Here is a 72,089-nt window from a genome sequence, read left to right on the forward strand (position 1 = left end):
ATTAACAAAAATAAATTTCAATAGTTTGAGGCTTTTATATTTCTTACCACAATTGTGGTTAGAAAGTAATATACACATTTGTGATTTAAGCTTAATTTATGTTACATGACTTATTAAATTTGTTAAACCAAACTATATATTCTATGTAAATTAAAAAAAAAAATATTTTTTATACAGATTATTTTTATAATCTGAACTGTATTAGTTTTTCTAAAATTAACTTTAATATGATTAAAAATTCCGTTTGATGTTTAGTTATAAAGTGATAAATTGCATAAAAACTTAAGTTTCAACAAATATTGAAAAACCGCATTATTTTTTTTACTTTGGAATTTTGACCTAATGTAAAATAAAAGTTTATAGCTTGTAATATTGTACTTTTAAAAGATACTGAAAAAATTGTTTTATAAGAGTCACACATTTAAAAATATGTTTTATTGATTTGTATTTGAAAATATTTGTTTAACTGTTTATCAAACCATTTGTTATATTAATTAATCAAATAAATTTGTGTTTCTTCTTTTGTGTGCTCTGATTTTTTTAAAGCTTTCTATGTCTACTTAAAGCGTATTGAAATATTTTGTTTTTTTTTTTAATTTTGAAAAAAACTTTCTAGTTTTTCTAATATTTAATTATTCTATGTATTTTATAAGTCTAAATAATTTGTTTCGTTTCATATAAAAAGTAATAAAATTATTGATGACCAATATATATTTTACAATTTAAAGTTGAAAATAATGTGTCTATAAGAGTTTTTTCTTGCTATCAGTTTAACCAGTTTTAAATTTTATTTTTCATATATATTTTTAAATAATAAGAAAATTTTAAGAAAATTAAGAATTTTTTTTAAATAATAAGAAAATTTATATAAACTATTCACTATCAGAACTGTTTGCTGAGAAAAAAAAATAATTTAGATACTTTTAAAAAGAGGAAACACATAACTGATTATTTTTATGACATTAATTATTGATTTTTTTTTCAAAAACAACAAAAAATGAATTACGTTAGCTAATAAAGTTTTAATTAATAAACAAAGCAACTTATTTACAGTTGTTTACTAAATTAAAATGTTTAGTGATAAGACTAAAATGGTTACTAAAGTTTGATACTCGTTTGGAAAAATATTTAAAGCTATAAAGTAGAGTTATAGTTTACCTTTTGAACTAAATAAACGTATTAACGAACATTATATGTGTGTTAGTTATAATTAATTAAAATGTGAAAGTAGTAATGTAATTTTAGTTGCCTTTTTATTATCAAACTTTAAAAAACATAAATTTTTTAAAAACAAAATACTTTATACCTATATGTTTATATTTAGACTCTTTTTTTTGATAATGTTCTGCTTTAAAAAAACTTTTTACAGTTAATTTAGCCTTTATTTATTTAATTTTTTTTTGTAGAATGCCTACTTGTTTTCAGTTTACCATTTTTAGAATATTTTTTGAAAGTAATACTGAGTAACCTATCTTACTCTTCAGATTCTAAAAATTTAAACAATTAAAAAAAAAAATGTCATCTTAGAAAAAACTCCTAAAAGTTAAAAACATAAGGTTAAAATTATTGTGATAAATTTAAAAACATAATTAGGTATACAACCATTTTGATATTTTTTTACAAAATTTATCAAAATAAATTTCAAAAAGAACAGATAAACAAACAAATTTTGTTATATTAAGCACTTATTTATAAACATTTATATTTCGTACAAACATATAACATGTCGGTAAAAATATTCTATTTTAGTAAAGTTGATATTAATAGCTTAAAAGAATTTTTTTAGATAAGCCGTTAGACCTGTTAAATAAAATCTAAGAAATTCCTAATTACAAGCTATTTTTAATTGATTGATTAAGGTCAAATCAGTAAAATACAAACATTTATAATCGATTGCAGTTAAATATTAATAAAGATTTTAATATTGATAATCTTTACTACAAGTGTTTGTAAATATATACTTATTTCATAATTTTACTTTAAATTTTAGATATGTTTACATAAAAATAAAACTTTGAATTAAACATGTCGAAAATATTAAAACAATTTTTCATAATTAAGAACAACACTTTTATCATAGGAACTTAAAAAACTGCAGATATTTTGTTTAATTAAAGCCCCAAAGGTATCAAAATAGAAAGTAAGTCAAAGTTTTCCACTACATTACATTCTTACAAAGTAAGTTTTATGGTTGACATTTTATACTTTTTATGTTTACATATTCGTTATAACTAAAATCACTATTTTCATAAACCTCTATTTGTAAACAAAATTAAGAACAGTTACTCGGTTAAAACAAGTATATTTTTTATTTGTCTTAAACAAGTTTAGGTCTAAAGTTTTAAATAAATATGCATTGTAGTATAACATTTAAGAAGACAACTTAAAATTTTTTTTTGAAAATTAAATGTTTACTACCATGGTTTTCTGTTAGCTTAAAAACCATTAATTTGTTATAAAATAATAAACGCCTATTTTTTTTTTGTGCGAGCCTTAGAAATAGCGAAAATTAGATGACCTAAGGCTAAATCTACAAGTCATCTGAAAATGTAGCGATAATAAAATGTTGAAGTTGTCAGAAATTTATATGATAGAACTATAAAATCACATGTTATTGTAACAAACACTTCAGCTGACCCAATAACCTATTTAATGCAGTCAGTGAGCTCGTTTATCGTAAATATTGTATCAAAGTTAAAAAATCACGTCACAATGCAGTAACATGCAAAACTGTAGTAATACATCATTCATATATAAAGATGATGCTACATTTAAATGACTTAGATTAGTTTCGTCACTAACTATAAAAAAGGGTGTGTTAACTTGTGTAGTAGGTTAGATTTATGCACTAAAATGCAATATATGCAATGCATGTCTCAGGTTATATATAATAATCCTTGTTATACTATAAGTCACTTACTTATCTTTGACATTCTAAAGAGCTTACTTAGTTTCGAAATGATTAGTTAAACATGTTGAGCCAAAGTTTAGAACTTTTTTAATGTTTGCTGCAAATACCTGCTAATTTAAATTCTTTTTTTTTTACCACGCAACAAATGACATTGCAACAAAATATTAGAAATTGGTAATAATGTTTATTCATATACTTTTTTGCGTTTAATTACTTCAGTAAAATATACTAAACTTTGTAAATACTTAGCAGATAGTAAATAAGAGACAGTTGAACTTTTAACTTGATCGCAACGAAATATTTTTTTCTTTCTGCACAAATTCGACACACAAAACCGACACACCCCTATTTGCATGCACGTGTTCCGTTGCAAGTATTTCGAATTTGAACTTGCTTTACAACTCTTTTCGCTTTACTGATACAATTGTGTCCAGGCGTAATGATGATAGTTTATAACGGTAAAAGTCAGCTCTCCGTTTGTGTACCTGTTTTAACTGTTTATTAACAAATTGAATGCTGTCAAAATTGTATTTTTTACATAAGCAGTTTTTGACCCAGACAACAAGTTGCTTAATATCTGCCCGGGCAACGTATTTATGTAAGTTAATAGTTAATAATACTATCATAGTTAATGTTTATTAGTTTTGTTAATCAGTTGGTTCTTGTCCAAGTAATATTTTTATGTAACTAGATTTTATATTTATTTGTCGGTAGTACAAATATTACCGATTGTTTCATAATAAGCCTCTGCCTAGGCCAAGTTGATTTTGTAATACATCAGTAAAAATTGTGGTTATCGTAAAGTTTATAAATATTTGATAAGTTGCATATCGCAGACTAGTACATAGTATTTTACGACTTAATTGACAAAACAGCTACTTTATATTTCTTAACACTTTTTTTGAACAGACTCTTATTACGCGTGCTTTTACAACTTAGTATTTGTAACTTCTTTATTTAAATGAATAACTATTTTAGATTATGTAGATTTTTTTATGTGTGGATTTGGTGAATTTATTAACTTTTTTGTTTACAAAATTGCATTAAAATCAAAACCCGTTACTTAAAGTGAAAAAAAGTAAATAAAAACATTATTGTTTTAAATTTGTTGTGTTTTAAATCTTATTTGACATTGTAATAAAATATCTATAGAGTTTTTTAATTATTTATATCAAAAACAACGCTTAATACTTTAAAAAGCGCATAGCTTATAGTCAAACATATGTTTTAAAAAGTACAATCTCTTAAGCACTAAAGCTTGCCCTAAGTTTGACCTTAAGATTTAATTTTACAAACATTTTTTTACATAAACCATATTGTATGAATAAGCAAACATTTTAAGTAAAAATTACTTTTATTGGAGTCAAAATTTTGTTTTATAATTTTTATTATTTATAGTATTGTAGTATACATTGTATTTTCTGAAGTTAACAATGCTTGTTGAAGTTTGAAAAATAACTATTATATTTAACTCTGTTTAAAACGTATTTAAAATCAAATGAAAATAACTATAACAAAACTACCAGAAAACTTATTCACTACAAATTAAAGTAATCTATTGTGAGAGACTTACTACGTAACAATTTCCTTTTTATTCAAAAAACTCGTGCACCATAGTAAAGCATGACAATTTTGTTTGAAAAAAAAATTAGTTAAGAGAAAAATTTTGTTTGCACAGTTCAGTGTTCTGCTTGTTTTTGTTACCATTTTGAATGTGAATTCAGATTATTAAAGTTTTTTTAGTTAAAGGTTTTTATATTACGTTTGATATTAAAGTGTGAAAACGTATAAAGTTAATAATTTACTTTCTGTAACAGCTTAAATTATAGTTAAAGGTATGAACGGACAAACTTTTAATCTAAGTATTAACTTATTAACTATAAAAAACATTTTTTTAATGTTGATTTAGTGTCTAGAAATTATACTAATCTTTATAACACGATCAAATTCAACAAACAAATGGACAAACATTTATTGGAAGATTTGTTTTTAAAACATATGTGTATTAAAAAAACAATTAAAACTACAAATAAACAGTAATCATCAAATAACAAACGAGATAAACCAACAGCTTGAGGCAAGCGAGATAAATCAAACAAATATAACTCAAGTAGCGCAAAAGTTGAAGGATTTTTTGCACACGGTTCTTAACAACCAGCTTTCGAATAAACTTTATTCGCTGAAGACACTTGACTGCGAATTAACGCTTGAATGCACTTTCGCACTATGATCGCATTTTGCGTGGTGTTCAGTCAATTTCGCACTATTTCAAACAAGATTAGTTGTGGGTGTTGATAGAGTTCACATGCTGGTTAATTGTTAGTTAGCTTTAGTTTATTTATTTTTTTCATGTTAAGAAATTTATCATTATGGTTTTTTTTTTCAATTTTTCTGTCTTTAAGGAAGTTTTTGTCTTCTATATCATACTTTTCACGCAATTTTGTTTGTGATAAATATCAAATATAATAAAGTCGTGAAAAGTTTATTTTAGATAAGTATGAGATCATAATAGGTTAGTTTAATTTAGTTATTTGTGTCGTAATCAAATTGGTAATAATTTAAATCACGTTTTTGAGATCCAAATATGATGTTTGTAAATTAAAATTATCGTTTTGATGCTCGTTTTATAAGGTTTAGTTTATTTAAAATTCTATTTAATTAATAAAAAATTATAAGTTAAAAGTTATGTTTCGAGGTTGTTTTAAATTTTCAAAGAGTTTTATAACTACACCAAAATTCTGACGACACAGTATTTTTAGACAATTAATTTATGATTTTCTTCCTTATTTAATATAAACATAGCTATATAATTAAACAAACTTGTATTTTTTAAACTTACTAGTTTTGTCGTAAATAAAAGAAAAAAAACTATCAATCGAAAATAATATGTTGACTAGAAGTTATGTTCTTGTATTGTTGAAAATAATTCGTTTGATAACCAAAAAATACCATATAGAAAAAACTAATTCCAAGCTGCATTAAAAAAGAATTGGATTTAAGTTTTAAAGTAATTTTTATAAGTTTTATTTATTCGTTAAGATAACCAAACAAAAAGTTTTGGTCGATTTAAAGCCATCGACTCTGTTTGCATTAGTAAGCTCACATACAGTTCAAATAAAGAACCAAGTATCAATTCAATCAGTTTTACAACTAAATTCTCGGAAAAAATAAAGCTAGGTAATATTATGTAAATAAAAATCAATGACTAAAAGAAACTTTTAGTTCAGTTTTGTTTGCTAATGAATGTTTATGTATAAAATTTCCTGTAATTTGAAACGTTAAAGTTTTAAACTTAGTTAAGCATTTTAATCAAATTTAATAAGTTTGTACTAAATCTGTTTGTAAAATGATACCTTAATTAAACTGAATCAAAAAGTTTATTAAGTTTGTATACTAAACTTTTGTGAAATGTTATATAATGTGTGCTAAAAATGTAAATATTTAAATTACCACATAATTTAAATATTCTATTTTTTACTTTTCTACTCACTTTAAATTTGAAATTAAACTTTTGTAATTTTTACACTTTGCCACATTGTTTTCGAAGTTTTTGAGAGTAAATTAAAACTTAATTCTATTTAATTACAACTATTTTTACATAAGCGTTTAAACATTTTTTATTAGTTATTGTGTTTAAATTATTAGCTTTCATGTTTAATTTAAATTTATATTTTTGTTTTCATAAGAAATTTTGACAAATCTATATTTAACTGATGATTTTAAATTTTGTTAAAAAGTTCATCTGAACGTATGTCAACATTTTTTATATAAAAATATTTAAACAAACTATGACCACTCTAATTTGAAATTTTTATGTGTTTTACAAGCACCGCATTAAACCAAACAAAGTTTAGTTTAAATTAACTTTTGTATGTTCAACGTTTTATTAGAACAATTGAAAAATTTCAAACGTTTTTGTGTATTCAAGCGCCAAAGTTTGATCAAAAGTAACCCCAACTATTCGAACTTAAATGAACTTGATGTCATATGATCTTTTTGAAGCTGCATCTAACCGAAACATGCAGTTAGATTTAAATGCAAGGTCGTTCTGTGCAAACAATTATACAAAATTTAGTTTCAATATGCAAATATTTCACAACTTGTGGCTTTCTTTTGTTTTTGCTGATGCAAGTATATAAACAGTTTTACTGAAATATTTATAAAAATAAACGTTTGTGAAGTTATTTATAACTTTTCAAACTTAAAATAAAATATACTTTTGCTGATACAGATATTTAGATAGAATTTTTATTCGATTAAGTGGTATACAGTTGAGCAAAGTATTTTTTTTAGATCTGTTGTTAACGAAATTTCTACATTTTTTTAAGCTTAAATTTGATAATAAGAGTTATTTTCTAGCTCAAATAATTAGAAAGCTATGTTTACGAAAATTCAGAAGCGTTAGTTTAACAAATTAATTTAATTCAGAAACTTTAGCAGAACTTTTGCACACAACTTTTGTTATATTCTTTAACTACTTTTTGTGTGAATTAAAAACTCCGTTTGAAATTTTTAAAGTTTTTATAAGTTGTTTTATAGAATTTATTCATACATTTAAAATTAAGAAAAAGCAAAAAGAACTCACAGAGCTAGCATTGAGAAGACTTATAAAAAATTATTTATTTAAACTTCAAAAAAAAAAAAGGAAAGTTTATTGATTTGGAAGTGTCGAAAATTTATTGGAAATATTTTGCACACAAGTATAAAACAATATATATAATTGCATTGTTTTTAACAATATAATAATTTAAGTAGTTTAGTTTTAAAATAAAATTTCAATATCCCCAAGTTTAAATATTTAATTGTAAATCTACTTTTAATAATATTGAATTTTTAGATAATTTTTACAATTAATAAAAATTTCAAAACCACATATATCTGTATATTTATATAGTCATAAATTAATTGTACACACATTTAGCACAAACTTCGAAATTTTTAGAAACAAATATTATGAAAATAATTTCAATTCGTGTCAATTTATACAGTTAAGCATAAATAAGTAATTTTAAACATTTGTTATATTAAAAACTTTTTTCAGATTGTTACTAATTAGCATACGTAAATATGTCATAGACAATTCTCACTTTGCACATTCTACATTCTACTTCAGTTTAAGTTCATTGTGACGTAATAACAACTACTGTGACGTCAGAATGGAAACTCCAGATCCGCCGTGCTCACCGCAACTACAGGTGAACAGGTCTAACCCAATCACAATTCCAAACTCAATTACAAGCAACCAATCAGCGACAAGAAGCGATGAATATACGTCGCAGAGCTACCCCGACTTGTTAGTTGTTTGTTTATTGTTTTTTGTAATATTTAAATTGACGACCAGTTTTTAATAATTTATTAATCAAAAGTTGAATTGTTATATTTGTATTTTTGCGATTCTTTTTGTTGATTGTTTGGTTGTGTTTTTATTTGTAAAAGACACAATTCCATTATGTATATTTAGATCTAGTCTTACTTACATAAAAATATTTTCATTCTCGACTAAACTGAAAAAATTTGAGAACTATTTGTTAGTTTAATAAATAACAAGCTTTAAAAAAATGTATAAAGTAAAATTTGTTACGAAAAAAGCAATAATCAAACACTATTTTATAAGCATTGTTGATTTAAAAGTATCAAGTTTAAAGTAAAACGTCTGAGAAGATTTATATTAAAATATTAGTTTTGAAAGACTAAGGCTTATAGATTATTGACTAAAACTTATCAAAAATTAGATAAGCATGCCCATTGCATATATTTTAGTTATGTTCTTTTGTGAAAGATATGCTTAGGAGTAGTTGATAAGATTTAACAAAATATTTTCTCTTAGAAAAAAATGATGTGTCTAGTGCAAAATGAATTAAAAATAATAGAAATTGCACAATATTTATCAAAAAAGTAAAAATTTTTTTTTATAAAATGAAAATCTTGGGAGTATTTGATAAAAAGTGTTACATTTCATAATACTTATTACAAAAACCTAGTTAAAACTTGTACAAATTTAAATTAGAACTTGAAAAAAGTAATTAGAAAACCTATACCTATTTTGTAAAAGAACAAAAAAAAATTATAAGTTTGAAAAAAAAAAGATTTTAAGCAAAACTTAAAATAGCCTTGTTCAAAGCTTTACTTATTTCAAACTATTACTTTATACTTAAAATTTTTCCAAAACAAAAACTTTTAGACTTTCAAAAAAAGACCTTTCTTACAAAGTTACTGATTAAAACTTACACAAAGTTTGAGACTGCTTTAATTTAGTAGACTTCTAGTACTTATTGTCAGTTTAAGCTATCCAAGTAAATGTGTTAACTTTTGTCATTACCGTTAATACTTTAGAAACATTGAGTAAAAAGTCTATATTCAAGTACCTGTGGAACACCTATGTTAAAACAGTTTGATACATTAAAGAATAACATTTACATACATTTTCTTTGTTTTGAAATTTTTCTTTAAAACTACTTGAACTTTTAGTCCACTTGTTTCACAATAAGTTCAATAGTATAAAGTATAAAAACCTCCAAATTAAAGGTTTAGGTATTTTCTTGAAACATAACCTCAAAAATAAAGGATTTCTAAAATATTAAGTTTTTAAAGATCAGGTTTCGTATTCATGAAAAGTTTGTATTTAAACCAAAAAATACTTTACATGTAAATTTTAAAAGTTTTATCCAAACAATAAACTTGTTAGAACAAAGTTCATATTTTCTTAGCATAAAAAATATCAAATGAAAACATAAAATAGTAGTTTAAAGAAAAAAAATGATTTTTTATAATCGAAAAACTATTTATGTCTTTACTGTTTTTATAAATATCAAACTATAGTAAGTTTTCCGTAAAGTTTACACAAAGTAATCACGAAGTTCAGATAATTTTTACTGCTACCAATTTACTAGAATATCGGTCAATTAGTTATTTGCTCATTAAAATATTAAAACCATTTAAAATTATTTTAATTGTTCAATTTGTTTATTTAACTTGATAACGCCTAAATTTACAAGAAAAGTTTGCTACTTAATTGATAACTTTGTAAAGTTTTTGTTTGAATAACAAGTTTAATAGAACAAAGGTTACTATTTTATCCACAACTCAACACATAACAATGATATTAGTCATTTAAAGAGAAATGTGTTTTGAATAAACATTTAGAATTTTGATAAGATTTACGCACATGATCGTATTGTAAAAATTTGGCAGCAAAATTTTTACTATTTCTTATTCAAGTTTAATCTCTATTATCTATAGTAGAGTATTATAATAAACTTTTTATCATAGTTTCAAAGATATCCTATTTTATTTGCAATTTATTTATATTTTAAGCAATAACAGCTGCAAAAAACCTGTATTTGTGTTACTTTTTAAGTTAATTAAACTATTAAACAAAATGTTTACAAACAAAATCTCGTTAAAGTAGAATCACAAAAACTTTTAATAAATTGAAAAATATAAATTTTCATAGGTTTTGTCAAACAAAACTTTTGTCAGAAAGTTTAAGTTAAATTTCAATGAAATATGATTCTATGATACTTTGAAGCTTTAAAACTTGATAATAATAACATATATACTTTACACATTAACTAAAATATTACAAATTTCAAAAGTAATCTATTAATAAAGAAAAATGTGAAGATCAGCTATTTAGTAGTAGTTAACTCATTTACAAATTTACAAAAAATATTTAGCAAGTTTTTCAGAACTAAAAATTCTAATTAATTCAAACAACAACGACTTAAGATATTTTTCATAGTAAAGTTTAAAACTTACCTGCTGTAATTTATTAGTAACTACTGTATATCTGTAAAAGGTTTATTACTACTGTAAATATTAAAACTGTTTTAAAGTAAAGTTTAGCACATTTAAACAATCAATATCAGATATCAAATTTTAGAAAATCACGTTATGATAAGGCACTATTAGCACATGGTTGCTATGTCAGTATTTGTCAGCACTTTTTATATTTATTATATCTTATCTTTTTACTTAAAAATGTTTATAATTTTAGCAAATAGATTTCTAAGTAGACAAAGTAAAATAAATTTAATGTAAAGATATCAAGTAATAATAGATGTGTTAATGTTAGGTTTTATTAATCATTTAGTAATATACAAATATTTTTCTTAAGTTTGTGTTATTAAGACTATTAGCTTAGTTTTACTAACACATTAAACTGTGTCAATAGTCAACATAAAAAAAAAGATTTGTTTATTTTATTTATGAAAATGAGTTTAGTGCATCATCAGTAATAGAAATCTAATTAGTTTTTATATTGTTTTCAAATAAATTTTATTTAATTGATCGTTTTCCTTTTCTCCTTTTTCTAGGTTATATTCCACGTTTTATAAGCAAAATTTTTAAAGTTAAATTTGTTATTACAAGTAGATATTGATCAATGTTTTTGTAGGTAAAATTCGATTTCTTTGAACAAAGCATAATCAAAAATTTGTTACAAATATTTGGTCTTAGGACCTGGTGCACGAAGAACCTTTTGGTTATCGAATTGTACACCTTTTGGATACCTTTCTAACGTATTTTCCAGAACATAACATAAACTATTTTTAATAACGTGTTTAAATTTGAATGATAGCTTGTATTATTCTTTTTAAAACAAAATCAGAGTTGTGAAAATTTTACAAATTTTAACCTGTAACTGATGTGCCGTGTGACTGATGTACTTTTTGATAATATTTTGATAACTTTTTATAAACTTCGTAATTTCTCACAATTTTATAACCTAAATCTTTAAATTCTTTCATATTCGAAAAATTCAACATTTTGAATTTATATTTATAATTTATGCGACTAGTGAGTTGTGTAAAAAAAATTCAAATATTATATTTTAATAACTAGTTTTATTTTTAGTCTACTCATTAGTTTAAATTTCGTATTTGATTGTTTTAAAAGAAAAAACTAAGTTATTCATTATAACTTCTTCTAAATGCTCCATGTTTTCAATTGAATGTTTTCAGTTGTTTTATTACTTTATCTATTTTCTAGTGACTCCATGTTTCCATGGACTTTTCAGTCAACAACCGACTCCTCATTGTGCGATGACGTGTTATTCCCCTCGCTCCTAAACTCCTCATACAATCCTCCTAACAACCAGTCCCTCCTACCATCATCAAGGGATAGTGTCGATCTAGGGAATTTCCCTTCATTACCTTCATTCACAAGTTTGCAGAACGAAGTTACGAGGATGGACATCGATGATATCGACCTGGTTTGTTTGTTTAATTTATTAATATAAATAAATTAACAAAATAATGTTAAATTTTGTTATAATAGTAAAACAACATGTAAAAAATATGTTCGGTGACTTAGGATTGGTTTGTTTTAATATTATTTTTTAATTATTTATATTAGTAAATGTAACTAGTTAAGATTATTAAGACTATATAAAATTGTTATTACTGGTTTGTCAAGCTTTAATGTTGTCATTTCCTATTGTTAAATAAAAAATATTTTATATCTGATTATATCGATCTGATCTGTGTACTTAATGTTTAATTGTTTATAGTTTATTAGTTGTAAAATGAAACTGTTTAAACATTTTTAGAAAAACAAATTTATACTTGATAATACACTTCTAATTTTTTTGAATATTTCAAGTATCTGTTTATAAAGCTACTTGTAACTTTTATGAATTTTATTTTTGTAGATGGTTTTAAAAATGTAGTATTTTAGGTATTTATTATAAAAACTGATTGAAATTATTTTTTTAATAAAATTTTTAAACAAAAAAAAAACTAAACTAAACTGGTTTGTTATGATTTACTGTTGTTATTTCCTTTTGTTAAAATTAACTGTTTTTTTACTAAATATTTTGTATATCAACCGGATTTTTTATCATAGAAATACTCTTGAAAGTTTAAATGAATTAATAAATTTTATAAAATATATTAATAGTGTTAAATCCATTAATTTTTTACTAAACTTTAAACAATTTTTTTTATTTAACTTCTTTTAAAACATCAATTAAAGGTAACATGTTTTAGTTTTCAAAAACTTATGTTACGGTAATTAAAAAACAGTTTTAGAAAATTAGTTTTAGACTTTCTTATTAGTTTTTAACTGCGAAAAATATAAAGTAACCTAATGTATCTAACATGTAAGAAACAAGTATTGAGTTTATAGACTTATAGTTGTTATACTCTTACAAAACTTTGTTACTGCAAACTGTACTTTTGTATTTATAATTTGTGTTTTGTATTAACAGTTATGTTTGTTTTGCACTGGTTGCAGTACGCTTACTTTGAAAATATTGCATTAACAATATTTAAATCATATAAACACCTAATTACACTTTGCTTTTTATACTTAATGCTTGCAAACTGTTTTAAACTAAACTGGAGGTATGTTTTACGAATTATAACCATATATTATTTAAAATAAATTATTTAGAATTTAGACACTAATAAATAACTGTAAATTACAATGATAAAGTTTTTATCAATTTTCTGTTAGTAGGACGTTTTTACTAGTATCGGTTTTAAAATAAAGTTTAATATTTAGAGAATATCAGTTACATAACTCAAATAGCATATAAAGACATGCGAAATTTCATAAATTACAAGAAATTTACATGAATTTCCGAGAACTGAGTTTTGAGTAATTTTTCCAATCGATAAATAACAAGTATCAGTAATGTAATCAAGACTTTTGAAAATTTTTTAATTTAATTTTGTTATAAACAAAAACTAGAAATAATTCTTTTATTTTTGTTAAAGTAATGGTGTTGAATTATTCATAACGTGCAATGAGTTTCCTGACTTAGAACAAAAACAAAATCAAGTTGAAAAGTTTTAAAAACCAAAATATAGAAACGAAATTGTGTCTATTGTTCAGTTTTTTTTGACGTTTATAATAATGAATATTTTTATAGAAATTTTTTAACTGCTTAGAAAAATATTTCAGTGAAACAAAAGTTTTATAGAAGTGCGTGACAATTTTGTTAAATTTAATATTTTTGCTAAACCATGACAAAATTATTTGATAATAATGCATACTTTGATAGTTATTGATAAAAATACGAGTTATCAGTTTCAAACTTATAAAATATTTTCGGATAAGTAGTTACATAAACATATTTTTTTACTTTACATTAAAAATTCTATTAAGTGTCGATTTAAAAGTTTGATAACTTATACTTAAAAATTAACAGAAATACTTTTGACATGAATAAACGTTTTATTAATTTTTTACCTAATTGTTAAACTTAAAAAAATTACATCAGCTGAAAACTTATTTATTGATTTTGAGGAAATAAAAAATTGAGTTATTCATAGATACTCACAATTTGTTTTAATTGACCACTGAAAAAGTTAGAAATTAATGTTAGTCCTTAGAACATCAAGTATTTAAATTAATTTGCTCAAAAAATCAGTTAAGAAATATATACAAGTAAAATTGAAACTTTTGATTAAACTGTATATTCCACGTTTTATTTGCTTACAAAACCTTCCAGTAATATTAATTGCTAAAAAAACTAGAAAAGTAAATATTGTTAAGAAAACAAATATAAATTTAAAATGGTTAAAATTTTTTGTCATCTTTATTTTGTAAAAAAACAAATATTAAAGTACATTTAACCTTATTAGGACTACTAAATCAAAAAATTACCTAAAAAATAAAAAAAAAAAGGTTTAAAAAAATATTTATGATACATAAAAAACTTCCGTCTTTCTATTAAAAAAGTTACAAATTGTCATATAAAAATGTTTTTTTATGTTCTTACCAGGAGCACCTGATGAAGAAACCAAAAATGGTCCAACAACAAACGAAAAATACAATCATGAATAAATTAATACATTTACATTCATAACCTTCTATTGTGTGTTTGCTAAAGCGTCTTTTTAAAGTAATATATAAGATGTAACATTAAAAGGCGTTTAGTTCTAGAGATCCTGATAAGCTAAGCTTATCGTAATATATACCACAGATGTTTTTGTGTTAAAACTATATTAGTGGCTAAAGTAACTAGAAAAGAAAATATTGTTAAAAAAACAAATTTAAATTTAAAACGGTTAAGATTTTTGTCATCTTTATTTGGTAAAAAACAAATATTAAACTACATTTAACCTCATTAGTTGTAGTAAAGTTTTAACAAATAAACATCTGTGGTAAAGTAATATATATATATATATTTTTAATCAAAATCCACAAAATTATTAAGGACTACCTGATGAAGAAGCCAGACTTGGTCCAGCAACCAGTGCAACCGAACAGTATGGACCACAACAACAATAACAACAACTCGCAACCGCCCCCTAACGGTGGGAGTAAGGGTGTCACTTTTGAAATCGGGGCTCCCCCAAATAAGGAAGACGATATTTATCTCGAGTTACCAGGTCCGCAGTTTTTAATATGAAAAAATATAAATTTAAAATAACACGTATAAAACTAAATAGTTTTTGATTTAAAGTAAATTTAAGTTTAATTAATCTAGAAAAAATACCACAAGTTGATAAAATCATCAATTAATAGTATAGCAGTCTTTTAAAAATCAAAATGGAGGACGTCATAAGAATTCTTAAAACATTTTCCTTTGGGATTTTATTTTTACCACATTTTAATTAAATTTTAATTTGTCTGTTTGGAACAACATCAGCTGTAAACTGAAATAAACTTTTTTCTTTTCTTTACAAATTGAACATTTAAATAGCATAAGTTTAACTATTTTTTATTTAAAGACAATAAAAATTGAAAACATACTTATTTAAAACAAATGGTTTTTAAAAGCTGTATGTTATTTTAAGAAAAGTTGATATTGATTTTAAAATTAAATTCTAAGTAAACTAACGTTTATTATGATACTACTATAAATTATTCATGTTTTACTATAACTAAATTATTAATTAAACAAATTGTTTTTTATTTTTTTTGAAATTAGAACAGTGATGAAAAGTGTTTTTTTTTCAGCTAATGAAACTTTTCATGTATTAAAAATTAAAAAAGTTTTTTTTTTGTAATTTAGCAATTTATTTATTTTTCCTGTAAATAGATTTATAGGAAGAATCATAATTGTTTAGTTTTTAGTATTTTCGTAAATTTAAGCAAAAAACTTCCTGAATAGTAATTTACATTTGTAACAACACTTTTTATAAAATCCCTTTAACAAATACAAGGTACCAACGACGGTGAAGCCCCTACGGAGGAAGCCCTTTTCAGGAGAAACTACTCATTCAGGGCTTTGTTGTATGGCAACGAGTCGAACATGGCGGGAACCCAGCCCTCTGGATACCAGCAACAAAATGGTTACCAGGGACAGCAAAGCAGTTACCAACAACAGAATGGTTACCAAGGAAACCAGGATGGTTTGCATAGCAACCAAATGGTGCATAACAACAATCAAATGGCACATCATAACCAGCAGGTTTGTTATATTCATAACAAATATTTTATTACATGTTGATTATAAAGAAAACGTATGTTTTAAAATTATGTTGATATTAGAAAAAACCACCGGGCCAGTGCATTATGTAAACAAACTTCTAAAACAACTTAACATTAACTCTAAGTTGTTTAAATATACTCTATCAATGAATGCTATAGACTACCATTACTTATTTTCGCAGCAAAAAATGTACTTAGTATACTTTTGTTTTTTATACTTTGATAAATAAATACCTTAAGCAACGGATAAATTATACTAAAAAAAACTATTAAGAGTACAAAGGTAAAAGGACATGTAATAATCTTAAAACTATGTCTAAGAAAGATGTGAACAAATTTTAAAATAATTTTCTAATATGAACAAAGTTTCTGAAAACTTTAATTTTGTAGGTTTAACTCTTAGTGTAAAAATATGGAAAATTCATGTATGTGACTTAATCATATAAATATATTAAAGTTTTGCATGGCAACATTTACAACGTAAATAAGAAAATTATTTTTAGATGTGTGTAAACAATTCTGTAAAAATATTAAATTATTAAAAACATAATATAAGCTAAAACACTTCTAACATTTTTATTTTTAATTTAATTATAGTAGGTGGTGTTTTTAAAGTAGTTTTTTAAATCTAAACAAATTAAAGATTTTCACTTTTTTTAAATACAAAACAAAGTTATTAAGTAAAAAAAATCGGTAAAAGCCTTATTTTTTTCTTAAGCTTTTTCATAAAACGTTAACAATTTAAACCTAACGATACAGTATCAGCAATTTTATTTAAGATGAAAGTTTTTCCTAGTAGTCTCTATGATGTAAAATTTTAATTTTTGTTGTATTTTTGTTACTACAAAAAATATTAAGTTACTTGTATATATCCGTGTTTGCTTTCGTTTTAAATAATAATTAAACTTTAAATAGAAAAATACTTTTTTTAAAGTTTCGTTCATAATATAGAGTTACTAAACTGAAAAAAGCGATCAATTATTTATAAAGTAGTATGATTTTATAAATTAAAAATTTAGATTATAGAAAAACTTGAACTCACTAAAATGTTATTATGATCATAAAATATTTTTTTTTGGTCAAAAATACCAAAAAAAGATCATAACAGAATAATAAATAAGAATTTGGTAAAAAAATACATGTCTGTTGTATACTATACTATTTTGAATGTTTTTTTAGTAATTGAAATAATAGATATTGATTCGAAATTTTTTAGATCATTTATTACAGTTATATTAATATACTAAAATGGTTTTTATTTATTATGAAGACTGAAGTAAAAGAATTCACGAACTAATTACAAAAAAATTCAAATAAATATGTAAATGATCATACATAAAAATACTTTTATAAGAAAAATTATTAAAGTTCAATCAAAAATAACTTACGCTTAATCTAAGATTTTTCTAAAAACAAAACTTTCTAGTATAAAATAGTATTTGTAATTTTTGAAGTTTTCATTCAGCAACAAAACGGTTTAAAAATATTATAAAAAATGTATTCAATACAAACTTAACTCTAGAAAAAAAATGTAGTAAAAGTCTTACTCTTATAATTAAAACAGTAATAGTTAGAATGAGGGTTAATTTTATTTTCCAGAATATTTCTTTTAAACTTGTTTTTCTTTTACGAACTATTGTGACGTAGCATTTAAATTTTTGTGTGCTTTTGTGCTTGAAGCACTTTTATTTTGTTCATGTTTACAAGGCAGTATGTTGAAACTATTAATTACAGGAGTAGTTCTGTCCATTTATTTAAAAACTTTTAGTAAAGTTTTATAAAACCTTGTCTAGTTAAAGAAGCACTTGTGTTCGGTGAATATATTTTAGCACAAATTACAATTGCTAAACTTGAACAGATTTGGTAAATTTAGAAACTCCAAGTTAATTTTTATTAAAAAGCTGAGACTAAAATAAAAAAATGAATAATTGTATGATTGAAATAAAAAAGAAAAATTATTTGGTCCAGAAAATAAAAAGCCTTAAAACGAAAAAATAAATCAAACTGTATAAAAATTCATTTATTATGTATACTAAACAACATTAAAATATTTTCAAAGTATTTTTAGAACAAGTAGCGATTTAAAACATATTAGTTAGTTACAGTTAAGTTTTACGACTTTACAATGACAAAGTTCTGTTTGTTGTACATACTTATAATTAAAAAAATCATACACGAAAGTAAAAAAAAACTGAACACTAAATTTCAGCTGTATATAATGTAGAAACATAGAATAAAAATCAACAGCATTTATTTTATATGTACAGAAAAACAAACGTTTTCTAAAGGACAAAATCTTAGAAATATTGCTAGCATATTTCACTATGTTTTTATACACAATTTACTTTTGATCGAACAAAATAACTTTTTGCACCAATTAAATTTAATGATAAATTGTGCTAATTATGCAAATAAGCGTTTGTTTTAGTGTGGAATACTTTTGTTTATTATTTATGTAGTCAAACAAAAATCATTAGACAACAACTAGAATTGTAAAAACGAGTATATTATTTAAAAACATGTATTAAATTAAAAAACAATGACAAACTGTCATTAAAAGCCTTTATCCTAGATTAAAATCAGTTTCAATGAGTTACTAGCTAGATTATTGATCATCGTTTCAGTGAGTGGTTTTCATTTTATTTTGTGAATAAAACTTGACCTCTAGTGACTTTTGACCTTTATCATTGACTTTGCTTATAATTTTTTTCAACTGCGCTTTTCATTTTTGACTTTACAATAAATATTTATAGTTTACTTATACAGTTCAAATCATTTAAATTCTTTAAGAACGTGTAGGTTCGTTGTACGTTTGTTTTACACATAACAAAACCTTGTTTGAAAGTGTTTTGTTGTTTTTTGATAAATATATAGATTCAAAGAAAACATAAAGCTTTAAGTTGAGTAAGTTAAGAATTAAAAGTTTAAAACATTTAATTTGTAACAAAAAAAAGATGTACTTAAATTAAAAGGATTAGTGTAGGAAAACTACTTTTTTATCTAACCTGTCGTTTGAATGACTTCATGACGTAAGAATCAGATTCACTTTAAAATACTTATCAAAACTAAAACATATTTTACACGAAAAATACTATTTCAAAGGTTCTTCACAATAAGCATATTTTACAAGTCTAAACATTTAATCATACTTAAAAATCTTTACGATATTTTTAAGTTTTAAACTAAAGTAGTTTATTTTTTTTGAAAAAATTTTATCTTGAAAAACAGTAATATAAACAATTTATAAAATTGTATAAATAGTTTAAAAGAAATTAGTAATATGTAGAGTGTTAAAAGTATACTAAATTCTGTTAGGTTATGTAAATTAGTTAACCCAACTAATAAATTACTGAGATAAATGTTAACAACATTGTAATGTTCTTTTTCTTAATTATTTTAAACAAAACTAAGATTTTCAAAAGTAAATATCTTTATAATTAGTATAAATACATAGGTATATATATATATAAGTATGAATGTATGATGTTTTGACTAAAATAAACAATTGATTTTACTTATATCCTTAAAACGTATATGTCTTTGTTTAAATATATACAATAGTAAACATATAGAAGTATCTATTTTTAATCACTAATTTAATAAGCAGGTATTTGTTCTAACCTTTAGAATCATAATTTAAAATCATAATCTAAAAAAAACATAAATTAGAAATCAATAATCTAAAAAAGAATTGCAATTTCATAAAACACATGACATCAATTTTGAAATACGTAGTTCAGCAATTACGTTTAATAATTTCAAAATAACACTTGGAAAACTCCATGACGTAATAATTAGAAAAACTAAACTCTTCATTTTACCATAAAATTTAGAATTATACAAACAGTATAATGCATCTATTTGGAAAATATTCTTAATATAAATTTATAATAGCTACTCAACATAGTTTAAGGATTTAGGGGTTTCTTACTTATAGTTATTTTTCCTAACTAAATAGTATTTGTTTATTAAATGTTAAGAGCTTATTGAAATATAAAAATAAATGTGCAGATTATAATTTTTTTCATTATTAGTTTCCACTTTGAAAAATCTGAGCTTGTTAAGTATTATAATTCATTAAATTCTTACTTTTATTTAGAGTTTATTTCTTTAAAATTAAAGCAATGTTTTAAAAACAGTGAAGTACGTTTTTTTGTTATTTTTTTCATAAAGTTTTATTACGTTTTGTACTAATTAAATTTTGTCATAGTACTTATTGTTTTTAACTCTTAAATCAAAATGTAGAACTGTGGGTATTCGAATTTGTTTAATATAAAAATGACTTAAGTTTTGTTTTATAATTTTTATAACCTGTGAAAAATTTATGTTTTTCATTTTAATAGCTATTTACAAAGCTTACTTGTTAAGTTTTAAATATAATAATACTATTTAAACGAATTCGAATACTATAAACCTTTTAACAATGTTTTAAACCTTACTTAAATTTTAAACTAAACGATTATTATTCGTTTTAACTAGTTGATTCAATTTAAATTAATACAAATTGAGTCATAAACTTGTCAAGTTACTCAACAATTATGTTACTATTATTTACTCTGGCTTGAGTCATTTAACGTTTTAAACTTATATATATTTCTATATGCTGCTATCTTCATTAACTACTAAATTTTCATAAATAAAGTATATATTTAATTATTATCAATTCAATTGTAAATATTCATACTGTCTTTTTGTCCATACTAACTGTTTTTTAAAACTTTAGAGTTTTTAGGTTGATAAAAACTTTTGGTAGAAACATTGTTGCCAAATAAACACATTAAATAATGTTTGTTTAGTTTACTAGTTATTCAGACTTCATTTTTATTTATTTCCAATCTTGTCACTTAAAAGCTTTTTAGTGACGTAACAAATAAAAGAAAAACATCTTTATTTTTTTATTTGTATAATTAGTGGTATTAACTTCGAAAGTTAGATACTCGAAACTTACTTCTGCGTATTTCTGATTATTTAAACTTCCGAATGAAGTTAACAACTATCATGAAATAGGATTTAAAGCATACTTAAAAAAACAAAACGTTTTCTTTTTAACGATAACTTAAAAAATATAAGTTTCTACAGTATTATACCTTAAAAAACACTATATCGGCAGCACAACATTAAACATAAAGTTTACATCTTATTTATAATTGCTATTTTACGTAAAAAATTTTCTTTTCTTTTTAAACTTTTTAAATATCAATTCAACAAACTTTAGTGTGTAACGAGATATATGACAAACAAAGTAGGAAAACGTTGTAGCTTTATATTTAAAACTAAACCCTTGGTCAATGGCAATGACTTATTTTAAAAATTTATCTATAAATGTTGTCATATTTTTATCAAACTTTTATTTTCAAAAAATAAAGATGCTAGCACTTTTTATTGCAAAGTTTTAATCTAAACCAGTTAGCTTTGAATTTACAGCCATGCATTCAGAAGCCTTTATGACGTATGAAACGAAAACTCTCTTGCTATTTACGAACAGCAGGCAGTCAACTATGCAGCAAGAAAATATCACCGTGTCAATTATATTAAACGACTTGTAGAAGTCTATAATTTTAAAACTTTAAAAATAAGTTTATAAGCACTACTAGAAAATAAGTATTTGAAGTTGTTCAAAAATACAGTTTTAGACAAAAAAGGTTAAAATCTTAAATGATACAATGTTCCTAAATGAGAAGTATTCGGTATTACTTGAACAGGATAATTATACATGCATGTTATATTTTTGTTTTTTATATATGTAGCACTCATAGTAAATAATTCAAAACATTATGTTTATAAAAAAGTGAATCTTGTACTTTTCCTCGTTAGGACATAGTCAAAATATTAACTGACTGACTTTATTTTTAATAATTACTAATTAAAATATTAATTGCTTTTTATTATTTTTCAACAAATGGCTATAGTTTCAAAAATGTATAACTTTTATATCAAGTATATATTTTAATACACAAGATACAGTTTATAAACTCTTAAACATATTTTTTCGTATAAAAATATTCATTAGTACTTATATAAGAAAAAAATACATTAAAAAATATTTTGAAAAATAATGCAGGAACATTTCTTAAGCATATAAGACTTAAAGTTATATAACAGAAATAAATTTAAAGTTAACGTGTGTAATTCAGTAACTATTTTTTTTACGCAAAAGTAGTAAAAACTATCGTTGGAAAATAAGATTTACAACTTAATGTTGCAATTTTATAGCAAAACTCCTATTAATAGTTTGTTTGTTAAATACCCTGCAAACATCGTCCTTACATAAGTGTTTAGTATTTTTTTATTATTCAACATTTAGTTTGATAAAATCACATGATTTCCATCCAGAGCTACGCAGTTCCTAAACTGTTTTCAGTAATTTTCACGTAGATCTTTCAGTGATTCATGAAACCGTAATTGACAATTGAGTTGTTTTGACGCTCTATGAGTAGAAAGTCCCATTGAAAAAAAATAATTTACAACTTTATGGTGGAATTTTATAGCAAAACTCCTATTAATAGTTTGTTGATTAAATTTCTTGCAAATCACGTTCTTATAACAGTGCCTAGTACTTTTTTGTTATTTAACATTTAATTTTAACAAAAACCACTTAATCTTCATCCAGAGATACGCAGTTCCGAAACTATTTTCAGTAATTGTCATGTAATTCTTTCAGTGATTCATGAAACTGCTTTTCGTGAAACTGCTAATTGACAGTTAAATTTGTTTTGACGCACAATGAGTGGAAAGTCCCATCCGCAAAATGATTTTTAAGGTATTGTGCCTTTAGCTACAGAAACCTGTTTTTATTTTCATTTCAATTTATTGAATATATATATACATATATTACATGTCACGGAAACATTAGTTTGTAAGCTTGCTATGTAACTGTGGAAACTTGTATGTAATTTGTAAGAAAATTTATGTTTAAAAGCATATTAGCTGTTTCTTGATGAAATTGACCAAAATTAAATTTAATTTATTCAAACAGATACCCAATTGAGTTTTGACCTTACAAGCTTAGAGTCGAGTAAATAATCACTACCACTAAAAGTTTAATAGATTGAAAGTTTTTTTAACTTTTACTTTTGTAAAAAAACTCAAAATGTTTTTAGTAAAAAGGCTATTCAAATTAAAATAAATATTATTGTATAAAATACATAACTTTTAACACTTTCAGCACCAAAACCTGGAAACCCCCCGCACCGAAACCACCTTCTTCAAAAACCCCGCCAACAACGGTGTGAAACAGGAAATCCCCAACATTCAAGTTTCAGCCAATCAGCGACAAGTATTAGAAGTCACGTGCACAGCTTGCAAGGTGAGCATGTGAAAATTAACATTATCAACTATTCCACACGTAAAATATTAGAGATGTTAACTTATAAGCTGGTTACTTTAACTCTTAATGTACGAAAAACCTGTTGTTAAACTGCTTATAGAAAACTTAATTAGAATCTTGTAACAAAACTTGTAACTAACTAATCAAAAAAAAAGAAACTTAAGTTGATATACTTGAAAGATGGAGTACCTCCCTACCCCAGAGTGCCAAGACGACAAAAACCCATTTTGTCCCAGGTGTATGGAGAACATCAAGAGGAGCATCGGGAAAACTGAACAAGACTGCAAGCAGAACAACCACCATCAGCAGAACAACAATGGTGGTTAGTTAATAGCAAACATATTTATGTTACATAATTTACGGTATTTTTAAACTAAGGTTTTACGAACTTTTGTGCATCATCTACCATTTGATAGAATAAAAATGACCTCTTTAGTAAGATCGCTTATCTACCTAATTACTTTTTCCCCTTGACTAGCAATTAACCCTTATAGCCAAAAAAGGTACAACAATTACAAGTTTTTGGTAACCCAGTTTTAAATGCTAGTTAGATATAACAAAGTTTCTTTGATAAATTATATAAAACTTCTTTAAGATAATACTCAAACAAATGTAAGAACTTGAAAACAAAGACCACTCTATATTGTACAGACATATTTTTTTAAGGTTGTTACAAAAAATTTATTATATGATAAAATAAGTTTGTTAGAACAAAAGTTATTCCATGAAAAAAAAGTTTGATTAAATTTTTAAATGAAATTGTAAAATTTAAAAACTAAACAATTACTATAATTAATGAAAAAGCTTTTCGAAATTTCACTTATTGAAAATATTTAAACATGTAAGTACTATATGAAACATTTGTTTTAATGATAATTGTTTACTTTCTAGAATAACAAACAAAAATTAAAAGTTGCAAAAGTTTTTCAAGACTATTTTTGTATATACAAGTCTTAAAACAAATAAAAAAGTTTTACTAAACTATTAGTTTTTAGTTATTTTTTTCATGGCTAAATACGCACTTACAGCTGTTTTGTTCTTCCGTGACAAAGTTTCTAGTGATTAATCCGAGCGTGAAAACAATCATTGTCCTATAAGAAGTGGTATTTAAGTCCCTTTTGTATACAGGGACTTAAATAATATACAGGTAGTCGATTTGAATACCATGTGGTTTTTAAAAACAGCAATCATTTTTGGAAAAGTTTAAACACTAGTGTTTATTTATAAGTATTTTTAGTAACGCTAAATAACTTTGCGCTAAGGTAGAAAAATAAAAAGGAAACAAATTTTAAGCTTAATTTTATGGTATCTTTTTATATATATATATAATATATCAAAAGTCTCTCGTTAAATTTATATGAATAGCTAATAATAGTTGTATAAAAAATGTATGCTCTAAATGACACAAGCTTAAATGTAATATACCAACAATTTAAAAGCGAACTTTTACTCTACAAAAGTCCAACATCTATTACTCCGTCAACAAACCAAAACGTTTGCAGCTCCGCAAAAAGGGGAAACCCCGCAACAGGGAACGATGGCGCACATAATAGCGGTGAACAACAACGAAGCGGGGACGGTGAACGCGAACGTGCTTCCGTCCAACGTGCCCCTGTACATCATGCTCAACGGTAAGATGATCCCGCTGACAGTGGCGCAGGTGGACAGCAAGCAGCAGGAACAGCAGAACAGAGGTTTCTTGTTAATAATAATAATAATGTTTTGTATAGTGTGTAAACATGACAAAAACTTTCAAGTATAGAACTACGAAAAAACCTATTTGCATTTTAGCTGGTTGTTTTGTGTTTCTTGTTAATAATAATGCATGTTGCATTTAGATGAAACGATCGAATACTAAGTGTTTTTTTTCCTATCTAGAAAGTTGTATTATTTTTCATTATATTCACAAAGTCCAATAGTATGACCTAATGATTTATTTAAAATATACTTTGGTTTGATTTTCTATCTTTGAAAAGTAATAGAAACACCTAAATGAAAAAACGATTGAAACTTTTAATTACAGTACTAAAATGATAACTACTTATTTTGTAGCTTGTTAATATAGTTCGGTTAGATGGTTTTGATAAATATATTCAAGTGCTATAACATTAAAATTTAAGTATAAAAAAGAACAAAAAAATAACGGTTTGTTTTGTATGCGTGTAGTAAACACGATAGAAAATTTTAAATAAAGAACTTTAAAAAATAGACCTACTTTTTTGTAGCTTGTTGTTTAGTCTAATTCGGTTAGAAGGACTGTTTTGTACAGTGCATAAAAAACATGATTTAAATCTTTAAAATAAAAAACGAACTACTTGTTTTGTAGGAGGTTGTTTTGTATAATTCGGTCAATTATGGTTTTGATAAATATTTTCAAGCATTATGATATTAATATTTTAATAAAAAAATACAAAAAAAAATAAATGTTTGTTTATTTATATGTAGAATATAGATAACATTTGCATTAAACTTCTAAACATAGAATTTTTAAAAGTGTTTTGTGAATTGTAGTTTAGGAAATAGATTGGTTAACATTGGTTTTGATAAACATTAAAAACATTCTAATTTTGTTTAAATAATAGTATTTTGTTATAAAAAGAGTAGTACTAAGACTAAGCAAAGTACTTAACCAATACATATTATTTTAAGTTTACTTTCGTTCTGATGGACACAAGTAAAGGTTTATTTAAAAAACAGAAAAGTTTCACTAAATTATCTTATGTTATTTCTGAAATTTAGTCAAATATTGTTTGCATTTAGGTATAATAAGCTATGTAAACATAAAACTTTATGTATAAAACTTTCTTTGAAAAACTGTGTTATTGTTAGAACTATTTTTACTAAATCAAATTAAAGCTTAACAAAATATGCTGAGCTTTGAAGTGTTTACGGTTCTTCTTGTGTCTTAAGAGTGTATTTTAATAAACAAGTTTAAATAGTTTGTTGGTTGTTTTGAAGCACAAAATCTGTAAAAATCTACAAAATGTTCTGATTTAATTCATTACTTTTATGATTACACTTAAATACTTGAAAAACAACAACAGACAAACCAAAACTGCTTTTATAAAAACTTTGTGGTCAAAACTTGACTTTCGTTTATTCAGAATAAAGCTCTGTTGGTACAGTGCTTATTCACTTATCCGGACATGTTTTATTGGTAGTACTTTCTGTGAACTTTGTTGTTACATTCCCTCGAGATTTATAAAAAATAAATAACTATAATCTGTACAACGTTTGGCAAAAACTTTTTTTTTACAATTTCGATGGATTTGTTTTGGCAACTATCTATAAATCAATATTGTTTTAACGATTTAGTCTCATATCTATTTAATGGTAATAACAAATCATTCAAAAATTTATAAATTAAAATATAAATAAATAAAATAAGATTAAAATAAATTTCTAGTCAAAACTAGACCTTTGTTTTCTAATTTTAAACAAAAAGATCATGTCTGTACTTTTTTCAAACTGTTTAACATTTCTTTCAAAATTTTGCCGATTCCTCAACTATTTTTGATTTATTGTTTTTTAAAACTCATTTAAATTCAAGCTTTACTGCCAATTCATTAAGTTAGTATTGATTACGTTCTTGGAAACTACTATAAATTAATTTTATTACAAAAACCGTTCCTCTTTAGTTTTGTACATCTAAGTTTTTACTCAGAAACACAAAATTAAAGTTAACAAATATTTTGTTTAGTTTTGTTTTTGTTAACAAAATTAGTCAACGTTTTAAATATTATGGTTATTGGTTTACAACGTTGTTTATAAATTAGATAAACTAAAGCAAACACTTTTTCTATTTTTCTAAGCTAGATTAAGATTCCTTTTTATAACAATCTCATTTATAAAAGTTATTGTTTGTTTTCTTAAACAAAAATATTATTTCAATTTGTAAAAGATAATACCAACGTCAGATTTTTAAAGATTTAAACAAATACTTGGTTTGTTATCAAAAAAAAAAGATTTTCATTCTCAGTTATAAATTTGGTTAATTTTGTTATAAATTAATAGGTGTGTATAAGTATAGATTAATACAGTTTTTATTAAAATTTTGCCTAATTATTTTGTACTGGTTCACTATTTGTTTTTATTTTTAATTGAGGTAGAATCATAAATATTTTTTAAAAGTGCTGAGTTTACTGCAATAAAAAGCGATTAACAACATTTACATAAACACATAGTAAGACCAAATTGCTATATAAAATCATTACATGAAAGTAAAAATTTTAAACTAACAAACGTTATCAAAGTCAACATTTGGTTATTATCATTAATTCTTTGAAAAACATAGATAAATTAAGAAAAAAAGTAAATATTAAGTGGAATCAAGTCAAACAAGTAATTTTTTGAAGCAACCTAGCAACAGTTTCTATAAAAAAATGTTGAAAGTACAGCGTTTTTTGCAACCGAGTTGCATTACAAAAAATAAAAAATAAATAAATAACATTGATAATATGAAAGTACATAAATTAAATAATCAATGAATTGTAACATTATGTAAGTAAATTTAAAAAAAACGTCTTTTATCACAAAATACAAAATTCTTCACAGCCTCAAAATGTCCTTCTCACTAGACAAACCCGTCAAAGTTGCTCCTAAGTTACAAAATAAAACAAAACTAATTTACACATTCTTTATGTGAAAATAAATAAACAAACAACTATTATCAATATTAATGTTCGTTTAACATAGTAAGAAACTTTAACAAATTAGTGAAAAAGCTATTTATTTAGTTATTACAAAATCAAACAATTATTCTCATTTGGGAACAAACCCGTATAGATCGCTCAAAAAATATAAATACAGAAAAAAATATTATTTTATTAATGTAAATAATTACTTTATTATACAAGGAACATAAACCAAACATATTTCTTCTCTAGCAACCAAGCAACAGTTAATATATGTATTTAAATATAAAAAAAAAAGTGATTTATAAAGTACTATTAAATCAAAAATGATTTTTTTCCCAGTTACCTAACAAAAACTGTCGATAAGACAATAAAAATGTTCAACAAACAACTATTTTTTAAAATATTTTTTTTTTTTATACGGACTAATTCATTTTCTCCTTTCAGTCACCCAGCAACAGTCATCCTCATCATCCCAGGACAAACCCGTCAAGATCGCTCCCCTGCCCATGATCCAGGCGCAGCAGGGTTCGTGCATCCTGATCGCGGGAATAGCTCCGGGGAATTCCCACAAGCGAAAGGAGGAGGAGGAACTGAGGGTGTTCAAGTGCGAGTATCCCGGATGCGGCAAGAGCTACAAGAAGAGCAGCCACTTGAAGGCGCACGTCAGGTGAAAATAGTTTTTATTTTATTATCAGGATTTTTTGTATATTTTTACAAATTTTTACAAACTATATTAGATTTTTTTTAAACTGTTTCAATTTTTTCGTTTATGTAAACTTTAGTTTTTAGAACTTTTTTAAGTTAACATAAATTTACAAGATAGTTTTACACTTTTTATAATTTTGTAGCTAAAAATATTAAGTTTGATAAAAAATGCCTTATTCAGAAATACTAAAGGAGTGGTTGCTGAAATCTATAAAAATATTTTTTTTTAATATTCATCAAAATTAATTTTAGTTAAAAATTAAAAGCAATTCACAAAGGGCGTTTTATGAAATTGTTTTTTCTATCAAAAGCAATACTTTATTTAAAATTCAATCTTGTACATTTTACACTTTTATGTTTAAACTAATAACTATCTTTAGTATTTAAAAAAGAGTTTTGCTTACTGTAGGCATGTAGTTTTTAAATTAGTAGTAAAGAAGTTTTTATAAAAACTGTTCCACTTAAGATAAAGAAGATTGTAGATGTATGTTAATTTTAAGATAATTTAGTGGGAAGGGGTCTAAATTGCACGAAGACAAATTGCACGAGAACAAAATTGCACGAGTACACAAAATTGTACGAAGCCAAATTTACATGATACCAAATTTGCACGAGGGCACAAAATTGCACGAGTTATATTTTTGCATGAGAGTAAAAAGATACAGAAAAAGTAAAAAATAAAAACAGAAAAAGAAAGAACTGAAAAAAAAAGTTAGTGACCGAGAATAAGAGTTAGGGGTAACAGTGATAGTAAAAAGAAAAAAAGTTAAAAATAATTAAAAAACTAAAAAATAATAACTTACCGACCAAGGGTAAGGTTTAGGGGTAACAGTGATAGAAAATAAACATTATTACAGCTAAATTAGTACAGAAACAAAAAAAAAGAAAATAGAATAACACATGTAAAATTGTTTGCTCGTGCAAAAGTGACCCTTCGTGCAAAAATATTTTCGTTTGTGCCCTCGTGTAAATTTGTACGCTTGTGCAAGTTAGACAGCTACCCAATTAAGTGAGCACTGTTTAACTAGAAATAACTATTAAAAAAAATTGATTTTTGAAAACAGGTAGTCTTTTATTTTAGTCTGAGCCGTTTTTCTTAAAACTTGTACTTAAGTTTAAAACTTTTTAAAATTTGACAATGAAAATATGTAACTTATCCCTTTTATCTATTTTTTTATTATTTATTTTACTTTTAACTATATATAATTCTATAATATTCTGTTTCATTATTATTTTAAATATAATATTTTTCTTAAGTTAATAATGTTAAATTTGTTATATAACAGTATAATCTGGTTCAGTTTGTATTAAAACCCAACTATTTACTTAATTGTTTTTAGTGCTTTTCTATTTACTTAAAGATCTAATTATTTCTTAAAAAACTTTTTTAAAGATTTAAAAAGTTTTCCATTATAAGTATTATAAGCCTCTTAAACTTTTACGTTGACTGTGAATTATTTATACAGATTTCTTAGAACGCTATGAATTCATAAAATTTTTATGAAACGAAAAATTTAAAAAATATGATATTTTAAACTTATTCATTTCTCTCATTTAATATTTGTTGGCGAAAAGAAAGTATATTAATAGTAAAACTTTATCAATGATGAAAAGTGCATGTGATAAGTACAAAAATAACTGATAAAACTATATTTTCTAAACAAATTTCAGTAAAACATACAGGTATAAACTTTTATAATTTAATTAAGTATTTTTGAAATTCTCAAGTTAAAGCAATTCTTTTTAACTTTAGTTTCTTTTTGAATAATATAAGTATTAAGTAAAGTTACGAATGCTTAGAATATTGCATAGTTATTATTTTATAAAAAAGAAAAAAAAAAACTGGTAAAACAATAAATATTACTTTATTAACTGAATTGTTTCTTTCTGATAAGAGTTGCTACAACTAAAATGGTCCAACTTAGCATCATAGAGTAACGTTTCAAAAAAATGTACATTATACCATTTACAGCAAACAATATAAATAAGATATTCAGGTTGTTTAAAAAAATGTGTTGAAAGTGATGTAATTTTTTAGTACTAAGCTAATAATTTCTAACTGCATTTTAATTAAGGCTTTTATTGTGATTAAAGTTATTGTGCTTATAATTCTACATAATTACTAACCAATTTGACAATTTTATGTCTTCTTAAATAAAGTGCTTTTTTTTTTTTGATTAAACTATCAGTTCTTAAATTTCTTAAAACTCTATACCTAAACTTTGATTTATAAATAACATTAATGTTAAAACTATAAATGTCTATTCATTTTTGATTAATGTTGTAAAAAAAAACAAAGTTAAAATTACACTAACTCTGTGTAATACTTAACTCTTATGTAAGCATTCAATGAAAGTTTTATTTTTGTTTATTATAATTTATTTTTAAAGTTAGTAGTTATTAATTATTCATAAATATTCCAGATAATTTGCTTATTTTTAGTTGTTAATATAACAAAAAATTTCAAGAAAATGTATATGAGTAATAAAATTTAGTAACTGGTGTTTAACAATAATTGTGCAATTTATAGAGTCAAAAAATTTATTTTGCAAAATATTTACTGTTTGTAAGTTTTTAAAAAAACAAAAAACAACTGAAAAGTACCACAGTCTTTTTATAAACATAACTTTTATATTTAACACAAAAAAAAAGTTGTTTTTATGTGTTTCAAAATTCTAAAATTAACAGCTTAATATTTAGTTTATTTAAATTAAAAATTACTAAAATAGATAATAAGTTAAAATTATATTTACGGTAATTTTTAGAGATAACTTTACAAGTTTTGTAAAATTAGAAACAGTAAAATTTATTATGCAAGAAAATATCAAAAACTGTTTACCGGTAAAGTTCTATTTCCATAGCTATTAAAATAAACTACATAAGTAACATAAACAAACTTTAAAATAAACTAAATTTAAACAGTTTCGTTTCTAGTATAATAAATAGCATTTCTTAGTTTTTTGGTTTGTTTAGTGTGCAGACATTTTAAATTTAATAGAAAAATGAGAACCTAGAAATTTTAAGTTGAGTAAAACATGTCTTATGAGAATTGAAACCCTTCAAGTTCACGTTTGCACAAATACTACAAGCAGATGACCCCTATTAATAGAAAGTATAATGCACATATCACTATTATATAACAGTGACGTAATAATGAATTATGTAAATTGACAAAGCGCATATCTTAGAAGCATGATGTAAAAAAAAAGTATTGAACATAATTAGCAAACTTTTTGAGTTGCTTTTGTATCAACGTGTACTCTTTTAATATCGGTTTAAAGTTTTCTAAGTTACTGTTTTTAGTTATTTGTTTTACTTTAATAGATATATAATATAATATTTTATAACTTTTTTAGTTTTTAACGAAAAATGAAATTTTGTTTTTTAAAACTTGATGTTGTTTCACTTATACATTCTCAAACAGATGACTCCTAATAATAGAAAATAAACGTTAAACATACATAAAAGTGATTATTACGTCATAGTTATGCAATGAATTATGTAAATTGGTGATGTGCACACCCTGTAAGCATGGTGCAAAATAAACCGTTTAGTTCAATAAACAATCTTTCGAGTGGTTTTTGTACTAAATTTAGTTCATTTAATGTATGGACAAAAGCATGAAGAACTAATGCTTTATGTCTGCTTTTATACTGTAACAAATACTCTTTTATAAACAAAGCATAAAAAAATATATATTTAGATTTCTTTTAAAGACCAACGTTAGTGACTGCGTGAAAATAGTTTAGTTATATTTTTAGTCACAATAAAATAAAATCAATTTTAGTGACTAAGCTTTAACAACTAATTAAATATATTCTGAATCGAAACACATTCTGGTAATTGTTTTAATCTTTATAAAATTTGTATACTCTTACAAAACAAAAATGAAATTCAAATTTATGCGTAAACGTTTATCAAAGATTTTTGGTTGTATAATATCGTATGTAGCTCTACTTACAATTTTTTATAGTTTTTCAATTTTTTTTAAATAGTTAAAAGTGAGTCATTGCTTTTTTTTTTTTTATAAAGTCATGTGGGTATTTTTGGATGATGTAACAGTTTTGTGAATGACTATGACCACTGCGACATTTTAACTTTATCTTAAATTTCACCATACACTTGACAAGACATAAAGTACGTGGAATGGTTGGGTTAAAAATGATGTTGGTTATGAAACCTGTTCGTAGATAATTTAAACATTTAACTACGAACTCAGTATGTTACGTTAACGTAATAACTTGTTATGGGGTTCATTTCAAAAAGTCATGTAATGTTGTAACAGACAGTTGACTGTTTGTTTGACTTAAACGCTTTTGATAAACAACTCATTACGTACTTTTTTTTTATGATGATATATACCTCGTTAACTGTACTTAATAGAGATAAAACTAAATAAAATAAAATTGTTTATTACCTTTCATGGGATTCATTTATCTAAGTAGATCTTTGCTACACGAGCTTAAATGAAGTCTGATTATTTATTTAACTGATCATGTAGTTGATTTTATGTTTCCTAGTATCAAAAACAAGTATATCACACGAAAGTCAATTATCTTTACATCCTTTAGAATACATGGTATACTTGGTTACCTAAGATGAACATTTATTCAACTATTAATCTTGATTGATCTTGTAGTTGATTTTATGTTGCTTAGTATCAAAAACAAGTATGTCACACAAAAGTGAATCATTTTTACATCCTTTAGAATACATGGTATGCTTGGTTACCTAAGATGAACACTTATTCAACTATTAATCTTGATTGATCTTGTAGTTGATTTTATGTTGCTTAGTATCAAAAACAAGTATGTCACACAAAATCGAATCATTTTTACATCCTTTATAATACATGGTATGATTGGTTACCTACGATGAACATTTATTCAACTATTAATCTTGATTGATCTTGTAGTTGATTTTATGTTGCTTAGTATCAAAAACAAGTATGTCACACAAAATCGAATCATCTTTACATTCTTTAGAATATATGGTATGCTTGTTTACCTAAGATGAATATTTTTGAACCAAACCTAACTGTTTTAATACGTTAATAATTTCTCGTCCTTTTTGAAAATTGAAATTACTTGAGCTACAGAAAAAAATACTATCAAGATATTTAATCAGTTTCAACACATTAATCAACTTGTTTCTGTGTTAAAGTTTTTAGGCTGAGTCAACAACTTCAATTTTTGCTACGGTTTCTGAAAAATACATGAATTACAGCATCATTTACTTTAAAAGGTTTAGTTTTTTTCTTAGATAAAAATCACGTTTTATTGATTATTTAAGTTAATATCATTTATGCTATTTTGCGCTCCCGTTGACGAAGCTAGTTCGAACTTCGTCCGACAAATTTAATTATTAAGTTTTGAATGAATTGTTAAATGTAATCTGTCACAAGCATGTGGAACATTTTACGATGATGAACTGATGATAACTGTTATTTAACTTTTTCTAGTATACTCATTTAAAATGAAATATATGAAATGTTTTGGTATTTTTAAAAGTATGATTCGCTGCTTTTTATAATGTTGCTTGACATAAGTTTTATTATTGATTGCTGCCCACATAAAGGTATTCATTTGTGAAACTTTCAACTTCATAATAGTTTGAATAAATGCTACATGGTTTCTGTCAAAGTGTTGTTTGAAGTTTACTTTTACTCACAAATGATTCAATATATTTTACGAAATTGCAATGAGCAAATTTATATCGAATTCGTAAATCATTAGTGAGCTAAGCTTCCAAGAACTTCTTTTAACCTGTTTTCTGCCCACATTTCAATAACAGCTGTATTGATTTACGAATCACCAAACATTAACTCACGGTATTCGCACCCACACATTTTGTAAAATCCATCCGAGGACTCACGTGTTTAATTGTTTCAAATAAATATCGATTTGCGAATAATTGCTGGCTGCATGTGACCCAAGTGCGTCACTCGCGTCAAATTAATGAATCGTCTGTAACGATTGTTTACGCAACTATAAATATCTGAGAAAATCCATATTAAGACATGTTATGAAAGCAGAATTTTTGTTGATGAGAGCTGAAATTAAACAATAACTTGTGGTTTTATTTTACTAAAATAACCAGAAGCCTATGATCACAAAGAAATTTCTTTTGAATATTTATATTAAGCAGTGCTTCTGTTTTCTCGCATTGCCCATTATGTTATATAGACAACAACTTTCCAAACACCAAAAAACCTTTATATTCATGTCTTAAACAGTCGTACATAACTTAAAAGGTGTATATAAATTTTTTGATTGTAAGCTAATTTTAACTGTTAAAGTTTTCACTTTTTATTTAAGAAAAACATAATGCAAACATGTTATTTACTTACAATTGGCTTATTAACTCAATATTTTATTTTAAATACTTTTTTTAAATTCTTTTAACTAGTTTAAAAAATATGTATCTAGTAATCACTTAATATCAAGTAATATTAGGTATCAATGTCTTTTTCTTCCGATACTATACACATCCATATATTTGAAAGAGTGTGTAACATAAGTTGAAGTATTTATGTTCTGCTAGTTTTTTAACTGTTAGTTCGATTCACAAAAATCTTAAATAACAAAGACAGGAAGTAAATTGATGATTTAAAACTATAACAAAAACTTCAAACAATACAAATAACCTTGTACAAAAACAATAAAAAAGGAAAAAAGTCCTTCTCCATTTGTACATAATATATTTTTTTTAGTAAACTTTTGTACATTTAAATGAATTTAATTTTAAACAATGGTAAGTAAAACTACTTATTGTAGTTTTTTTTTAAACTATTTTAACTCTCGACAGAACTCAAGCGGAAAGAATTTGTTTTTTTTTATTCGTAACTTATTTGTTAAGTTTGTTAGCTTTAAATTGACAAAATGCATAAAGTTTCAAAACAAAATTTAAGCTATAAATTTTAAATATATGAAAAATAACATGAAAGGTTTTAAATAAAAAGTTAAAAGTATACACTAAAAGGAATGAGAAAAAAACCATTCAAAAACAAGCAAAATAATTTGATTTAAAAAGTCTAAGTTTCAATTAAACTAATATTGTTTGAAAGTATAAATTTATTTTTAGGACTTATTTGTTCCCATAACTAAAAATTAGTTGTGTAACAATACATACAAATAAATATTGTTTTCAGTTAAACAGTAAAAATTATAACAGTATAAAATACATTGCAATTTTATTATTTAGTTTTATTCTACTTTACAGTTAAGATTAAACAAAAAGAGTGTTATGAATACTTAATTAAACTTTTATTACATCAAACTAACTTACTCTTTTACGTCAACTTAACACTTATTATGACGTCACACTAACTTACTATTTTACGTCACTTTAACTCTCATTTTGACATCATTTCAACTCTATTTATGACGTCACAGGCGTCACACGGGCGAGAAGCCGTACAAGTGCACGCATCCGGGGTGCTCGTGGAAGTTCAGCAGGTCGGACGAGCTGGCCAGGCACAAGAGGAGCCACGACGGGGTGAAGCCGTACAAATGCCCTCAGTGCCACAAGTGCTTCGCCAGGAGCGACCATTTGGCCAAACACGTCAAAATACACAAGTGAGTGAAAATAAGTTGTGTATGGTTGTTGTTTATAATTAGTTGTAATTAAATAACTGGGGCTTACAAATGCCCTCAGTGCCACAAGTGCTTCGCCAGGAGCGACCATCTTGCTAAACACGTCAAAATACACAAGTGAGTGGAAATAAGTTGTGTATGGTTGTTGTTTATAATTAGTTGTAATTAAGTAACTGGGCCTTACAAATTCCCTCAGTGCCACAAGTGCTTCGCCAGGAGCGACCATCTTGCTAAACACGTCAAAATACACAAGTGAGTGAAAATAAGTTGCGTATGGTTGTTGTTTATAATTAGTTGTAATTAAATAACTGGGGCTTACAAATGCCCCCAGTGCCACAAGTGCTTTGCCAGGAGCGACCATTTGGCTAAGCACGTCAAAATACACAAGTGAGTGAAAATAAGTTGTGTATGGTTGTTGTTTGTAATTAATTGTAATTAAATAACTGGGGCTTACAAATGCCCCCAGTGCCACAAGTGCTTCGCCAGGAGCGACCATTTGGCCAAACACGTCAAAATACACAAGTGAGTGAAAATAAGTTGTGTATGGTTGTTGTTTATAATTAGTTGTAATTAAATAACTGGGGCTTACAAATGCCCTCAGTGCCACAAGTGCTTCGCCAGGAGCGACCATTTGGCGAAACACGTCAAAATACACAAGTGAGTGAAAATAAGTTGTGTATGGTTGTTGTTTATATTTAGTTGTGATTAAATAACTGGGGCTTACAAATGCCCTCAGTGCCACAAGTGCTTTGCCAGGAGTGACCATTTGGCAAAACACGTCAAAATACACAAGTGAGATATTGTGTTTATACTTGTAATTGTACATACTGTTTTATCATGAATGATTATTTTGCCAACCATGTTAGAACACACTGCTTAAAAGTAGAATGTTAATAAGTTTTTATTTGTACTTGTTTTACAAGTATGTTGCCTTGGGTGACCACTGTTGAGCGAAACATGTAAAAGCTCATAAGTTAATAGAAGAAATTTTATATTATTTTAATTTTTTTTTGTGTTTTAATATTTGAGGCTTACAAATGTCCGTAAGATGTTTTTGAATTTGAGGCTTATAAATGTTTTATGAGGTGTACTTAGAATTTTAAAATTATAATTTAGTTCAGTTATTCTTAATTTTTCATTTTGTATTGTCACTACTTACCGTATAAATGTCGTCATTGTCGTAAATGCTTAATTACAACTCACTGCCTTGTCAACGTTTTAAAGTTTCACAAGTAAAATACTTACTTATTTTTATGTGTTTAAATGAAAGGTTCCACCAAAATAGTTTTTAAATAGTTCAGTCATCAGAAAACTTTGCTAATATTTTAAAATAATAGAAAAAAAAAAGATATAATAAAATCTTCAAGTTTGGAATGTATCCAAGTAAGGCGTATTTTAAGTAGTTTATGGTCTTGGTGGGATACTTCAGTGTAGTAAGTGTTTTGTAAGAAACGATTTCATATTATTGCTTTTAATAGTTTTTATTATGCTTAAAAGTATGTGTAAGTCGAAAAGAAGAAGTAAAACTTGTATTCGTAATTATATAAGTTTTTTAGTTTTTTTTTGAGTATTCATAAGAATTTATTAGTTAACAAGTGTCTTTATTTTCACATAAGTTATCCATAAAGATATTTGGCAAAATACTTAAAAAAGTTCATAACTGGAGATAATACCTGGCTGATACTTATAATAAGTGTATATAAGTAGGTGTACTAAAAAGTATTTTGCAATAAGCTGCCATTTGGTAATACAAATATTCTAAATTAAAGTAGTTTTACATGTTTACATTCCTTGCTTACAAGTCCTCTCGTTTATGTGAAAGTTTAGCAAATTATTTTTAAAATCACTTAAGTACGCATGTATTGCAATATATTTTTTATAAACTTTACGTTTTTTGCTTAAAAAATAAAGTTTGTATATTCTGAAATAGTTAAAAACAAGAGTAAAATAATTTTATGTATATTTACAAGTTGTTAACTTTAAGAATAAGAAAAGTTGTTATTATAAAGTATATATACTGTAATTTTGATCTTAAGAATTTAACAAAAAAAAGTTCATTTTTAGTTAGTTAAAGAAAGATTTTTTTTTAATATTATAGTTAAACTGTTTTATGTCTAATATTTTAAAAAGGTTAAAAAGGTTTACTATAAAATAAACAAATTCTAATAAGCCTGCACGAATGTATTTAATACAATTTATTTGTACGTAATTTGAATTAAAAAAAAGCTTTAATCAGTTTTAGCTTGTCTTGTACTTTATACTATTTTTTATATTTTTCAGGCACATGTAGAAAAATATTTTACATCATTAATTTCAGAAAACTTATAAATATTCTTATACAAAAGCACAAGCAACTTGATTACTTTCATTTACTTTATTAGTTGTAATAGTAACTTAACGAAGCTATAAGCAATAGTCAAAAAATTAAAAAAAAAAAAACACAAATAAGGATCTTTAATTACTAAATCAATTTTTTAATAAAAAAACTGTATACGATTTACAAAAACCTGTAGTCTATTTTAAAACAAAATAGTATTTAAAACTTTTATATTTTAAGCTTAAACGATGTTGACTTTATTAAGAAAAATTAATCCGTTTTGACTAAAATTCTTTTTATACACCAAGATAAGGTGGCTTGTAATTACAATTAACATCTCAAGTAATTACAAATCCCAGCGGTCAATGATTGTTTTTGTATTTCATAACAAGGCTGAGTTCGATTATAAAACTGAACTTGACATAGGACACGCCTATGAATTGTAATCTACTTAACTTTATATTTCGTTCATACAAGTTACTTAATGTATCATGCTTTATGTTTTACAAGTTTATAAGCATTACTTTCAATAGTTTAAATTTTAGTTCCTATCCGACTGATGCTGTTTTTTATCAAACTTTAAGTTACTCTTCTTTACAATAGAAACTTAAGTCAATAAAATATGTTCAAGCTACTCAGAATAAATAACAAAAGTTAAACCTTTAAATTTTTCCGCTGTACTTATGTACAGAACTATTTAAATATTTTCAATGCGTTTTAAGACACGTTTATCTGATTGTTTAATCAAATATAACTTATTGCAACAAACTCGTTTTTCGTCATTTTTATATTAAACCATCGTGAGAACGATGATATTAAGTAAACATTAGAACAATAAAGTGTGAGAAAAAACTGCACATACACTACACTTCACATTCATTTTACCTATTTGGAAACTTAATACTGTAGTATAAGTAGTAGTAAAAATTTGATACTATTTCAGTAATTAGTATAAAATATTGTCTTGTGAAAAACAAAACCATTTTATAAAAACTTGGTTAATATATAACATGCTGTGCATGTTTACTTACAAACAAAACAATTAAAACAAGCTGAAAGCAAAGCTTTAATTTGAAGTGGTTACAAGACTAGACACTTGTAGATCGTATATTAAAAAACTTATTCTAACACCTACAATCAACATGTACAGAACTCAAACAATGACAACTATCATTACAATTTTTTTTCAAGTTATAATATTTCATTTAAAATTTATCATTATAAATAATTGTATTCATTTTAGGGGAAGACCCTCGAGAGCAAGAAATTCCAGTTTTCAGTCACGTGACGGAAAAAGAATTCCCCTAAATATTGCCCCCAACACCCAGAAACCCAATTTGCAAGTGAGTTTTGATGATGAATGTTTTATAACAATTTTTTGGTGTTCTTAAACTTATTGATTACCATTTTATTTTTTGTTGAAAATAGAATAGACTTAAATTAAAATAATGTCCTACACGAAACTTTTATATTTCAAGTTAGACCATTATTTTATATTTAAAAACAGTTAGTAATTTATGTTTAAAAAACTAGTTTAAAAACAAACTTAAAAGCATTCCCAAACAGAAGTATTAGAGTTTTCAGACTAACAATAATCATTACTTATTGTTTTTTGTTGTATAATACTAATTTTGAACAAATTCTTAGTGTTTGTTCAAGACTGGTAGTAAATGTCTTTTTCTTTAAATGATATGTTAGCTTTTTAAAAATTAAGACAACATTTTATAATTTTTTTTTGTCTGTAATTATTTATATTTTGCAAGAACAGTTTAAATAAAGTTAAATTACAAAGTGTAAGTTACAAAGGTTTTTAAGGTTATTTTGTGACGTTTCCTTTGAGAAATTTTAAATGTAATGAGCCTTTTTAACAAAATTTCTCAAAAATCAACTAAGCGTATGATATTTTTCCGTAATAAATAGTGTACGTTTCAAAACTACTCTTAAATACACCTAAAGTTTTTTTGCTGTTCATCGTTAACTTTAGAACATTTAGTATTTTGAATTACTGCCTAGTCATGCCCCCATTGCAGCTTATTCTTAGATATTTGGCGGTACCCTGATCCAGTGAAAGTTTCAAAGCTTCCAGTAAAGTTTGGTATAAAGTTCAATACTACCCTTACATACAACTAAGAATGTATTTTGCTCTTCATCGTGGACTTCAGAACATCTTGTTAAAGTTCCAAAATGTGGTTTTATGGATTCATCATGGCCCCCTTACTAGTCACGCCTTTTTGCCCCTTTGCAGTTTAAAGCTTATTTTTGGAAACCCTAAAGTTAAATGAAACAAATTTACTCATACCTTCGCTTTTCATCTGTTCCAGCATTTGACATGAAATTAATGTACAGTGCAAAGCTTAACTTGTTGTGCGACGATAGTCTGTTTTCAAACGAACTAAATAAAAAGCTAAGAAAATAAAGTTAAGAAAATTCGTTATTACTTCCATTTGTAAATTAACTTAATTTAAGCCCTGTAAAGTAGGCTCGTCAAAAGAAGAAAATAATAATACATAAAACTTGTAATTTGTCATCTTCTTACAGATGATGGTATAAGGCTTATTCTTCAACTTAGTATGGAATGTTTTGTAGTTGTTATAATAATTTTATGCAGGTAATGAGTGGTAATAAAATGTTATGTATAAAGAATTGAAAAATATAAGTTGATATATATAAATGTATTAATAATAAACTAATAATTGTTTTCCACAGATGATGGCAGCTTCAGCGCCGGCTCAACTCGTTCAGCTGCAGCCCCATCACGTGGTCAGCAGCAGCAACTTTCAACCGCTACACGGCGCTAAAGAGCAGCAGCAAGTCGTGTACGTAAACCACAAGCCCTGATGACAAACTGAAAGTTATTTTTGTTGTTTTTGCACGTGACGATGTTACATTGTTGGAATTTCGTGTTTGGTTTTTAAAATGAATTTTTTTTTTGGATTACTCTCGGTCGTGTACTATGAAGTGTTTTGTAATGTAAATTGCTTGTAAGCGGTTTAAATCAGGGTATAAAAACGCAAAAATAGATTAAAACAACGGAAATTGATTAATATAAAGTTTTGAACTTGAGTTTGTAAACCTGAGTTTTTTTTATTTTTGGTTGATTTTTTTATTTTTGGTTGAAAGAGCTAAAAAATTTATGCAAAAGTAAAAAAAAAGGTGGTTAAAATTTTTCAATTTTTTCGTTCTAAAAACTATGACACTTTTCAAAACTAAAGTTTTATTAGTTTTATTTAAAACTTTAACAAAAAACTTTATAAAAAATACGCATAAAACACTTTTAAAATTAAGTTTTTGTTAAATTTGGTTTTTCAGTGATAAACTAATACAAGTAGGTTCAATATAATGTTATGTAATATACAGTAAACACAACCATATGTATTTATGTATTTTAAAAACATTTTAAACTTATAAAAACATCAAAAACATTAAACTGATGCTGTCGAACTACTTGCTGCACATTTAGCAGCGGTGCAAACAAATATTCACAGCAATTCGTTTTGTTTTCGGTCGACAGTTTGAGCCTTTTGACAAAAATTTTTGTTATTTCTTACGCCTTTAACGTGACCAACTTAGACAATTATAAATCTTCCCTTTTTCCTGATTTAACAGCTCTAATGCTTGTTCGTTGATAAACTCTAAAGTGTAGGTCGCATACGATCAACTGTAACTTTGACATTTACTTTTTTTTTGTATAGGAATGCAAAAATTGCATAAATCTTTTTACTTGAATTAGTACTATCATTTTAGTGCTATAAGTACATGTTATAAAATTAATATCAACGGTAAAAAAAAAATCAAATTTTTAAATTTCAAGTGTCTTTTCAAAGCCAGTAAATTAGATAGTTTTTTTTCACTAAATTTAGTTTAATTATATATTACTTCATAACTTAAGCAACTTAAAACAGTAAAATAATCAACTTATTTTTGAAAAACTACAAGCTTCTTATTTTATTTTTCGTTTTAGACAACAACAAACTTTATTTTGATTGTCGTATCATTAGGTGTTTTTTTTATTACACAAATTTTATTTTTATATTCTTTTGCTTTAATTATTTGTGCCAATTTTCAGCTTATTTGCAGCCATGTAAACCAATGAAAAATATTTTACTTAAAATTTTAGCAAAAATTTTAAGAAGGAAATTTACAGCTTTATACATCAATAACAAACAATTATTCAGAAAAATCTTCAAGTAATTTAAGGAGTTTAATATTTTGAAAGTTTTTCTTGTGTTTTTATTTGGAAAATTTTAATACGAAAGTTTTTAAGTGTTGTTTTTGATTGTTTGTACTCTCTGTCTATGATTAACTTATTTTTTACACAAGGTTTGCATAGTTAAACTTATTTCCTTTGTTGTTTTTAAATTGTAATAACTATTTGGATATTATAAAAGAAATTTGAGTAACTAGCTTAATTTTACAACGTTTTCTTAGAATTTTAATAGATTAATTATAAATTTTGAATTTTTTTTTGCTACCATTTAAATTTATAAAATAACTTGATTTTTCTGACAACTTTATTAAATTCTAAAACAGAAAAGCTTAAGGTAATGTTCTTATACATTTTAAACTAGAAACTCTTAGAAGTTTAGCTTTTAATTTTACCTTAAAATACATATACTTATTTTGAGCTACATCTTGCGTAAAATAATATTTAAAATTTCAGTTTCTAAATAGTATGTTTTTTCAAAAAGTTTATTAAAATTCTTTTTATAAAGCCAATGTAACGTATAATTGTAAAAGTTGTTGTAATTTAACCTAACTTTAAAAGTGTTCATTTATTTATAGATATTTACGAAAAAAGTAAAAAAGCTATAACTTATAAAACATGTTTTAATGTATATGTTGCATGCAACAATAAAAGCTATTCGACCAAAATTTTAACTTTCTTCAAATTTTCTTAGAATTTGCGTAAACATACGTTCTACAGAAACTTTATAAACTTTTGTACCTCTGTCAGACATAATTACTTACAGCTTTTGTTTTAAACTAAAAAAATATACATTGAATTTTTTATCGTGAGTTAATAAACATAGAACATTGTTTTTTTTTGTTTTTTATAAAATGCAAACAATAAATAGTTCATACAGACTTAAGTGAAAAATATTCAAAGATAAAGTAATTATTTATGTTATGCTGTAATCAATTCAAAACAAATAATTAAGGCGACAAATATTTGAATAGGAAAACTTTTACTATTTACTCACAAAATAAACTGTTTACGTTGAAATTGCTATAGATGTTTCATGCTAAATAAGCAAAAGTTTTAAGAAAAGTATTAGGAAAATATTTGAAACCTATTTTCAAAGAAAAAGTCTAGTTATAGAATAAAACAAAATAAAAATTTCCGCAAAAAGCTGTATTTAAATCTTTTTGTTACTATAATTTAAAAACGTTTCAGTGAAATTATTTTGTAAAATATATAAAAAAAACAAAAAAATACTACAATTAAATACAGCTATTTCCTATATCCTACAGTGCTAAGCAAAGACTAGCTAGTGAAAGCTGTTATGAAAGACTCAATAAATAACAAGTGTTACTACTCTTTTCAAATTTAAGCAGTTTCTAATAAACAATTTAGTAAAATAAACAAAGATGAAACTTGTATTACACAAAATAAAAAGAGAAATAAGTAAGTACGTTTCAATAAAATTAAAATTACGTTCATACAGCCCTGGTAAAACTTTTTTTTTCTTATTTGTAACTTTTAGCATGGCTTTGAAATTAATGATATTAAACGTTTTCATTCACTAAAGCCAGTTTACGTGGTATTTTGTGCTACAACAAACCGCGAAAACTTATCTAAAACCGGCGATAACAACTTTTTGTGAACGTCCAACATAAGTTTGATTGATTGAGGTGGTTACTTGCTTGGTTTGTAAAAAGCCCAATAATATTCCCATTACCAGCAGATAAAAGCATTTTGCGAAACCCTTAATTTGTTAAAAATGAGGCAATTTTTGTTTCAGTGTAACATATTGTAAAGCAGCAAAAAGTTAAACCTGGTTTAAACGAGGTTTTAATTATTTTGAATTCGAATTACGTTTCTTCATAAAAGCTTCCTGTTTTTAAAGGTATTATGTTACACCAGATTTAAAACAAAGTGGTTGCTTTTCTTAAACAAAAAACAGTTTTAATGAGGATTAAAGTAGGTCTATTTTGAATAAGAAAGCTCAATAAAATCTCAGAAGTTGGCTGCAGTCAAACGTTTAGTCAATGAGGATAAAAAGTCTTTTGTAATTAAAACTCCAAATAAAAGTTGTTTTCTTACAGGTTTTAATTTGAAACTTTCAGTAATAAAATGCTTGTTCAAAACAACTATACATGGTTTAAAACAAATATTTGTTTTTAGAGCTGCATTTTAATAGTTTTTATCAACTTTTTACAAACCAATAGTACCAAGAAGTTGCTTAATAAAAATCCACATTAAAGTTTTCAAAATAGTTTTACTGAAACAAATGTTGTGAAATGCAATGTAAATCAAGTAAAGGAAATTCTTATACCAAGCCTTTTGTACGTGTTGGAAACAAACCGCGGGAATAAAACTTTAGCACAAGTGAAAAACGCTAGAATTATTCAACACGTAAAAGTGACAGTTTAGTTGCTTGACGACAACATTAACAGTGTTATGATTGACCACAGAAAAATTTGAAATAATTTTGGAAAAGGTTTCAGACAGAGAAAAACCGGTTTTGAATGCTTTTGGAAAGCATTGTGCAAAAAAAATGTGTAAACTCTCAATTTTAAAAATTTTTTTATTTTTTTTGTACAATTTAAAAATATAGTCTTAAAGCTCTTTGAGTTCAATTGATTTTATGTTTAAAGTGTTCAATTTTTGATATTTCGTCTTAAAAAAATGAAAAATCTTGTGTTCAAAGGTAATAAATCATTTTTGTGTAAATTTATGTTCTCATTATCTAAGCATTAAAATACGAATGCAAAAAAGAAATATAATCAGATTAGAGATTGTGTAACAGAAAATAAAACCATGTTTATTGTGTGTGATCGTGCAAGACTTGCGTAACAGTTCAATCTAAACGTCATAAACACAAGTTCGGTACAATGACAAGAGGTTAGAGAAAAGAGGTACTTTAAAGTTTTCTAAAAAAGCATGAACATTTTCACCACAAAATGAAATAAATTTTGCTGGTTAAACAATAACAACGTTTGTTTTTGGATTGAAAAAGATATAAAAGAAAATTTTTTTACTTTTAAAACTGCATGTCTAAGTAAGCAATATAAAAATATTCAAAGTTGACTTAAAACTTACAAGTTTTTGTTCTTATCAAATGTTTTCTTTGCAACCTTATATAAACTTTATAAAGCATGAAATGTCTAAATCGAACATCTTTTAAAGTTTTTTTAAGTTTAAGCTCATTCTTTGTGTAATAAAAATATATTTTTATATTTTATTGAAAACTGTTTTTGTTACTTACAATAAAGTTCAAAACTTTTATTTAAACCAGCACAAAGCCAAACATTATTTGCAGTTATTACAACTTAAACATACACCAGCAGCTCTTTAAACTTTAATAATAAAAACCTAATAGAAAGAACTGCTTTTAAAAATTTGGCTTTTTAACAACTTGAAGATTACAAACAATTTAATTTAAAAACTTTTAGGATTGATTACTGTTTTAAATCTCTTTTTTTCATTTTTAACAATGATAAAACTTTATAATCTCATTACACTTTCACTTTATTTACAGTATTTATATCACGTTTTAATTATTGTTTTAAAAATAAACACAGTTTTTAAACCAGCAACATTACAGCGTTTAATTTGTTCTTATTTTTTTGTAGTTTTTCCAGTAACATCCATTTTTAACTAGTATGACTTTTTCTCATGTGTATTATTGTGCTCCGTGTTTCTTTCATAGTTTTCCCTTTTGAACAGATTAACAAATACTGAGTACTTTACGGAACAAAAGTAAATTTTTTGCTACTGGTACAAATCAACCACTGTAGTTTATTTATTCCTGTTATTTCTTCTTCTTTCATATTTTCCAATTCGAGACAAGTTTCTGTAAATAAAATAAAATTGATATGGTTGTTTTGAAAACGTTGTAAATTTTTTTAAATCAATGTTTACAGTTGTTTCAATAAGGTCTTTAAAAGTCCAAGTTTTATGCCAGAAAAGTGATAATTTAAATACCTTATAAAATTAGTTTCTACGCAAGTCAAAGCTGTATTTTCAAGTCAAGTTAATTAGAGAACTTGATGTTTTTTAATTTGTTTAAAAGGTATATATACATACTAAGCCATCAAAACTTGTTAAAAATACAAACCAATTCTCACCCTTAAATATTAGTTGAAGTTTTAACATGTGACGTCATCACCCGTCATATAAGTAGATCTAATAAATCAAACGAAAAAGTATATATACTTATATTTATTTAATATGTGAGAAACAAAAGTGTTATACAGCTGTTTCGCAAGTGAGATACTTCAACTTGTCGAGCCTTATTTACCAAAACTTATAAAAAAACTATTAATATATATATATGAAACTAACTGATTCTTTCAACTTGTCCATCATCATCGACAACCGGCACAAAACTCTCCCCCTCATCTGTTTCCTCCAACACATTATTTATTTGGAAGAACGGGTCGAATGGGTCCTCAAAGTTGGGGTCCACAGCCCCCAGATCCAGCGGTCCGAAGAAGTTGTCCTCCGCAACCTGCATGGTCGTGGTTGCCAAGGTACCAAATGGTTTTTGGGTTGTCACTTTGAAAACATCGAATATGTTCAAACCCCCCATGAAGAACGGGTCTTCGGTAGTCGTTGTAGTAAACGATGGTTTTGGTGTTGGGGAGTTTTCAGTGAAAGCTTCAGTTGTTTGTGTTGTTAAGGAAACTGGGGGTTTTGTTGCTATGGAAGCTGGAGACTCTGTTGTTTTAGTGAACAAAGACTGCAGAGTAACAATTGTTTGTGTAGGGACAGTTTGTTGAGTAATCAAGGACTGTGTGCTCTGAGGAGCTGATGATGTTGATAATTCTTCAGTAGTTGTCTGATGAGAGGATTCAGTTGCTGTTTTTTCCGTTTCTGTTTCTTCTGAACTTTCCTTAATTAATTCATACAATCTTTTGATCAAACTTTGATTCCTTTTTACATCATTTTCATCTTCATTATCTAAAACCTAAAACGTTATAAAACTTTCAAAAAAATTTAGTTACTATTTGTGAAATAGATTAAAAAGATATTAGACATCATATTAAAAATTTACTTATAACCATATAAACATAAACTAGAGTTGAGTCATTAGAAATTACGCACTAGTTAAAGGAAGTAGTTATATAATGACATATTAATTGTGAGTATGACTTTTTTTTAAGCTTAACAAATAAAAAACACATTTTTTAAATTGCGTTGTTTTCGACTAGCTTTGAGGTTTAAATTTTTGAAATATTATAACCTATCTAATAATACAAATATAAACTGATGTCTTTTAGTATATGCCTTTTTATAGTATAAATATAATTTTCTAAATCCAGACCAATTTTCTAAAATTGCTACATAAAATTTTATTGAAATTGCTAAAAATTAGGAAACGAAAAGTAGAGCTTTTAGTTAAGATTACTTATTATAATAATATTCACACCAAACACAAACTAACAAGAGGAGAGAAAAGAATCTCCATCACTGTATCCTGATCGTTTTCTATTTTTTCTGTCAAGTTTTCTTTCTTCTCAATTCTTTTATTTTGACTCAAGTGTTTCCTCCACACAGATGAGTTGAGGTTCTTAGCTCTTGTCTTCAATCTTTCTAATACAACGTCTTGTTGTTGGTTCTTATCGCTGAGTCTGTAGTTTACTTACGATTTTAATTAGTACGATAAATACATTCATTTTGCGTACAAATGGTTTAAAATTACTATTTGCTTTAAGAAAGACTAATTAAATGATTTCGCGCTAATCAGGCAAACATTTTGTTGTAATTTTAGCCGGATAGGAACCAAATATACTATTTTATTAACAAGCTATCTCATTTATATTATGCAATGCATGTAATAAAACCTATATTAATATTTCTGTTAATTTTAATTTGTTAATTTTGTTTAAATACCTTGAAGTTTACTTAAAGTAAATAAACTGCACATTAAAGAAATTATGAGGCAGAACCTCAAAAACCATAACTTTTTCCTTTTTTCTTTCAACCTAGTACTTTTATCATTAAGATTTCATGATGTCTTTTTTATTTTATAACCACAGATATACTTTGTAAGGCTAAAAAGGATAAATTTTAAAAGGTGTTTTGTGTTTTGCGTAAAACCTATTAAAAATTTAGTTGTCAATAGTTTAAAATATTGTTAAATATTTGTTAAAATTTATCATTTATAAAATTTTAATGACTTTTAATACAGGTTTACTTAAAATCAGAAACTTTCATAAAATATGTTTCACCTGTTAGATATTTGGCCTTTTAATATTATTAAAAAGTAAATTATCAAAAAAAAAAATGATATCAAAAGGTATCTAAATTCTAAATAAGTACTTAAAAATTTTTACGTCAAAACTTTTAACTTAACTGTTTGTCAATCAAAAAGTAATAATTTTATGCCGAATAAATATCATAATACCAACTACAATCGATTACTTAAAAAGTATCAGAAGTTAAAACACAAAACCAAGCATAATAAATAAAAGCTGATCAACCCTACAGGGGATAGAAAAAAATCCTTGTTAATTTTGATATTTTAAAACTGGTTAACACTCGTATTTCAAAAAATTGTCAGTGTTGAAGTTATCACAAAATGTGATTAACACTAAAAAAAAAGTCTTCCTATTTTAATTTTTTATCTTTATTTAGACCAATAACAAATCTGATTATCCTAAAAAATGATCAGTATAAAATATTAATTTTATAGCAATTCCTTTACTAAAATACAATTGTATGCAGACATAGTTTTACAAAACTACGTACAACGATTTGTGCTAAGACGAATAAAAAACCTGTTGATCTGTTTATTTTGCTTCTTTTCTTTCTTTTTTTCCTTCTTATTTCTTCCGATCAGTCTAATCATCTTCTTCTTATGAATTTCATCTTTCTTCTTTAACTGTTCCATTTTGATCTTCACTTGCGTATCTGCCTCTTCCAAATCCTCTAATCTGTCTTCATGTGAACTGTCTGAAGTTTTCAAAGTTTCAAGTTTATTACGGAGAGTTTCTTCTTTCGTTTCAAGCAAGTCTATCTCGTGATCCTGATAAAATTTTCAATTTATAAATTATTTTTCATAAAAATTCTCTTACATTTTTCTTATAATACGTTTTGTTATAGATTTACTTAAGATTGTAAAAAAAATAAATCAAATTTTAAATAAAACACCAACGATGAAATCATAACGTGAGAAAATAAAATAACTCAACTAAACATTTATCTCTAATACTTATATGTGCGTCAATCTGTGATGTTTACATACAATCTTAAATTGGTTACAAAGGTCAAGGTTAAGTGGTGATGTCTAGTTTCAATCATCTTTTAAATATTTACAAAGTAGGGTTTAATGAAAAATTAGCATTGAAAATTTGATGCAGAATAAAAAAGTAAAGCTTTTATTAAATCTTTAGTTTAAAAATATTTACTTCGTAAGTTAGATAACAGTGTACAGACTTACACTAAAATTTTAATTTTATTTTATATTCTTAGATTTACGGTTATTACAAAGAAATTTAGAATACAAACATTTTACTTCTCTAATAAGTATAAATGTTTAAATATGATTTAAAAAATTTTAAATTGTGCTTTAGTTTATAAAAATTGTACAGAAAAAATAAATTATTGTTTATGAAATCAAAACTAAAGAAAGAAAAATAAAAAATTAGTCTGTTGTAGTTAGGTTTTGTTTATACTAAGAAATTCAGATTTTAATCAAATAATTTTAAGAATAACCAAAGGAAATAAATTGTCGCAGTAAAAGGATAATTACATATCTTTGAAGTATTTTATTTAATCTCATTAAATTATATTAAATTAGTGGTCAAGGCGTTGTTCTTTGCTAAAAAATTTATAAATACTTTTATGTACAAAGGGCAGATAAACTATAAAAAAAGTATTTGACTTTTTATCTTTATATAACTTTGACTGTATTAGATCAAACATAACTAAAAAACGTAAATTCAACTCTAAAAAAAAAAACATTTTATGCTAAGTTTTTTAGCATTATTTTTGATGATTTAGGTTTTGTTTAGTATGTAGACGGTTAAAATATGAAAATAAGTTAAACATAGTGTTATAAGATCATTGTATAGTTTCAGGGTAATTTATTACAGGATATTTGTATACTGTGTGTTTAACTTGTGTCTTTAACGTATCTATAGAATCTCATCCTTTATATATATGATTTCTCAGAATATTTTCTTGCTAAACTATTTAACTACTTGATAAAAAAGGTATACTATGAAAACCCATCCCTGTTCAAAATCCACCCGATTTATTTTTGTTTTCTTTGTTTACTATTTTATTTTATATATATATTTTATTTTTATTTTTTTTTTATTTTTTTTTCACTTTTACTGTTACCCCTAACCGTTACCCTCGTTCTGTAAGCGGTTCTTGAACTTGATTGGGTGGATTTTGAACGCGGGTAGATTTTGAACGTGTCCCGATAAAAAACCCTCTAATTCATAAAGAGTGGTAAAAGTTTCTATAAATTTAAATATATTTAAAGTCGGTTTATCATAACATATTTTTGCGGCTTTATATTGAATCTTAACTATATATATATTTATGTCAATTTCAAAGTCAGAATTGTTTTAGCTGGTTTTCAAAAGCATAACTTTCGAATACAAATTAATAATCCTTATTTATTTCAGCGTTTTTATTAACATTTAAAAAAATAGTGAAAAAGAATGTAAGACTATAGTTATTAATTTCAAACCATAGAAATTTAAAAATATTAATCTAATTAATTGATTTTTTATATTATCTAAAAATACCTTTTAATTTTTACAATTTAAAACGCAAAAATTCTAAATCAAAACTTTAATTAAACGACAGAGTTTTGGCTGTTTTAATTTAAGTAATATACACGTATTTAAATAGCATTAATGCAAACAATAAGCAAACACCTTAGGAAATTAGTCGGCAAGTTGTTTGACAAATAATTTCGCAGACCACTCTAACTTAAAGAATTTGAACAAAAAAAGAGTATTTAGTTTCTATAACTTCCACACTTTATAAATAAAATTATGAATTAACACCAAATTTTGATCGCAACTAAATTTCTATCATATTCTTAGTTTTTCATTAACATACTTTTATTTCGTTTTTGTAAAGTATATCTAGTAATACATTTAAGACAAGAATTATATTGAGTTTATTACTTAACAACTGTTTTACGCTAAAGCGATGATCACAAGTAAACAAACTAACAAGTTGCAATGGACAAACACTCTATATATCTAGTAATTAAACAACCAAGTTGCAAGTCTACCTAATTTACTTAATGGTTGTAAAGTAACCGAAAAACATATAATATAGTTGTTGTTTACTGCTAGTTTGCAACATCAGGTAACATTTTGAGCACGTTTAAAAACTTGCTAACAAAGTATACTACTGTTTTTAATTGAAACTTATTAAAATTAAAAGGAAAACCAAAAAGTTATAATGTTCTGTTACATATTTCAATAAAAACAAACTAATATGTTTTAATGTTTTTCAATATTTTTAATAAACCAAACTAACATCTTTTAGTGTTCTTAAATATTTCAATAAAACAAACTAACATGTTCTAGTGTTCTGTTCTTCAATATTTCAATGTTCATGCCGTGTTCTTGGTCCTTACTATCCAATTGAAGAACCTTATAACCGTGCTTGTCATATTTCTCTTTTAACACGTTCATTTCAACTGTCATCAGTATGTTTTGTTGTTCAACTAGTCTGTTTGAAAATTATTATTTTTGAAACGTGGATTTTTAATGATACTAATGTATATATCAACTAATTATCTTGATACAATAGTTAGAAAAGTTTCTAGTCAAAAGAAATAAGATGTTGTAATATGTTCCCTCTACGACTAATATAAAAAACATGATTTCTTAAAGATACATTTTTTCATTATAGTTGAGGATTAATAAGTAATGGTGTCTTCATAGTGGTTTAAACCAGTGCTTCTGAACCTTTTTCTAGTGGCGGAACCCTTTTCCAAAGTTCAACTTTTCCGCGGAACCCCTAATTTAATTTTACATAAAATGTTTAATACAATATTTCCTGCAAAAAACAAAAGAATTTCAGTAAAAACGATTTTTTCAGCAAAACTATATCATTGTTAGAAATCATACCAATTGTAATAGTATTAAGTCGAGTCAAACTCAAAGTGCGCCAGAGGCAAAAGGTATTTTATGATTCTATGCTAAACAAACGAAAACGAACATGATTAATCGCAACGTCATAAAAATCTTTCCTTGCATAATAAAAACAAAATGAGAGCTACAAACAATAACGAAATGAACATGAATCTAATCAAATTTACGATTACTGTAATAAACGGGTAAGACGCCTAATGAAAAATAAATAAAAAAGATTTAGTGCGAAACTTGAACTTGTCTCTTAGCAACAAGCATGTCAATGCGCGGCTGGATTTTGGATAGACTGAGACGGAGACAGGCAGATAAGGTTGGAGTCAGCATACAGTTCCTTTGCTTCGTTTTAATGTTTGTTACATGCGTAAAGCCGGACTCGCAAAGATAAGTGGTGGTGAATGATAAAAAAAATTTCACTGCACGCTTTGCTAAGACGGGGTACTCTGAAATTGCACATATCCAAAAATCTAAAAGCTCCTTCCCTTTGAAACTCAATTTTAAATTGCTGTCTTCAGATAGTTGCAGCAATTCGTTTTCTGTATCTGTAGGAAGATTCACTTCTTCTGATGCAATATCACACATAAAAGAATTCAAAATCCATAAATTTTCGATGCGAAGATCTTCAGGAAAATAATGTTGAAACTTTATAGACAAAAGATCAAAGTGGTTGTACATTTTTACAGCATTTGAAACAATATAATATACCAGAAATAAGTTTCTGATACAGATTTTTTATTTAGTTTTATTGTATAAACATTTAGAATTTGTTTTGATTGCTCCTACATTGTTTGCTTTAGTGATAATACCAGTATTTTCATGACTTCACTAAAAAGAGATATTCAAAAAATTTGCGAATATTTGCGCAACCAGGACACCTTTTAGTAATGAATACCTATTAAAAGTCCTACCGATAGATACACACTAAGCTATAATGAAAGCTATAATTATATGTGTTTTTCGTTCTATGTGTTCCATTTTTTTTTGAAGTTTTATGATTTATGTTTTTTTTTCTTTCAAATATCTGTTTTAAATTTTGGAAGGCTTCGCGGAACCCCTGAGAGGCGTCACGGAACCCCATTTCAGAAGCACTGGTTTAAACAACATGAAACTCTTTTTTTTTAATCATACTACCTTGTTTTAAAATAGTATAAATAAAACCACAAATAAAAACTAAAAAGTGGTATACAAATCAAGTCAATTTATACTTATACAAGCTTATTTATGTTACTTATCACCCTTATGACCACATAAATCGTCGTAATTGGTATAAAAACAGTTTTATAACAGTATATATCAAAATTTTGCATATAAAAATATTAGATATCACAAATTTTCAAAACATACTAGTACTAAATTTTAGATTATGAGTTTAAATAAAACTTGAAGTAAAAGCTTTATAAGCTTTTTAAATAAATTTTTTTTTTGAATAAAATGTTTTAATCAACAAGTGTATATAAAATTTTTTGGTTTATATTACCTGTAAATCTTAAAGACTTTTAATCTACAAAAATATGATAACCATAAAAGTATGATATAGGTTAGAATTTTTATTTTACAACGTACTTGTTAAGTATCACCATGACTATAAACAAATTAAACAAAAAATAACATTCAACTGAAACCAACTGTGTTTAAATTAAAATACAAACACTGTGTTTTATTTGTAAAGTAAAATTGAATTTAAGGGAACACTTATCTAATCTAAGGGAACAAAAATATTTAAAGTTATGTTTTTTATTGTGATACTACAAAAGCACTGTAATATCATAATAACACTAAACATAAAAGTATAAAACAACAGATTCCAAAAATTTTTAGACCTATCAACTCACAAAATTGAAAAGGGATCTATGATACGACAAAAACGGTCATTAAAAAATCATTAAGAAACATTAAGATACTCATTAAAACATCAGATAAGGAACAAAGTTAATATTGAAAAAACAAATATGTTGTTTTTACAAAAACAAAACAGCTGTGATATTGCTGAAATAATCTTCTTAAACTTTTCATGGTAATTATGATTGACACACTGAATTAATTCATTGTAAAATATTACTTCAGCGAAAATTTTATAGCCAAGAACTATAGACCCATTGTTAAATGCTTTGTATTATACAAACTTCTACTACAATATGTAGGACAAACTTTCTAAAGATTATAAAAGTTTTCAATAGTAATGTTTAGGCTTAACACAACTATAAAACACAACAACACGTTTACTAATGAATTAATGTTTTTCAGTTAGTTAAAGATAATTATTTGAGCTTCTAAGTAAAATAAAATATTGCGAAAAACTGTAGAGAGAAACTTTGACAATTGTACATTTTCTTTTAATCAAAAATATCTTTATATTTATGGTTCGATTATTATAAAACATGTGATCTGTCTAACTGTGAGACGTCTTATCAGTTTGTGTCAGACAAATAAAACAACATAATTAAGTGCAGCTATTCCCCTAAAACAAATACCCAACGTTTAAATGCGTATTAAAATAAGTTGAATTTTGAACAAAAATATACATTTCTTGATTAAAATTAACAAGTTATTTTAATAAAATGTTTATTTTTAAAAACCAAAAAATCTTTGTGAGAGTCTATCAAATTAATAAAAATGTAGTTAAACTTTCTGTGTTAATAATTTCTTACATTTGTCATAATCAGAACGGTTATTACCAAAAGCTACAACTTTTCTATATAAATCTGCTAATTCTTACCAAATTTACCTGATAAATAAATGCAATGAAATTCTAAGGCTAAATGAAAAACAAAATAAAAGTAAAAATTGAGAATAATAAATTTAATGTGAAGAAAACATTGTTTTATACATTTAAAAAAGAACTTAAAATAATTTTTTATCATTACCAATGATAGAGACAAAGCGGATCAAAATAAGTAAGTTTTACAAATACTATTCACACCAAAACCTTGTATCTAAATCTTTAAAACCATTTTTTTAATTTGCAACAGGAATCAAATAAATCAATAAAGTAAAAGAAAAGTTTTTACTAAAACTAACTTTACTATTACTCGGAAATGGTATATTTAAATTGTTTATAAACCGAAAAATTCTATTGAATTTCACGATTGTTTGTTTTATATACAGTTTAATAATGAACCAGTAACACTTCTTAAAGTTTAATATTTTGAAATATATATTAAAGATTCTAAAAAAAGTTCTGTTCTATAGTGCTCAACAATTTGGAGCTAAATAGTTAATTACTTATATAAAAACAATAGATTAGACAACTGTTCCGTACATGAAACATAAAACATCATGTACTCCCCAGTAAGCTAAAGTTTATTACAGTTTTAAACAGAAATGTAGATATTGATTTTTTTTTAATATTTACTTAGTTTTTAGTTTTGCTTTAATTTTTTTTTTGGTAGTGGATGTATAATTTTTGTCTTTCGCTTTTCTTGTTTAGTGTTATGTTCTGTCTGATTTATCATTTTCTATTTTTCTAGGTTGCAAAGTATGAAGCCGAATTTAGTATTGAATTTTATTTTTGTCCTGTTTAACATTTCCCATTTAATTTTGTAGTCTGTATGTTATCTTTAAAGTTTAAGAGGTAAAATAATAGCACACAACAATAAAATATAAAACAAAACAACACAGACGATAAAAGCACCATATAAGATAAACTTTATAATTGCCGTAAAGGACCTTGCTCTTTAAAAAACTAATGTTTAGTGTCAAAAATAATATATAAAGCAACAATAAAATCAAATAAAACAACAAAACAGTACTTGGGATCCACAGCAAACACTTCAAACAAAAATACAGAATCCACAAATCATCATTTAACAATGTTAACAAAAGACATACAATGGAATCAGTGAACTACATATTGAACTAAAAAGATAACAATACAGACTACAAAATTAAATGGGAAATATCAAACAGGACAAAGTCAAAATTCAATACTAAATTCGGCTGCAAATTTTGTAACTTTGAAAAAATAGAAAGCGATAAATCAGATAAGAACATAAGACTAAACAAGAAAAGCGAAAGACAAAACGTATGCATCCATTACCAAAACTTGCAAACTTTATTTTTTAGCGAAGTTGAAAACAAACTAATTATTAAAAAAAATTAAAACTTATGACGCAAACACGAGTAGTTTAAAATATTTTTCAATAGTTAAAACATTTTTTTAACAATTTAAAACTTTCTGAAGAGCATAAACTTACAAGCACAGCGTATTTTTCAATTTCAGCTGAACGCAAAATAAACAGTACTACTACTACGTCATAACTATTATGAAAAATTTCAAAATCTACATTTCTGTTTACAACTGTAATAAACTCTAGCTTACTGAGGAGTACATGAAGTTTTATATTTCATGTACGAAACAGCTGTCTAATCTATTGTTTTTATACAAGTGACTATATAAATAAATATATATATAAATTATGAAATATAATTTCAAGTTTATTTTCAGTGACAAAATAAAATACATTTATTATGTTAAGCTATAATGTTTCGTGATAAGTAGTTGACACAAAAAAAATTATTATGGAAGTTATTTTATTTTTTTTAATTTTTTTGCGATTATTCGGAGGTGATATATTTAAGACCTTACAAAATAAAAATAAAAACAATGAATTGCCTATTTGTTTGTTTTAAAAACTGTTTTATAACTTATCAACCAAATATCTAAAATAATGACAAAAAACTAATTTACTATTAGGTAAGTTCATGACAAGAATGTTTCGCTTAATTAAAACTATTATTAGTATTTGTGAATACTTAAATTTTGATCAATGTACAGAACTTGAATTAAAATTTAAAATGTAAAAAAAAGTTAAACAAAATTCACACAAAATTTCATAATGTTTGTGAAAAAATAAATTAATGACTTTTACTTATAAGTAAAGTATGGTAAAGTAATACAAACATTGTATCTTTTTAACAACTAAAAAAACTTAAAAGAAAAACTGAAAAAGTAAAATTTGAGTTTGATTAAGTACAAATTTACCACAAAAGATTTTATGAGATAATTTTTCAGAATTGGGTCGCACGATTATTAAACGTGTATAAAAACTTTCAAACTTATGTTTTGTAATTAAAAATGCAGTAATTACTTTTAAAAGTTTCATAAACTTTTATTTTTGTTAGCTTAGCATAAGTTCGTAAATTTTGAGTAATGCGTATACTTAAATGTTTAAATTTATAAAAAACTATTATCAAACTTTGCTCTTTTAACATTTTTGAAGTAAAATTATTAAATATGTACTAAATAAATTTTCTATTTTTTATACTGAGGCAGTTTAACACAAATTTTTAAATAAGTATAATGCATAAAGTATATTTATTAAAATAGTATAAATATATTACTTTATCCGACTTCATTTAATTCAAACTTCTTATCGAATAACAAATTAACACTCAAAACAGGATGATAGTAGTATAAAAGTTACAAAGTACTAAAAGCATTATTTTGTAATTATTATTTTCCACAAGACGTTTTAATTCGACAACCTAAATTTAATCTGAGGCGAGGTGTAATTATTGCAATAAAGCGTCTTTCATAATTTATTATTTACATCATGTAGTTAGTTTTGTGAAAAATGTTAAAACGTTTCTAACTAAAATGCAATTAAGTAGTAGTTTAAAGTGTAAAGTTAGTTGTATTGTATATAAAACAATAATGTTGGTTTTTTTAAACTGAAACACAAAAAACATTTTCTATTACGAAACTGACTTACGTTTTTAATGACAACCTTTGTCTAAATATAACTGAACGACTATTGTTAAGATGTTAAACTTTAAAATATATTCAACAAGTTGTTGAGAATTAGTTGATGAGATTACAAGTTACAAAAAAAATAAATATGGAGCAAACAGTATCGAAAAGAAATACTTAATAACAATGTATAAATTAAATAAAATAGAAAATGTTTCACCAAAATTTTTTGATGGTTTTAATGAAAAAATGATAAAACCTTAACTATGTATTGTTTTTCAGTTTAAATTGTTTTTCCGAACTAATTTCTTTCAAGTGATATAATACGTAATACTTTTTCAAAAATTTTTAAAGCTTTTTAAATTTTTCAACAAAAAACAGCTTTGATGATTATTTCAAACTTAAAACATCGTATAAACAATTCTTAAAAAGTTCTACTTTTGCCTGCTTTTTAAATTCTGACAAGCTTAGGTCTAAAAAATTTTGAATTCTGTATTTAATTTACGTTTATTTTGTGAATTCTACTAAAAAAAGGCTTAATAAAACACATTAGAAAATTATATCTAAAAATATATTAGAATTTGTATTTATTATAAGATTTTTTTACTCATAATTTTGTGAATTTCTAAACATAAAAAGCATTAAGAACCAAAAATATAATTTTTAAAATAATGCCTCAGTAAGTAGTTACAGTCAATGTTGACTAAACTTATAAGGCTTATAAGTTTTATGAAATGATTTTAAGTTTATCTTTACTGTTTAGTGTTTCTTAAAAGCTGTTTTTCTGATTTTTTTTATATTACTATTATAAATAAAATCACGTTTTGAAATTTTTGTAACATTAAAATAACTTAGATTACTGGGCAAAATTTTGGTTGATTGCTGAAAAGTTAATTAAAAAAACTGGCAACTTTTAAGTTAAAGGTGAAACTAAAATCTTTATTTTGTTCATATCAATATAATGGCAAACATTGTAAAAAAACAATTAACTACTGTTTATCACTTTATCAAATATTTCAAAATGTGTTTTTTAAGTTGAAACTATTTCTATCACTTATTTTGAAGATATGTGTCAAACTAAATACTTCAAATAGCACATTTTTAGTGTGATTAAGTACAAACACTGTCACATTTAATTTATTTAGTTTTACCAGGAAAAAAATAACCTACGTAGGCTTAAAACGTTTTCTTGTAATTAAATATTCAATGTTGATAAAATGTCATTCATCATTAGGAATTGTTTATAAACTTTTGAGTGGTTAATTTTTTAGTTTAAACAGTTTGTATACTTTTCGGTGTTTATGTTATGGAATAGCAATAAATAAAATAAATTTGAACAACTTAATGTTTTTAAAACATTTTAAACTTAAAATTTAAAAATAAATAAAGTTTAAAAAAAAAAAAATTTTTAAATAATTTTGAAACGGTGGTTAAACTTTAAAAAAATACAAAGAAAAATTCTAAACAATTGTGAATAAAACTCATTTAATAAAGACTAATTAAAAAAGTCGCTAAGCTTCCGAGATTTTTTGAAGCTACTTAAAATTTTTTAAATTTTCAACATTTCAAAAAGGAACTGAAGATATTAATGAGAATCTGAATGACAATAGAAGAAAATAAAGAAAAGTTACTACAAAAATGTTTCGAAAGCTTCTTGTTATGTTCTTAAAACTGACTTTAAGTAATTTACATTAAGAAAGTGATGTAAAACTTTAATACTTTAACAAAACTGAACTTAACCTGTCAAGCTAGTTCAAATTGACTTGATTATTAAAATAAGTATTATGCTGTAGTTGTAATCTCTTAATTGTTTTAATAAACTTGAAGTTTTTAGAAATTAACGCTATGAATTTTCAATAAACATGTTTTTAATCTAAACTAGCGATTCTTTACCTGGATTAAATTTACCCCTCGGGTTAATTTTTTTTAGGGGTAAATTTCATTATTATAACTTGTTTTTTTTTAAAGTCTTTGTGATTTATAAATTAGTATTTTATTTCGATATTTTTTAAGGTAAACAAGCTTTTTAAATTTTACGAATTTTCAAATTAAATAAGCTTAAAGTTCAAGAAATCTAATTTTTTTCCTCAAAATTTAACACTATTTTGCATTTTGGGGTAATTACAATCTAAAATGGGGTAAACATGATATAACCTTCCAAAAAGGAGTGAAACATCACAAAAAGTAACCGCTGCTCTAAATTGTTAAAAGTTTTTATTTCTTTAGATATTTTTTAAATCAAGTATTACATTTTTAACTGAAGTATACTATCCAATTCACTGAAATCGAAGTCACCTTATTGACGAATACCAATCACAATGTTTTTATTTCAATTAACCTTCAGTAATCAGTTACTAATAAATAAAAACGATTTGATATAACTAAAAATCATCTCGTGTTGAAAATTATTACATGAATGATTATAGAAAATGTCTAATTTAGTTATCGCAAAATTACAAGGATAACAGTAGTAAATACTTAACCCTTAAAATGTAAAATCAATTATTAATTCTATATATTCGACGTTTAACTTTGATCTAAAATGATTTAGTATTGATACTATCTATGGGTTTAGTACCAAATCATTCAATATTTTTTAATGTTGTTTTTTTGACCCCTTGAAATTTTTTGATTAATTGTATGTTAAACAGATAACAAACTTGATATGTTCCTGATGCATTGTAACTTGATTTTTCAGATCAATGTTAGAAGTTTTCAATTGTTTTATCAGAAGTTCGTGTTTTATTATATTTTCATTTAACATTTCAACTTTGGCTTCTTGACCCAATGATTTCGCTTCTAATTGCATTAACCTGTTGAAGTTTGTTACATTAGGTGTTGAAAACTTAAGTAAAGAGATATTTAAATTAAAAACTTAATCTAGAAATTTTAAAAATTTAGCGAACTTGAAAAATAAAACCACTCAAAATACTTCGTTCATTACTAGACTTATGATTTCGAAAAGCATCTATCTATTGAACTTGTAAAGTTGGTCATTTGAAATTGAATAAATGACGTTGACTTTAAAAAGTTGATGATTTAGAACTTCTTTTGACTTAATATTCAGATAGGCGGGAACGTTTTTCAGTAAAAGAAAAAACGGGAACAATTAAAAAATTCAGTGGTTTTATAGCTTAAAGCATAGAATTTCAGTAACTTTGAAATCTTTAAAATTTTAACCATATAATACTTAAAATGTAAGTTTGGTAACTATTAGAAGTTTAAATCACAAGAAATCAGTATTATGGTTTTTTAATTTTATTCTCATTAATCTATTTGATTAAATCGTATATTATTTTAAGTACAGATTAAATTAATGCAATTATCATGTGTTAAAGTGTAAAATTGCCGCAAAAATAAATTTAGTAGCAAGAGTCATTTTTTTTATATTAATACAGAATTAATTTTATAGCAAATGTTTAATTTATTATATTTATATATATATATATATATACATGTTGAAACGTGTTAAACGTTGAAACTTAATAAACAATACGAAAAATTGTTGTTGTTTTTTTTATTATATTTATGATTTATTGTATACTTTCGTAAAGTTTTTATTAGTAAAAAAAATTGGACTTTACACACTAGTATATAAATACCGAAAATTTAGACGAAAAAAGAGACATTAATTGAAAGTAGCGAATTAATATAGTTAGGCAAATGTAAAACAAAATAAAAGCAAAATCAATTAAAACACTTGTACTTTATTATAAATAAAACCCACCTATTAACTATATCCATGACAAGTCTTAAATCGCAATCTTTTCCATCTTTACCATCAGAACCATCCCTGCCTGGTGGTCCTTGTACTCCTTTAGGGTTTTTCCCAAACACAAAACTAGCCTGATCATTACCATCAGTTTTATTACACTTCAATTGGCAACTCTTTAAGTTTCGCTTCAATGATTCTGATTTGTTTATTGTTAGAAGGAAGAATATTAACAATGTTGACTTGTGGCGACAAAAATATCGCATTTTCGTTATTTTTGTCAATAAATAGATTTTAATATTTCATCAATTTCTAAAAGAATAATAAATAAAGGATCGTTTGAAATTTTAAGAAAAAAAAGTTGAACATTTTTAGATTTAATATTTGTTTTTTCCATGTAAAATTGCATAACTTACTTAATATCCCTAATGTATTTTTTAGATTATAGGAACTAATTTTTTTTTGTTAGTTACAAAGCAGCTTTAAAGATTAATAAAAATTAAATTAATAAAAAAAATGTTGTAAAAAAAATTTGCAAATTATATTTTATACAATTATCGACAGAAATTAAAGACATCGCTTAGTAAACGTTTTTGTTATACTTTTTAAAGTTTGCATAGATATTTTAAACCATTAATGGTAAAACTCTGTTTAACTAAATTTAACGTAAATTAATCAAAAAAAAAATGTTTCTATGCATTTTTGAACAAACATCGTGTATACTGACAAAATTATGTAGTTAGTGTTATACTAGATACAAAACTAATAAATGTTCAAAAAACTTTATCAAATTTAAGAATTAAAACTAGAATGTGGTTTTGTGTTTAAAAAATTTACATCGTTTAATTACAAATAAATAATTCAATAGAAAGTTTGTTACATTTTGAAATAATTCACCGCATTATTTAATATTAAAACAAATGCTAATTGATTTTTAAGTTTTGTAATGAAACCGTAAAAATTGCCTTTTAATTAAAAAATGTTTTTTTAACTTAAAAAAATAACTTCAACCCAAATCTCAAATTTTTAAGCAAAAGCTAAATGTTAAACTTTAAATGTCAGTAAAAATAAAATTGATTATTTTAAATATTCTATAGTGAATGTAAAATCTATTATAACAAAATAAAATCAGTTTTTAAGAAAACTTAAAACTAAGTTTAAAAAAAAACCATTTAAAATACCTAGCTAAAAAATTAATTTTATTATAATACAAACTAATACAATACTAAGAAATAATTAAAGTTTAGTATTTAAGTATATCAAAACAACAAATAAAAAAACTATAAAAACAAAAGTTTAATAAAAATGCTGAAACGTGGTTAAAAATTTGACAGAACAATTTTGCAAAATTACCATTTTAAAACTTAATAAAAACATTGTAGTATAAATTAATTTACAACTTTTATGTAGTAATGTTTATAAACAACATAGATCAGTGTTAATCTTATGTTTGTTTGAAAATTAAAAAAACACAAAACTTTGACTTTTCGCACAATTCTTAGAACATAGTTTCACGTTTAAATTGAAATTTATTTCGATCGAAAATTTTAGATAATGTGTTAAACACGTAGTTATTTCTTTTTATATTAAAAACCTATGTGAAAAAAATTGAATCACAATAGTATACCAAGATAGTACTTAAAAAGAAGTCGTTGTTAGAAATTAATTAATTTTGCAAAGAAATGATAATTTTGCTAAGCAAGCTGTATTTGAAATTTTAACTGGATTAAATTATATAACACAGCCAAAAAAAAAATAAAGTAATTTTACTCAAAGTTGCTGATGCTGACAATAAAAAACTTATTTAAAAAAAAAGTAAACTTGTTTAGTTTTTCTATATAATCGCATTTAGTAGTTTTTACTTCAACAAAACATTTTTTTTAAACATAAATAAATTCTGTCATAAAAATAATATTGTTTTTAAGTTTGTATAAGAGATGCTCAAGATTTCGATTTAGTTATAAAACATTGTAAATTTTTTGATATTTACTATTAATTTTAAGCTTTCTTGCAAGTAAAATATATAAGTAAGTAATAAAATATAAAATAAAGTGCAATTATATGGTCACTTGATTTATTTCACAACATCTGTTTAACAATGAGTTTATTATAAATCTTACATAATTGCATTTTTTTAAAAATGTTTTATTAGTTTATTTTTTTAACTAAAATTTTTTTAAAGTACTACTACATGGAATAAGTCACCCGCTAAAACCACAGTAGTTTCTACTAATTACAAAAAGTCTTTTAAACGAAGCTGTTGAGTCTTTTAATTAAAGTTGTAGAAAAATATAGTGTGAAAGTTTTTAAAAGTTATAAAAAAAACTATTTGTTAATCTCGAATATAATTATATTTTTAGAAGATAAAAAAAAACTATATTTGTTATTTATTGTAAGCGTATTTAACTAATAATTCTTATTTTGGTTCCAAATAAATAAATAGTACAGCTAATAATATTTCAACAGTTTACAACATAAAAATACTTTGTCTTGATAATTTAAACAGCTAATGATTTTTAGTTTCTCATTAATTTTGTAAATTTTTTTTTAAATTTTTTTTATTTATGGTAACTGAATGGAAATTTTAAGCTAAGAAAAATAACTGAGTTAATCCTCAAATTTTCTCAAATAAACTATTTTAAAAGCTCAAAAACTTAAATATTGAGTTTACTTAAAAGATTACAATTATTTTTTAGTTATTTTATGGCATTTTGGTTAATCTGTTTAGAAAATTAAGTAACGTTTATATACCACTAACATTACATATCGTATTAACAGTATAAAATTAAGAAAAAAAATCGAGATTTTGGTTTTTGATAAAATTCAAGTATTAACTTTTGATTGACATAGTTGTAATAGATATCATAAAAGTTAGCGTTAGATAGACATTTTGTAATGAAAATTGTTCATGATTTTTAACTTTATAATGTTGTATCTAAATATAAAATAAAACATGTAGCTATTTAAAAGTTCATTTGTTACAACAAAAAATTAATACTATATTAAAATTTAGTTAATAGGTAAAATGTTTTAGTTTATACATTACTTTATAGTTTTTGGTAAAAACAAAATTCTTCCATTACTTTTTTGTAAAACTTATTTAAACTTACACATAACAATTCATTGATTGAAGACTTAATATTAGTACTTGTATTTGATATTAGCTTAAAAACTCTAGATATTTTATTTTAGATAATCAGTAAGTTTTACATAAGTTTTTAGTAATAATAATTCGTCGTTTATGGTTTAGTTTTCAAACTTTTACTTAGTGTATTTAATTTTAACATGTTCAAATATTTATTTTTGAAATTTATTAACAAAATTAGATTTATATAAATGTATATAGAAATAAGTATTACTATATGTATATAGTTATAATTAATAAATTTTTTTCTATCATTGCTCCTATATATGTACATGTATATATATATTAATTTACTTTATACTTAGTTTTAAAAAGTTTACTAGAAACTATTTTTATACAGTAGTTAATACTAAAAGTTTATGTAATTTTTTTTATTAACTAAACATATAAGTTAACAAGTTTTTCGTTTTACATGCAAACTTTTAGTAACTTCTCACTTAGGTAATAAAAATTCTATCAATTGTATTTAAAGTTTTAAGATAACAAAATAACAGTAAGAAATTTCTATTTATAAGCATTCTAAACTAACAAATATTTGTTACAATTACATTGATTTACTTAGTATTTAAAATGTTTTACACAAACTATTGCAATATAATAAGTTTTTGTCTAAATAAAAAATATATATTTACATATTTAAATAATAAAATTTAATTAATTAAAAGGTATGGAAAATAAAAAAAAATCATAAGTTATATGAATGCTTTTAATTATATATTGACTGAGACTCCTTTTTGTCGTTTATCATTTTCCAAATTATTTTTTGACACTTATCTTGTGATAAATAAAAATAATATGCAAAAATTCTTTCGATTTTCATACATTATGGTTATACTGTAATATTTAAATAAGTGATTTTCATTGAAAATAATTTTTTTATCTACTTAAGAAAGATATTCACGAAGTTTATATCTATTTAAACTTATAAAAAAAAAAACACTTTGAACTTACTTTAAATAAAATATAGTATAGTATTTTAAGTCATCTTCCGAAACTGTTTGAATAAAAATAATTTCAATTCAAGCTACAGCATTAAAACTTAGGTTTTTTAAAATATTTTTTTAAGATAAAGTTTTGAATGTTGCTGAAATCTAGTTCTTTATGTAGTAGGTACCTATTAAAAATAATAATAATTCTAAAATTTTACTAGGGAATAGGTTAATACGAAATAAACAGATTAAAATTTTTAACTAGTTTATCAAAACCCTCTTTGATTGATACATAAGTTTATTATATCTCAGAAAATAACAGCCAATTGATTAATATGTTTAAATGTTTCACAACGCCTTATTTTGTTTGATAAGTTTCAGTAGCTTCTAAACGTGATAATAGCTACGTTTTAACAATCACGTTTATTAGATATAAAACACTAAAAACTTGTCTTCAAACACATTCGATCTACAAAACGTGTTAATGTCTGAAACCAACAAGCTTAATTGTTAATTGTCTTGAAGTTATTTGTTTGGTATACCAAGTGACTTGTAGTTATCTACGCTGTTTAACCAGTTTGGTAGTGTATGTGATAATTCGTGATTGATGTTTCTAATAATTTAAAAGTTAGATTATTTTTTATTGTTAAAGCTAGGTCTTAACAAAGAATACCTATGTGTTGTTATTAGATTATACATAATTGTTTGAAACATTTTCAAAAACACCCTATTTAACAATGCTATATTTTTGTTAAAAAAGCCTTATCTTAACATGAGTCTTTTTGGAATAGAGAAACAACAGTTGTTAAACATAGATATTATTAAACCTACACTACCTAGTTTTATATGAAGGTTTGTTTTGTCAGTTTAAAAAATAGACTTATAAATAAATATTATAATACTTATAATATAAATAAATACTTAAAAAACAGTGTTTTTGTTCATTTTATAAACTATGTTTAATCTAAGTATTATTAAAAAAAAAAAACTTCAATTAAGTAAAATATCTACTTTTTTTAAGGACCATCTAATGATTTGTTTTCTAATTACTAAGTATTATAATCAAACTAGAAGTAAAACTTAATAATTGCTATCTAATATAATTCATAAAAAGATGTTATTACTTTATCATATGTACATAAAAACTATGCAAAAACATTTATCTTAAACTAACATAACAGCTTTTGTAACTAACACACTGCTTTATTTAGTTCAATATACAAAACTTTTTAAACTTTTATTTATATTTATCACATACATTTTTTAGTCAAAAAAACACACATGTATCGATTATTTTTTACTAACATACAACTAAGTTTAACCTCTAGCTCATGCTCAACAAAAATTAAAACTATCACTTAAACAAAAAGTATCAGACATTTATATAGTGTTTATTGTGTCTAGTTTAAAATTATAGTAAAACTTGTTTGAAATATAAAACTTTAAAACACAACAAAACACAAAATGTTTGTGAAACAAAAACGCTATTAAATAAAACGGCAAAGTTCCAACTAAACGTCATCTGATCCTACCTTGAGACTAGGATTTTAAATACATAAAACGAAATACATATTCTAGACGTAACACGTTCTACACCTAATAAATTAATCAATTAGGTTATCAAAACAATAAAGTGCTACTTAAAATATATACCATATATATATATATATATAAATACCATATATACTCTTTAAAATTTTTCAAAGATCATTTCAAAAACCACATTTGTTATTTAAATGCAAAGTTTGATAAATTACTTGGTCAGCTATGTTTATTTTTAAATTATATTGTAAACAAACGCTTTGTTTTTATTAAATTCATGACCCCCTTTTGATATTGAATTTAAATTAAATTCAGTTAGTATAAAAAATACTAAATAAATAAAAAAAAAAATAAAAAATTAAAAAGATACTCTTAATTTATCTTCTAAATGTTTTTTATTTAAAATATATTCACAACTCTTTATTTACTTATGTTCACGTTCGTTTACGTTTTAATTTAAATTATTTAATTAAAAAAAAAGGTACAATAGTTTTCTAATATAAAAACTATTCTATGCGAATCTTTAATACATATTAAAGATTTTAAGAAAGTCTTGCGATAATTGTTGTTAATTAATATTTTTCGCAATTAAAAAATAGGCTTCGCAACTATAAAACACTATGAACTGTTGTTTTTAATTCAAAATGTTTTAAACGTTTTAAGCTGCCCGGTTGCCTATATTGCTATGCAAACGTTTTAATTTATGTGGCTTTTAACTTATTGAAACCTGGCAACTCAGCTTTAAAGTGGTTTAGTCCGAAAAGATTGGTGAATAATATTACAAGTAGGTCATACTTTGCTAATGAAAAAAATAAATTTTAAGACTATATATGGAAAAATCTTGTTTTGTGTTTTGGTATGTAGAGGTAGCAATTTTTGTTGGCTTTTTGTTAAAAACTATTTAAGCTAAAACTTTGATTAAATACATGTTATAATATGACACCAGAGACAATACCAATTAAAATTGAAAATTTAAAGACCTTTGCCTTCAAAACTTAATAAAAAACTGTAAAACTTATTTATGTCTAAACTTTTTTCATTCAATCATGAAATTTTTGATTTTATATTAATGTTTCTGTTACAACTATCTATGAGAGATTTTTTCAAACACATTGCAAATTTACGACAAACAGTAAACCACACTCATTAATAAACACGTGTTTGTAAAAATAAACGATCACTATTATAGTTAGAATAAGTTATCTTAGTCTGAATTAATAAAATACTTACTAGATTAATACTTCTAAATACAGACTGCTTAAATCAGTTTTTTTTGATTAAAAGAAAACTTGATTTAACTAATAATACATCTGTTAACATAATTTAATTAATGATATTGAATATTTTTAGCGATCTATCAACCGAAAAACAGATATAAGCTCTAAAGTTTTTTTTATTAATAGTTGTTTATTAAAACAGGTTTTAGGTTTAAGTTTACAAAAACAAAAAAGAATTAATTGAAAACTAAAAATATAGACTTATAGAAATTTATACATTTTTTAACATATCATCTTTTTTCTTATCTGATAAAATTTTCTTGTTTTGTTTTTATTAGCTTACAAAAAATTTATACACTTACAAAAACGTACAACATTTTGACTCTAAAAGGTCAAGAAATATTAATATACTAAAAGCATAGCGTTTATTGCATACTTAACTTTTTGTTATATATAAAAAACTGCAATTAACAAAAAATTCCAAATTTTCCTTAATATAAGGTTACCAGTGTAAACATTTGAATGTCAATTTACTGATTTTCATTTTAGATACGTCACGATTGTGATTTAATCGCTGAGTTCTACAAACTAATAGAATATTAATATGTCAATGCCTTATTTATATAATTTGCTCTTTTGGTATGATTAAAACGGTTACATGACAATTAAAATTCGGACAACTCAATTTCCGACAAAACAAATTCTTAAAAATGTATTTAAAAGACTATATCTCAATGCAGAATAGTATTTTGAAAAAATAAAAAACATAAATGTAGGTATTATTAATAACTACAAGCAACTTTTTTCTTTTTTCAAAATCTAAAAAATTTTTCAAGATGTTTTAGAATTACTAAAAATAACTATGTTTTTTCTTTTATTTTAGCCATATCTCAAAAAAAAAAATAACGTTTTGAAAAAAGAAAAAAAAAATTTTAGATACTAGTATGACCTAAACATATATTTTTTTATTTGAAAAATATACATTACTTTTTTCTTTGTGACTGTTTCAATATTTTTTAAGAAATTGAATTGTCGGAATTAGGATAGTCGTGCACCCATTAAAACATGTCCTTTAATGGCTATGCTTAGTTCAGTTTTGTTAAACTTATAGTTTATACAAAACCTTTATAGCTCTCATTACAAAAAAGGTAAAAGGACTCTTTTATTTTTTACTTAAAAATAAGAGAGAAATGAGTCATATGCTTTTTAAAAGTAATTATAGTACTTCATAACTTAATTAAAAAAAATCACTCAGTTAAACTTAAGTTTCAGTATATTCAATATAGTTTTTTCACTAGTGAAATTTAAAACACTGTAATACAGTGCTACGTTTACTTGCATTAGATATGTTTTAAATTTAAGCTAGTATAATATAAAACGAATATGTAGAGTCAGAGAAATCCACTTAACTGCAACTTTAACTAAATGTTATATTTAGATTTTTTTTGTGTAAAATACCTACTGATAGAGTTGTATATAAGCTAAATAGTTTGTATGTTGGTTTTATATCATTGTTGTAATATAAAACTATCGTTTTAGTCATTTTTAAATGTTCAAATCTTTCGAGCTAGAGTTAAGTAAAAAATAGTTATTTAAGTGTTTTGTAGTTTACTTCTCATTAAAACTTGCTAATTATTAATTTTGAACTATTTATAGTGTTTAGAAGTTATCAAAGTAATTTGTATCTTTCAAATAAAACGCTTGTAATATTTTATTGTGGTTCTTTCATAAAACAGATTCACTACCTCAAATGTTCTTCCTGAATTATATAAAGTAGCTTCTATTTATTATTATTTCTTAAGTAATAATTAGATGAGATAGGATTTAATTATGATAAGAAGTATGTACCAATAAATTAAGTGTATCAAAATTAAAATCTTATAACATCAATATATTTATAAAAAACACAAACATTATACTTCAATACACAAGTGTATAGTTATATAAACATACTAAGTTTTACATTTAGTAGTGTTTACACTTTTATGCATCAACTTGTTCATGTTCAGCATATGTTAAAATTGTTAGCATTTAAATAGTATTTTGAAATATATTTAAAATTTAATTTTATCGAATATTCGGATATTTTAGTATACGTAAAATCGCATTTACCAAAAACCAAATCTAATTTTTTCTTTGTTCTTTGTTAAGTCACACCTTAAATATAAACAAAAGCCACTTTAATGTACCATCCAGAAAATATGTACTAAAAAATTTATACATCGATTACAAGATAAATAAAGTGACACTAGTGTTTACAGTAAACAATTTATCCAAAAAAACACGTTTTTTTTTTATTTGGAAGTATTTGACTTTGATTCGATTACATAGTTTGTAAGGTTTCCTAGTTTTTATTATTCATAAAGTTACTCACATCTAAATCTCGTTCAAAACAAAAAAAAAAGCTAATATATCCAAAATATTAAAACAAAAAATATAAGGGTCAAAAACTATGGTAACTTTGTACACTTGTAAATAATGTGAATTTAGTCTTTCACTTTATATTCATTTCAAATAGATTGTTTAATATATAAAAATGCTTATAAGTTAATATATTTGAATATTTTTGAAAGTAGTTTTACGTTTGCTAATAACATTTTTTCGAAATATTTTCACAACAAAAACATAAAAAAAGTTTCTTATGCTATTAAAGTACTCAAGTAGGTACATGGTTTATTTCAAACA

General features: G+C 24.5%; 1 protein-coding gene across 1 annotated transcript; it reads left to right on the top strand.

Annotated features, from left to right (window-relative positions):
• Window positions 1-7,958: 7,958 nt before the first annotated feature.
• Window positions 7,959-43,913, top strand: LOC145831892 (uncharacterized). The gene is made up of 11 exons (XM_082939245.1): window positions 7,959-8,204; window positions 11,900-12,122; window positions 15,075-15,249; window positions 16,027-16,274; window positions 23,460-23,600; window positions 23,802-23,943; window positions 25,124-25,315; window positions 28,703-28,925; window positions 36,358-36,540; window positions 40,119-40,218; window positions 41,582-43,913. Exons 1-11 carry the CDS (start codon window positions 8,068-8,070, stop codon window positions 41,711-41,713), a joined length of 1,896 nt encoding a protein of 631 aa, XP_082795371.1. The 5' UTR covers window positions 7,959-8,067; the 3' UTR covers window positions 41,714-43,913.
• Window positions 43,914-72,089: the final 28,176 nt, after the last annotated feature.

The sequence above is a fragment of the Thalia democratica genome, chromosome 3 (genome assembly GCF_965202585.1).
Source record: "Thalia democratica chromosome 3, ktThaDemo2.hap1.1, whole genome shotgun sequence".
NCBI classification, from domain to species: domain Eukaryota; kingdom Metazoa; phylum Chordata; class Thaliacea; order Salpida; family Salpidae; genus Thalia; species Thalia democratica.

Coding starts and splice junctions, on each gene's coding strand:
- LOC145831892 (XM_082939245.1), top strand. CDS start 8,068: ATGGAAACTCCAGATCCGCCGTGCTCACCGCAACTACAGGTGAACAGG. Junction 12,123..15,074: donor ACATCGATGATATCGACCTG/GTTTGTTTGTTT, acceptor AAAATTATTAAG/GACTACCTGATGAAGAAGCC. Junction 40,219..41,581: donor CCCAGAAACCCAATTTGCAA/GTGAGTTTTGAT, acceptor TGTTTTCCACAG/ATGATGGCAGCTTCAGCGCC.